Source organism: Heterodontus francisci, chromosome 28 (assembly GCF_036365525.1).
Source record: "Heterodontus francisci isolate sHetFra1 chromosome 28, sHetFra1.hap1, whole genome shotgun sequence".
NCBI classification, from domain to species: Eukaryota; Metazoa; Chordata; class Chondrichthyes; order Heterodontiformes; family Heterodontidae; genus Heterodontus; species Heterodontus francisci.
The window spans coordinates 14,286,995-14,359,083 of record NC_090398.1 but is presented as its reverse complement, the minus strand read 5'-3'; the positions used below and the strand labels follow the sequence as shown (position 1 = coordinate 14,359,083).

General features: G+C 48.1%; 2 protein-coding genes across 2 annotated transcripts in view; both read right to left on the bottom strand.

The window, feature by feature from the left end:
• The window catches only part of LOC137345286 (serine protease FAM111A-like), a 1,749-nt gene extending 966 nt beyond the window's left edge, over positions 1–783 (bottom strand). The window contains exon 1 of the mRNA XM_068008765.1: positions 1–783. This exon is cut by the window's left edge and continues 966 nt beyond it. Coding sequence (XP_067864866.1) covers positions 1–754 — 754 coding nt within the window. The 5' untranslated portion in view covers positions 755–783.
• Positions 784–14,110: 13,327 nt separating this feature from the next.
• Positions 14,111–64,493, bottom strand: cenpq (centromere protein Q). Its single transcript, XM_068060211.1, is given in 10 exon segments — positions 14,111–14,372; positions 19,697–19,765; positions 20,973–21,092; positions 33,084–33,213; positions 34,657–34,725; positions 54,233–54,341; positions 57,386–57,440; positions 60,526–60,641; positions 60,644–60,694; positions 64,370–64,493. Coding segments are annotated over 10 exon segments (987 nt in total). The 3' UTR covers positions 14,111–14,228.
• Between the last annotated feature and the right edge of the window lie 7,596 nt (positions 64,494–72,089).

The following is a 72,089-nucleotide window of genomic DNA, read 5'->3' as shown; positions in this document are numbered from 1 at the left end:
CGACGTTGCTGGGCACCCTGTTGGGGACCGCGCCACCCGTCAGCTCCTCAAACTCCTTTCTCGCTGCCTCCCAAGGCGCTCTGCCCTGGAGGAGCCCCTGCAAGTATTCCCCGAGCTCCTGGGCCAACTCACGGAGCGTGGGGCTCCCCCCAGAGCAAGTGTCTGGACTGGGCCCCCCCGGCTCTTGAAACTCGAGCTCGAAGGCTCCGCCGTGGAGCTGCTTCACTGGCTGAGCCAGCGGGACGTCCTTCAGGGTTTGGCGTTGCACCAGCTTCCAGCCTTCGTTGGCCACCTGGGGCAGGAACCTGCCATCCTTGCTCAGGGCCTCCCCCGCTGTCTCACCTTCCATGGCGTAGACACACAGGTCCATCCCAGCTTCCGGCGGCCCGGGCCCTTTCAGGATCCACCTCTTCCCAGCAGCCGGGCCGACGGTGAACGCCACGCACTCCCTGCCTCGGGGCGAGTCTTCTCTGCTCGCCAAGCTGCCGTCCGCCGAGAACGACACCTCCAGGTGGGCATTCTCCGTCAGGCATCTACAGGGCATCCCCGGGTTGAGGGCCCCTCGGAGGTGCTCCCTCTCCACCAGCTGGACCTCCTTCCCCTCATTCTTCCTCTCCTCCTCCACAAAGGCATCGGAGGAGCCCCTCAGGGCGGACAGCAAAGACTGGTCGGGCTCGCCCCTCGCCGTGTGCCGTTCTCCCTCAGAGTCTGGGAAGGCAAAGGTGAATTCCCTCGCCATCTCCGCTGCAGTCATCGCGGCCACTCTCGAGGGCTGACCAGGAGCTTGCTTTTTATCAGAAAGGCCCTTTCGCTAAGATACCAGGACTTCCACTCCAGACACCGGGGCGACCTTTCACCTGCGGAGAAAACAAATAATGTCCAATCAAGACCATGAACACTCCAACAGTACTCAAGAAGCTCGACACCCTCTAGGGCAAAACACAATTCCTAAATTCAAAACACATTTCTAAATTTGCGGAGCTCACAGCATTGCCAGGGGTGTGCGTATTAGGCCACGAGGGGCGGCTGGGGATTAGGGGAGGCGGTGGCACCGTGGTAATGTCACTGGAGTAATAATCCAGAGCCGAGGCTAATGTTTTGGGCACATGGGTTCGAATCGCACCAGGGCAGATAGCAAAATTTGAATTCAATTACTAAATCTGGAATGAAAAGCTAGTCTAGTGGTGATCATGAAACCATTGTCAATGTTGTAAAAACCCATCTCGTTCACTAATGCCCTTTAAGGGAGGAAAATCTGCTGTCCTTCCCTGGTCTGGTTTACATGTCTTTCTATACACCACCATGTACACTTTCTATTAACATTATAGCATACCCACTATAAACACTACATTATATCCGCTATAAACACTATCGTGTACCCACCATAAATTCTATAGTATACATATTATAGTATACCCGCTATAAATACTGGAGTAAAACAACTATAAATTCCATAATAAAAGCAAAATACTGCGGATGCTGGAAATCTGAAATAAAAAAGTTCCGAAGAAGGGTCACTGACCCGAAACGTTAACTCTGCTTCTCTTTCCACAGAGTATTTCCTGCTGAGTATTTCCAGCATTTCTTGTTTTTATTATAAATTCCATAGTATTCTGGCTCTAAATACTATAGTATAACTAGTAGAAATACTATAGAATACCTGCTCTAAATAATATAGTGAACCCACTATAAATACTATATGTAGTATAATAGTAGACATTCTTTAGTACACCCACAATAAATACAATAGTACACATAGTAGAAATGGTATAGTATACCAGCTGTAAATATTTTACTATATCTGCTATAAATATGATAGCAGACCTACATCAGGTGAGCTTTTCCACTTCAGTGGAGGCTTCAAATGGGGGGCCACTGGCCGAAGTACACTCTGCCCAATATTGGCAGAGAGCGAGACTGGGGGTGGGCGGGGACGGGGGCGGTGATGAGGGGATGAGAGAGAGGGGTGGGATGGGGAAAGAGCATGAAAGGGGCATTAGCTAGAGAAAGAGGGAAAGGGAGGGAGAGGCGGAAAGAGAAAGGGGGAAAAGACAGAGATGGGGATGAGAGAGAGGAGGGCAAAGATAGAGAGAGACGAGGAATAATGAGGGGGGGAACGAGAGAGAGGGATCGAGAGAGGTTGGGTAAAGATAGAGAGAGGGGAGGGATAGTGTGAGGGGGAAGAGAGAGAGGAGTGTAAAGATAAAGATGGGGAGGGATAGCGAGAGGGGTGAAAAGAGAGGGGGAAAGACAGGGGGAAGACAGAAAGAGAGCAGGGGGAGAAGAGAGTGAGGGAATGGGAAATAGGAAGAGAGGGAGAAAGAGAGAAGGGCAAGACTGGGGGGGAAAGAGGGGGGAAGAGAGAGGGATGAAAAATAGAGAGAGAAAAGAAAGAGAGGGAAAGAGGGAGACGGGGAAATTAGAGGGGGTGAAGAGAGGCAGGGGAAGATAGAGAGGGGAGAAGATTGAGAGGGGAGAAGATAGAGACAGGAGAAAGAGGGGAAAGACAGACGCAGAGAGAGCACGGGCAAGATAGAAAGAGGGTCAAGAGAGGGAGTGTGGAAAGAGAAAGGTGGCAAACAGGGAGAGAGAGGATGAGTGGAGAGAGAGAGAGAGAGAAAGAGAAAGAGGGAAAGACAAATACAGAGGCAATGAGATCGGGAAAGAGGGAAGGAGAGAGAAAATTAGAGGGAGGAAGGGAAGAATAGAGAAAGTTAGATAGAGACACAGTGGGTAAGAGAAAGCTATGAAGAGAAAAAGATTTTAAAAAGACAGTGAGAGAGACAGGGAAAAGGAGGAGAGAAGACGGAGAGAAAGGAAAAGAAAGACTGAGTACAGCAGAGGGCACCATTGCACGTTGAATGAAAAGAAGCCTTGCATTCCCACAGTGACTTTCCCGAACTGGAGACATGCCAAAGAATTTCACAGCCAATGAAGGCACTTTAAAGTGCGCTTACTGGTGTAATATAGGGGAGTGTTGAATGATTACAATGGAGAAGACATACATATTTGTACAATGTGCTGCTGATTCAACACAAAGTCTATCTCACCCTCTACACAGTTGAACATTTCACCCTTCTGTGACTCCATGTCCAATTTTGCTTTGAAGCGCACTGTAAAGCATCTTGGGAGGTTTTATCATGTTAATGGCGCTATATAAAGCATATTGTTGATCTTATTACTCTCTCCTTGACTCTGTTACTCTCCCTTTATTCTTGTTACCCTCTCCTTGTTACTCTCGCCTTGACTTACCCTCTCCTTGTGACTGTTACTTTCTCCTTAAATGTGTTACTAACACCCCCCCCCCACCCCCCTTCTGCCTGTTGCTGTCTCCTTGAGTCTGTTACACTCTCCGTGAGTCTGTCACTCTCCCTCTTTAACTCCCGATTGAAATCTGTTACTCTTGTCTTGAGTCTGTTACCCTCTCCTTGAATCAGTTACACTCCTCCATTCCCTGTAACACTCTCTTTGAATCTATTACTCTTGCTTTCTTTAAATTCTTTTATGGGATGTGGGCGGCACTAACTAGGCCAGCATTTGCCGCCCATCCCCAACTGCCCTTAAACTGTGCCCTGAAATGGCTTACTAGGCCATTTCAGAGGGCATGTAAGAGTCAACCACATTGCTGTGGGTCTGGAGTCACATGTAGGCCAGACCAGGTCAGGACAGCAGATTTCCTTCCCTGAAGGACATTAGTGAACCAGATGGGTTTTTTACAACAATCGATGACAGTTTCACGACACCATTACTGACACAAGCTGCCAATTCTAGTTTTTATTTATTAACTGAATTTAAATTCCACCATGGGATTTGAAATAAAAACAAGAAATGCTGGAAATACTCAGCAGGTCTGGCAGCACCTGTGGAGAGAGAAGCAGAGTTAACGTTTCAGGTCAGTGACCTCCATCAGAACCATGGGATTTCAACCCATGTCCTCAGAGCATTAGCCTCAGCTCTGAATTACTAGTTCATTGATATTATCAGGATACCACCACCTCCCCCACTTGTGACTGTTACTCTCTCCTTGAGTCTGTTACTCTCTCCATAAGAATGTTACTCTCTCCTTGAGTTTGTTACTCTCGCCATAGGAATGTTACTCTCTCTTTGAGTCTGTTACTGTCTACTTGTGTCTGTTACTCACTCCATAGGAATGTTACCCTCTCCTTGAGTCTGTTACTATCTCCTTGTGTCTGTTACTCACTCCATAGGAATGTTACCCTCCCTTTGAGTCTGTTACTGTCTCCCTGAGTCTGTTACTTTCTCCATAGGAATGTTACCCTCTCCTTGAGTCTGTTACTGTCTCCCTGAGTCTGTTACTCTCTCCATAGGAATGTTACTCTCTCCTTGAGTCTGTTACTGTCTCCCTGAGTCTGTTACGCTCTCCATAGGAATGTTACTCTCTCCTTGAGTCTGTTACTGTCTCCCTGAGTCTGTTACTCTCTCCATAGGAATGTTACTCTCTCCCTGAGTCTGTTACTCTCTCCATAGGAATGTTACTCCTTGAGTCTGTTAGTTCTCCTTGAGTATGTTACTCTCTATTTGAGTCTGTTACTCTCTCCTTGAGTCTGTTCCTCTCTCCGTGGAATGTTACTGTCTCCTTGAGTCTGTTACCCTCGCATTGAGTCTGTTTAGTCTCTCCTTGAGTCTGTTCCTCTCTCCATAGGAATGTTACTCTCTATTTGAGTCTGTTACTCTCTCCTTGAGTCTGTTAGTCTGTCCTTGGGGGGAATTTTTACCACAGAAAATGGGCATGTTTGGGTCAGGTGGGAGGCTTACAGTCTTAAAATCAACACTAACCTGCCCACTGCCAGCTGTAAAGGGTCAGGCAGCCTGTCTGCTCGGGGAGCCTCATTGTTCTTCAACTTCTTGAACTTAATTGTGGGTGGTCGTGTTTCCCGAGCCTCATGTCATCCTGACAACCCCTGCGATCGGACATTCCCCCACTCACCGTCTTCCCCATCAGATCTCTGACCTTCCCCCTACTCAGCCTCCAATTTCCCCTCCTCCCCCCACTCTTACAGGCCTCATATCCACATCCCCCCATCAGACCTATGACATCCTATCCCCAGGGTCACCGATTACCCCCATCCAGCACTCTGACCCACCCACCCACCCCCTCCCAAGAATGCATCTGACATCCAACCCCCACCCAGCCCTCCGACTGCCTCCCCCAGGCCTCAGAAATCCCTGCCGGGTCTCCAATCCATCCCCCTCCCCCTCACGTCAGGCCTCTGATCATCCCCACCCACACTCAGGCTTCCGATCATTCCTCCCCAGGCAGACCTCGCTCCCCCACCCAGACATCCGCTTCCTCTCCCCACCCGGACCTCCGAATACTCCCCCACCCAGACCTCCGATTCCCCCCCCACCTCGACCTCCAATTCCCCCCCACCCAGACCTCCCTCCCCCACCTCGACCTCCAATTCCCCCCCACCCAGACCTCCCTCCCCCACCTCGACCTCCAATTCCCCCCCACCCAGACCTCGAATTCCTCCCCACCTCGACCTCCAATTCCCCCCCACCCAGACCTCCCTCCCCCACCTCGACCTCCAATTCCCCCCCACCCAGACCTCCGATTCCCCCCCACCTCGACCTCCAATTCCCCCCCACCCAGACCTGCCTCCCCCACCTCGACCTCCAATTCCCCCCCACCCAGACCTCCGATTCCGCCCCCACCTCGACCTCCAATTCCCCCCCACCCAGACCTGCGATTCGCCCTTAACCAGACCTCTGATTCTCCCTCACCCAGACCTCCCTCCCCCACCTCGACCTCCCTCCCCCACCTCGACCTCCAATTCCCCCCCACCCAGACCGGCGATTCCCCCTTACCCAGACCTCTGATTCCCCCCCACCCAGACCTCTGATTCTTCCCCCACCCAGACCTCCGATTTCCCCCCCCCACCTCGACCTCTAATTCCCCCCCACCCAGACCGGCGATTCCCCCCCACCCAGACCAGCGATTCCCCCCCACCCAGACCTGCGATTCCCCCTTACCCAGACCTCTGATTACCCCACACCTAGACCTCCCTCCCCCACCTCGACCTCCAACTCCCCCCCACCCAGACCTGCGATTCCCCCTTACCCAGACCTCTGATTCCCGCCCACCCAGACCTGCGATTCCCCCTTACCCAGACCTCTGATTCCCGCCCACCCAGACCTGCGATTCCCCCTTACCCAGACCTCTGATTCCCCCCCACCCAGACCTGCGATTCGCCCCCACCCAGACCTGCGATTCGCCCCCACCCAGACCTCTGATTCCCCCCCACCCAGACCTGCGATTCGCCCCCACCCAGACCTGCGATTCACCCCTACCCAGACCTCTGATTCCCCCCCACCCAGACCTGCGATTTGCCCCTACCCAGACCTCTGATTCCCCCCCACCCAGACCTCTGATTCCCCCCCACCCAGACCTGCGATTCGCCCCCACCCAGACCTGCGATTCGCCCCTACCCAGACCTCTGATTCCCCCTTACCCAGACCTCTGATTACACCCCACCCAGACCTCCCTCCCCCACCTCGACCTGCGATTCGCCCCCACCCAGACCTGCGATGCGCCCCTACTAAGACCTCTGATTCCCCCCCACCCAGACCTGCGATTCGCCCCCACCCAGATCTGCGATTCGCCCCGACCCAGACCTCTGATTCCCCCCCACCCAGACCTGCGATTCGCCCCTACCCAGACCGCTGATTCCCCCCTACACAGACCTGCGATTCGCCCCTACCCAGACCTCTGATTCCCCCCCACCCAGATCTGCGATTCGCCCCTACCCAGACCTCTGATTCCCCCCCTTACCCAGACCTCCATACCCCCCCCACCTAGACCTTTGATTCCCCTCCCCACCCAGACCTCTGATTCCCCCCACCCTGACCTCCGATTTGCCCCTACCCAGACCTCTGATTCCCCCCCCACCCAGACCTGCGATTCCCTCTTACCCAGACCTCTGATTCCCCCCCACCCAGACCTGCGATTCGCCCCGACCCAGACCTCCAATTCCCCCCCACCCAGACCTGCGATTCTCCCCCCCACAGACCTGCGATCGCCCCCACCCAGATCTGCGATTCGCCCCTACCCAGACCTCTGATTCCCCCCCACTCAGACCTGCGATTCGCCCCCACCCAGACCTCTGATTCCCCCCCTTACCCAGACCACCGTACCCCCCCCCACCTAGACCTTTGATTCCCCTCCCCACCCAGACCTCTGATTCCCCCCACCCTGACCTCCGATTCCCCCCCCACCCAGACCTCCAATTCCCCCCCCACCCAGACCTCCGATCCACCCCAAGGCCACCCCCACTGACACCTACGACCTCACATCCCGGAAAACCCCACGCCCCCTGCTCCAGAGCTACCTGGTCCTGAGGCCTCCACCCGACTGGAAGTCGAATTCGTCACTCAGGCTGCCTCCTGGAAATACATCGATCGGATCCCGGGGTTTGGGGAGAACTGGTCACTGACGTCCCACACACACACACACACAATGGCACTCAAACACACACACCAAGGGATCTCAGGCAGCAGCTTCTAAGCCTGCGACCTCTACCATCTAGAAGGACAAGGGCTGCAGATGCATGGGAACACCACCACCTGCAAGTTCCCATCCAAGCCACACACCATCCTGACTTGGAACTATATCGCCGTTCCTTCACTGTCGCTGGATCAAAATCCTAGAACTCCCTTCCTAACAGCACTGTGGGGTGTACCTACCCCACATGGACTGTCGCTCACTGCCACCTTCGCGAGGGTAATTCGGGTTGGGCAATAAATGCTGACTTGGCCAGCGACGCCCACATCCCACGAAACGAATAAAAAAAAAATGACACTTACACACACACACACACATACACAATGGAGTTAAAACTCCTCATCATGCGGAGGAATCCCGATTACGGGTTCCTCTCGCCTTACCGATTCTCTCCCTCCCAGAAGATCAGCTGCATTAAACTCCAGAGCCTTGTGTCTATTACTCTCCCTCTGCCTCTGTTGCTCTCTTTTTGCCTCTGTCTGTGTTTCTCACTGCATCTGATGAACAGGCCATTCAGCCCCTCCGGCCTGTTCCTCATTCAGTGAGATCATGGCTGATATGTTATCTAACGCCATATCCCCTCCGTTGCCCCATATACCTCTGGCTTACAAAAATCTATCAATCTCAGATTTAAAATTAACAGTTCAGCCAGCATTAATTGCCCTTCGTGGAAGAGAGTTCCGAACTTCTATCACCCTTTGTGTGGGAGTGTTTCCTAATTTCACTCCTGAAAGGTCTGGCTCTAATGTTTAGACTCTGCGTGGGGCTGTTGAGCAAGAGTTGCAGTTAAAGGCCTATTGATATGAAGTTGAAAGTATCAATTGTTTCTTTGGTAAACGCCCAACTTCTTGCTCTCAATGTCAGTGCATTGTCAGCCGTGGTTTGGTTTGTAACACTCTCACCTCTGAACCCGAAAGTTGGGGGTTCAAAGCCCACTCCAGTGCAGTACTGTGGGAGTGCTACACTGTCGGAGGTTCTGTCTTTCAGATGAGACCTTAAACTGAAGCCCAGTCTGCCTTGTCAGGTGGGTGTAAAAGATCTCATGGTGCTGTTTTGAAGAGCAGTGGAGTTCCCCCCTGTTATCAGGGGGGGGGGGGGGGGGGGGCAATATTTAGCTCACAATCAACATCACTAAAAACCAGTGATTATCACATTGCTGTTTGTGGGAGCTTGCTGTGTGCAATTTGGCTGTCGTGTTTCCTATATTACAACACTGACTACACTTCCAAGGTACTTCATTGGCTTTTGGGATGCTCTGAGGAGATAAAAGACCCGATAAAAATGTAAGTTCTTTTTTGCAATGGCATGTCTGGGAAATGTTCCTGATCCAGACTGAGCAGAAAGTCCCTGGGCTGCAGCAAGTTAGTGGATGTCACTTCAGGCAAAGGTTTGGGGGTCGATACTACTCTCCATCAACATTCCTCAAGTTACATGGAGGGAGGGTTAAAGTCAGCCTGGATTCCCATTTATGATTCAATGTGTGTTTGAGGCCAGATCTAGGGTGGACTGCGAAATACCCAACAGTTGACTTTCTGCCAATATGCACTGTTCAGACTCGAACATGGAGACGTCATGTTTGGCGAGGTGCCAGAGCTTCCGGCACACGTAGGAACATAGGAACAGGAGGAGGCCATTCAGCCCCTCGAGCCTGCTCTGCCATTCAGTGAGATCATGGCTGATCCGCGGCCTAACCCCATATCCCTTAACAAAAATCTATCAATCCCAGATTTAAAATGAACAATTACCATTTGTGGAAGAGAGTGCCAAACTTTTACAAGGAAAACCAAATAGTGCGGAGGCTGGAAATCTGAAATAGAAACAGAAAATGGTGAAAACACTCAGCGGGTCAGGCCGCATCTGTGGAGAGAGAAACAGTTAACGTTTCAGGTCTGCGACCTTTCATCAGAGTCTTTCACCAGTTCTGATGAAACGGTAACTCTGTTTCCCTTCACAGATGCTGCCAGACCAGAGTATTTCCAGCACTTTCTGCTTTTATTCCAAACTTCTCCCACCCTTTGTCGAAGCGATTCCTTATTTCACTCCTGAAAGGTCTGGCTTTAATGTTTAGACTCTGTCCCCTAGTCCTAGACTCCCCAACCAGTGGAAATACTTTCTCGCTATCCACCCTGTCTGTTCCCCTTCATATCTTGAAAACTTTGATCAAATCACCCCTTAACCTTGTAAATTCCAGGGAATACATCTCTAGTTTGTGCAATCTCTCCTCGTAAATTAACCCTTGGAGTCCAGCTATCATTCTGGTAAATCTACACTGCACTCCTTCCAGGGTTAGTGTTCACAGTAACTCCAGGTGTGCTCTAACCAGGGCTTTGTATAGTTGAAGCATGACTTTTACCCACTTGTATTCCAGTCCTCGAGATATAAAAGCCAGCATTCCATTCGCCTTTTTAATTATTTTCTGTACCTGTTCTTGACATTTTAATCTTTGTTGCTCTTCATCGGTGACCCTCCTTAGGTTCTCTCTTTCTCCATATTTCCTTCTCTCCATTTTCCTGTTACTCTCCCTCCCGCTCCAAAGATCCTATCAGTAAAACCAGCCATGGAGAGGGAGCATCCGAGTGACTAGCAACAGAGTGACAAGACAACTGAGCAACACTTTGAAGTGAATTTCTGTGTGGATGACATTTCCCATCATCAAGAGTTTGCAAGTGCCGTCTTTTAAAAGAGGGTGCAAGTGATGACAACAGATTAAAATGAAACTTAACGAGTTAAAGCTTGACCCTGGCGTCAATGAAACACTCCAGTTCGTCTGTCGCCCACCAGTCGTGGAAGGCCGAAAGCGCACCTGCAGTCTCTCCAGGGATACCCCATGGGGGCAGACGTGGTAGATGCAGACGGTCGGGTTGAGTGGCCCCACCCGCCCCGGCTATTGTCTACGCTCTGCCTGGCGGCCAAACATCAGGAACGTGGGTCCTGAAGTGCAGCCAGAAGCTGAGGAACAGCCCCCCCCGCCCCCCACAAATAGCGGAAGAGGAGCCACAACCTCCCACCCTCGCCGTACCCGTCAAAACAGGTCCTCACGCAGGCCGCAGAAATTTCAGGCAGCTGGAGATCTGATCAAAAGTCTGGCGCGTGGGACTTCCCCATGCAACAACCTCCACGCCATTCCACCCCACCCCCGCCGCCCCCCCCCCACCCCCGATCGAAAAGGGGAGGACACCTGTGTAGCAGGCCCGCTGCAGGGCACCACGGATGGCAGGAGGGTGCGTCAAGGCGTGTCTAGAGGGTAGACGATGGTGATGGAGGGGAGCGTGTGCAGGGAGCAGTAAGGAAACCCCCTCCCTCCACGCAAGGCAGGCTGGCTCAGAGCGCATTGCCCAAAGACAGCTCAAGCTCGGGTCCTGAGGGCCAATGAGAAATTTAGCCGGGACTGGGAGGGTCAGGCTGGGCAGGATTACTCCACGCGCTTGAACCAGGGACAAGCATTTGCATCGAACGCAATTTCTTTCAATTCTTTGACGACTTACAGTTCATTGTCGGTGCCCCCTTCAGCCCGAAAGAGATGGCAACTGTCATCCAAACTGGCAACTTAGAGAAGGCGTTATTTAAGTGACCGGGTAACCCAGTGTGGATTGGTAACCAAGTAAGGAAAAAGCAGACTAAGAGGGAAGTAAATAAAAAGTCCCAAACCATCCACAGAAAGCATTAAAAATTGCGTAATTGATACAGCAAAAACATTTACTTCGATTAAAAATGACAATTGTCAACTCACCGAGAGCCCTCACTGCTGCTGATGTGAAGATCAGAGAACGCTCACTCACGTAGCTCCCTCAGTCTTCTGTGGCTGCCTCTCTTCCTCGCCTTCTCCTCTGGCTGGTTCTGAGCGAAAGCATCCTTCCCTTATATCAGTGGCAGCAGGAAACCGGGAAGGGTGGTGGAGGGGGCGGCAGGCAAAGTGGGGAGGTGCATGGGGGGAACCTCTCCCTCCAGCCAATCAGAGGGAGCTAAGATGCAGCCACGCCATGTGTGTGGTTTGGTTGGACCTAACCACATTGAGTCACAGTAGCAGCAGGATGTCACGGGGCAGGAATCTGGGCCCTGGAATGATTGGATTGGCGGAGTCTCACCAATTGTTGCAAAACTTAGTACCTGAGGCGAATAGCATAGATGCCTTCCAGGGGAAACGAGACGATCACATAGTTGGGGGGAGGGGGAGAAAGGAGTAGAAGGATATGTTGATAGTGTGAGAGGAAGTCGGGGTGGGAGGAAGCTCATGTGGAGCATCAACACCAGCAGGGACCAGTTGGGCCAAATGGCCTGTGGCTGTGCTGTTAAATTATACGCAAATTGTTCTTGCGCAGTGCACACTTACTTTGCCAATGCACTTCAGGGCAAGGTAGCTGAGTCCACCTGCAACAGATATGATATGTCTGATTCCACTCCATTGCCTCACCCACTTACTTTGACAGATGCAGCAGCCTTGTAAACAGGCGGAGGCCATTCAGCCCCTCGCCCATTCAATTATTTTAGGACTAATCTGCATCTTAACGCCACCTTGGATCTGGCCTAATGCCCTTGCCGAACATTTATTAATCTCAGTTTTGAAATTTCCAGTGACCCCCCACCACAATCTTGCCAGCTTTTGTGGGGGAGAGTGTTCCAGATTTTCACTCCCCTTTGTGTGAAGATGTTCTTCCTGACATCACCCCCGAACAGCCTGGCTCGAATGTTAAAGTTCTTCCCCCTTGTTCTGGACTCCACCGTCCCCGACCCCCACTACCCCACCCCTCCCCCGACCAGAGGATATAGTTTCTATCGACCTTATCAACTCCTTTATTATCTTAAACACCTCGATTAGATCATCACTTCGTCTCCCCTACAACCCTCCCCATCTCTGTAACCTCCTCCGGCCCCTACACCCCTCCCTATCTATGTCACCTCCTCCAGCCCCTACAACCCTCCCTATCTCTGTAACCTCCTCCGGCCCCTACACCCCTCCCTATCTCTGTAACCTCCTCCAGCCCCTACAACCCTCCCTATCTCTGTAACCTCCTCCGGCCCCTACAACCCTCCCTATCTCTGTAACCTCCTCCGGCCCCTACACCCCTCCCTATCTCTGTAACATCCACCAGCCCCTAGAACCCTCACTATCTCTTTAACCTCCTCCGGCCCCTACACCCTTCCCTATCTCTGTAACCTCCTCCGGCCCCTACACCCCTCCCTATCTCTGTAACCTCCTCCGGCCCCTACACCCCTCCCTATCTCTGTAACCTCCTCCGGCCCCTACACCCCTCCCTATCTCTGTAACCTCCTCCAGCCCTTACAACCCTCCCTATATCTATAACCTCCTCCAGCCCTCCCTATCTCTCTAACCTCCACCAGCCCCTACAACCCTCCTTATATCTGTAACCTCCTCCAGCCCCTACAACACACCCTATCTCTGTATCCTCCTCCAGCCCTCACAACCCTCCCTACCTCTGTAACCTCCTCCAGCCCTTACAACCCTCCCTATCTCTCTAACCTCCACCAGCCCCTACAACCCTCCTTATATCTGTAACCTCCTCCAGCCCTTACAACCCTCCCTATCTCTGTAACCTCCTCCAGCCCCTACAACACTCCCTATCTCTGTAACCTCCTCCAGCCCTTACAACCCTCCCTATCTCTGTAACTTCCTCCAGCCCTTACAACCCTCCCTATCTCTGTAACCTCCTCCAGCCCTTACAACCCTCCCCATCTCTGTAACCTCCTCCAGCCCCTACAACCCTCCCTATCTCTGTAACCTCCTCCAGCCCTCTAAGCTCCTCCATCCCGATTTTAATTGCTCCACCATTGGTGACAGTGCCTTCTGCTGCCTGGATCCTAAGCTATGGAATTCCCTCCCTAAACCTCTCTGCCTTTCTCTCTCTCTCCTCCTTTGAGACACTCCTTAAAACCCAGCTCTTTGACCAAGCTTTTGGTCACCCTGGTGGAACCCTCGTTTTGTTTAGTTAGAGATACAGCACTGAAACAGGCCCTTCGGCCCACCGAGTCTGTGCCGACTATCAACCACCCATCCATACTAATCCTACACTAATTCCATATTCCTACCACATCCCCACCTGTCCCTATATTTCCCTACCACATACCTATACTAGGGGCAATTTTTAACGGCCAATTTACCTATCAACCTGCAAGTCTTTGGCATGTGGGAGGAAACCGGAGCACCCGGAGGAAACCCACGCAGACACAGGGAGAACTTGCAAACTCCACACAGGCAGTACCCAGAATTGAACCCGGGTGGCTGGAGCTGTGAGGCTGCGATGCTAACCACTGCGCCACTGTGCCGCCCTGTGGCTTGGTATTTTTGATTACATTCCTGTGAGGCGCCTTGGGACATTTTGTTGCATCAAAGCTGCTTTATAAATGCAAGTTGTTACGTGAGCCGAGGTTGTGAGGCGCCCGACTGGGACATAAGGGGTGAAATTCATCAGTGGTGGGGGGGAAATCAGCCAGCTGTTCTACACACCCTGCGACTTTCCTTTTGAAAATATCTTGCATACAATAGGCTGTCTCATTGGTTGACCCCACCCCGATCAAGTTAAATCTCACCCCCACACAGTCAGTTAAAGAAAAATGCACAAGGGGCCAGGATGAGGTTAAAACTAACAACATTTATTATAGATCTGCTTCTGGAAATGTATAACACCAATGTAAGGAATCATAAGTTAACTGTAGAGACACACAACACAAAATTAACGGCAAGTTAAATTCAGTGGCCAATAGGAGAGACACCGTCAGCTTCTGCGTGGGCTTGCTCGAGGAAGGTCAACAGGTTTTGCACGTCAGGGGAATGTTGAATTGTCTGCAGGTCCTGAAGCAGGGCCTCGTGATTTCCGATGCCCATCAGCTTCTCCTGTGAGCACAGAAAAGACAGGCGGTCACAGACGTGGCACAGAGCACAAGGTATCCGGGCTTCCCCTGATAGGGTAAGTACTGTCCCGATGGTGGGTGCAGGGTGGAGTCGGGGAGGTACTGCAATCAGCTTCAGCAGCCTTAAGTTAGGAAAAAGCAACTGGTAGGGGTGGGGAGTCTTTCCCGATTGTTACTGAATTACTATAAACATCATTTCCTTCACCGCCGACACACAGTGCCAGCAGTGTGTACCATCTACAAGATGCACTGCAGCAACTCACCAAGGCTCCTTCGACCGCACCTTCCAAACCCACGGCTTCTACCACCTAGGGAGACAAGGGCAGCAGATGCATGGGAACACCACCACCTGCAAGTTCCCCTCCAATTTGTTTGATGAAGTCACAGGGAAGGCTGATGAAGGGACTGCAGGAGATGCTCTTTATCTGGATTTTAAGAAAGCTTTTGATAAGGTATCATATAAAAGGCTGGTTAACAAAATTGAGGCTCAGTGTCCAATTGGATAAAGGACAGAAAGCAGTGAGTTGTGGTAAATGGTTGTTTTTCAGACTGGATGATGGTAGACAATGGTGTTCCCCAAGGGTCAGTGCTGGGACCACTGCTTGTTTTGCTATATATAAATGACTTGGATCTTGGAATGCAGAGTAAAATCTCAAAATTTGCTGATGGCACAAAACTTGAAGGTGTGGCAAACAGTGAAGATGATATCAACAGCCTACTAGAGGACATAGATAGGCAAGCAGAATGGACAGAGAGGTGGCAGATGGAATTGAATAATGACAAGTGTGAGGTGATGCATTTTCGCAGAAGGAATAGGGACAAGCAATATATACTAATTGGCACAGTTCTAAAGAGTGTGCAGGAACAGAGGGACCTGGGGGTGCATATGCATCGATTTTTGAATGTGGCAGGACATATTGAGAGAGTGTTTAGGAAAGCATATGGGATCTTGGGCTTTATCAGTGTAGGCATTGAGTTCAAAAGCAGGGAGGTTATGCTGAACCTTTATAAAGCTCTGGTTAGGCCTCAACTGGAGTATTGCGTCCAGTTCTGGTCACCACACTTTAGGAAGGAAGCGAGGATCCTTGACAGGATGCAGAGGAGATTTACCAGAATGGTTCCAGGGATGGGGGATTTTATTTATAAGGTTAGATTGGAAAAGTTGGGGTTGTTCTCCTTAGAACAATGGAGATTGAGGGGAGATTTAATCAAAGTGTACAAGATTATGGCAGGCTTAGATCAGTTAGACAAGGAAAAACTGTTCCCATTAACTCATGGTACAAGGTCTAGGGGACACAGATTGAAGGTTTTGGGCAAGAGACGCAGGGGGAATATGAGGAAGAACTTTTTTATTACGCAGTGAGTGATAATGACCTGGAACACGCTGCCCACGAAGGTGGTGGAAGCAGAGACATCAATGACTTCAAAAGGAAATTTGGATGGCCACTTGAAGGAGATAAACTTGCAGGGCTACGTGGATTGAGTGGGGAAGTGGGACTGACTGAATAGCTCCGTGGAGAGCCGGCATGGCCTCAATGGGCCGAGTAGCCTCCTTCTGTGCTGTAAATGACTCCATGACTGAACTACACACCATTCTGACTTGGAAATATATCGGAGATCCTTCACTGTCGCTGGGTCAAAATCCTGGAATGCCCTTCCCAACCGCACTGTTGGTGTACATACCCCACAGTGACTGCAGCGGTTCAAGAAGGCAGCTCACCACCACCTTCTCAAGGGCAATTGGGGACGGGCAATAAATTCTGGCCTTGCCAATGATGCCCACGTCCCGTGAATGAGTAAGAAAGTAAGTGGACATTTGGATGGGAATGATCTGGACTGTGATTAATCTGTGGACTCTTGCTGTTCAACTCACGCAAATGATGCCGAACTTCAGGGAAATGTGGAGAGATTGGAGTAGCTGGGATTGTTCTCCTTAGAGCAGAGAAGGTTAAGAGGAGATTGACCAGAATGGTTCCAGGGTTGAGGGACTTCATTTAACGTAGAGAGACTGGAGAAGCTGGGATTGTTCTCCTGAAGGTAAAGAACCAGAGGTGCGATGAGGAGAATTTGTTTTACACAGTGAGTTGTTGTGATCTGGAATGTGCTGCCTGAAAGGACGGTGGAAGCAGATTCAATAGGAACTTTCAAAAGGGGAATTGGAGAAATACTTGAAAGGGGAAAAATTTACAGGGATATGGGGGAAAGAGTGATGAGGGGGCAATGGGACAAATTGGATAGAATCTTTCAGAACCGGCACAGGCATGACGGGCTGAATGGCCTCTTTCTGTGCTGTCGGATTCTACCATTCTACATTTCTACCTACGAGAGGCCTGCTATAGCCCATGAATCTTATTCCAGCAAGAGTTTAAATGGGTGAGAAAAATATATTGGCACCGTGTTGTACAGCATTTGCTTTTTAAGTGACTCTCCCTGGTTGTTCTGCTGCCCGTGCACCTGCCGGTGCTGTTTAATCGGCAGGGCTGCTGGGGATTGTACTACACTTCATTGCTGAAGGTAATTTGTAGCCAGCGATTCCTGCTGTGCATATGCATGTATTACTCAGGATTCCTGCTGTTTGCTGTCCGCTGGTTAATATTTGTCATTTTTACACTGCAGAATCCCTGCTGCCTTCTGACAAGTCCCTTTAATACACCAGATATTTCAATGCTGCAGTAATATTGCTTACCTGAATTCTTTTGGCCTGCGTTATATTTAGCATTGTTGTTCATTAATCACTGAGATTTAGTAGATTGCAAGTTATTTACGCTATCAGGCGCAACGCGCTACTTTTGTTGTCTTGTACAGACATGATTTTGCGAATGGGGTAGCACAGGAGGTCAGAATCTGACCTTTCACCCAATGGAACCCGGGGGTCATAGAATCATCGAATGGTACAGCACAGAAGGAGGCCGTTTGGCCCATCAAGTCTGTGCCAGCTCTGTCGAAGAGCAATCCAGTTTAGTCCCACTCCCCAACTCTCTCCATATCCCTGTAAATTCTATTTCTCCTTCAAGTATTTATCCAATTGCCTTTTGAACGTTACTATTGAATCTGTATCCACCAGCCCATCAGGCAGTGCATTCCAAATCCTAACAACTTGTCGCATGAAAAAAAAAATGTCCTTATGCCACCCCTGGTTCTTTTGGCAATTACCTTAAATCTATGTCCTCTTGTCATGAACACTTCAACGATTGGGAAGTTTCTCCTTACTTAATCTAGCAAAACCTTTCATGAAATCGAACACCTTTAATAAATTGTCCCTTAACCTTCACTGCTCTAAGGAGAACAATCCCAGCTTCTCCAGTCGCTCCATAGTAAGTGGACTCCAGCTGGGGCCAAGCTTGTGCTCGGTAACAGGCTGTCTGGGTGAACTGCCTGTAGCCAGGACAGGACTGTAAAAAGGGGGCAAGTAAACTGGAAACCAGTGAGTCCTACTGCACGCTGATAATTTATCACTCTCTCCACAGCCCTCCCTGCAATGGAACCATACGGGTAGAGATTCCAGTGTTTGGATGCAATCGGCAATACAGAAACGTTTACTAGTTTCATTGGTGCACATAAGTCAGTTGCTTAATAAATGCAATAGTTTTTGATATTGGTGCCCTTACGCCCAAAAGAAGGCTCAATTTTAAGAGCTTCCTCGAAGGCCCACAAATGGGTACAATGAGCGGAACGTCGCCATGGTGATGAATTCGATCTAGGGGCATGATCAGTTTCTAGCCAGCGCAAACACACTACTTGTACTTAAAGATTCCTTGCTCTTTTAAGCTGGTTTGGCCGAGTTTGGGCGAATTGGCTGAAAAAACCCACGCAAATCCAGCGGAATCTCTGCTCCCTCCAACTCCCTGAGATTTTTCCTCAGCAGTTTAAGGCTTTGTTGGAAAATCACTGACGGGCTGATACACAAACTCCTGAAAAGTGCTCCAGGGCAAAATCGCCCCTTTCATTTTCTCATGGCTCTTTTTTTGTTGTTCTCTATTTTTTCATTGCATCAGAAGATAGGGGGTGGCGCAGTGGTTAGCACCGCAGCCTCACAGCTCCAGGGACCCGGGTTCGATTCTGGGTACTGCCTGTGCGGAGTTTGCAAGTTCTCCCTGTGGGTTTTCGCCGGGTGCTCCGGTTTCCTCCCACAGCCAAAGATTTGCAGGTTGATAGGTAAATTGGCCATTGTAAAATTGCCCCTAGTGTAGGTAGGTGATAGGGACCATGGAATTACTGCAGGGTTAGTATAAATGGGTGGTTGTTGGTCGTCACAGACTCGGTGGGCCGAAGGGCCTGTTTCAGTGCTGTATCTCTAAATTAAATTATAAATAGGAAGAGGAGGCCATTCAGCCCCTTGGCCCTGTTCCCCCACTCAATGAGATCATAGCTGATCTGTGACCTAACTCCATATGCCCTCCTTTGCCCCGTATCCCTTAATACCTTTGGCTAACAAAACTCTACCAATCTCAGATTTAAAATTAACAATTGACCTGGTACCAATTACCGTTTGTCGAAGAGAGTTCCAAACTTCTCCCACCATTTGTGTGTTTCCTAATTTCACTCCTGAAAGGTCTGACTTTAATGTTTAGACTCTCCCTCCTCGTCCTAGACTCCCCAACCAGTGTAAATAGTTTCTCTTTACCTACTCTGTCTGTTCCCCTTAATATCTTGAAAACTCCAATCAAATCACCCTTTCACCTTCTAAAATCCAGGGAATACAACCCTAATTTGTGTAATCTTTCCTCATAATTTAACGCTTGGAGTTCAGGTTTCATTCTGGTAAATCTACACTGCATTCCCTCAAAGGCTAATATATCCTCCCTGTGGTGTGGGGCCTAGAACTGCTCACACTAACTCCAGGTGTGCTCTAACTAGGGCTTTGTATAGTTGAAGCATGACTTCGACCCCATTGTATTCTAGTCCTCGAGATATAAAGGCCTGCATTCCATTAGCCTTTTTCATTATTGTCTGTACATGTTCATGACATTTTAATGATCTGTGTACGGACCCCCAAATCACTTTGGACCGCCGCTGTTCGTAGTTTTTCACCATTTAGAAAGTATCCTAAATCTATCCTTTTTATGTCCAAAGTGGATGATCTCACACTTAGCTATACTGAAATCCAGTTGTCACCGTTTTGCCCATTCATTTAATCTATTAATAAATTTGAAATATTATGCCACCATCTACACTGCTTACAATGCCGCCTAACCTCCCACATGATATTTTCAATTTTTCACCACCAGTTCTACGTTATGATGAGCGGGACGTGGATGTTTCCCTCACTTTCCCGTCTCCTTTCCCCGCGCTGTGGTGGCCACTGACCTGAAGGGTGGGCTGCTGGAAACTGGCTTCGGGAAGCTCGGGGAGGTTTAGAACCCCAGTACGCACATTCTGTGGAAACAGAAGAGAAAGCAAAAGGTGTCAGTGTTTCTGTGTCGAGGAGAGAAAGAGTTAATTCCAGCTTGCCCAATGCCTCCGGGATGAAAAAAGACTTGCATTTATACAGCGTCTTTCACAACCTCTGGACATCTCAAAGTGTTTTACAGTCAGTGAATTGTTCGATTGGAGGAAACACAGCAGCTAATTTGCACACAGCAAGCTCCCACAAGCAGCCATGTAATAACCAGATAATCTTTTTTTCCCCAGTGATGTTGATTGAGGGATAAATATTGACCAGGATACTGGGGCAACTCCCCAGCTCTTCTTCAAAATAGTGGCAGGGAACCTTTTACATTTACCCAACAGGGCGTCGGCTAAACGTCTTATCTGAAAGACGGGACCTTCGACATTGCGGCACTCCCTCAATACTGCATGGAGAGGGTCAGCCTAGAATTTAGTTCTCAAACTTCTGGAGTGGGACTTGAACCTTCAAACTTCTGACTCAGAGGCCAGAGTGTTATCAACACGGCTGACATAGTCTTCAGTCACGATTCAGAGATTTCAGTTTCAGAAAGTGTTCAGTTAATGTGGAGAGACTGGAGAAGCTGGGATTGTTCTCCTTACAGCAGAGAAGGTTAAGGGGAAATTTAATAGAGGTGTTCAAAATCACAGAGTAAATAAGGAGAAACTGTTTTCAGTGGCAGGAGGGTTGGTAACCAGAAGACACAGATTTAAGGTAATTGGCCATGAGGAAAAACTCTTTTCACCGAGCGAGTTGTTGCGATCTGGAACACACTGCCTAAAGGGTCGGTGGAAGCAGATTCAATAGATTCAAAAGGGGAATTGGAGAAATACTTGAAGCGGAAAAATATGCCAAGTGCTACAGGGAAAGAGTAGGGGGTGTGGGACTAATTGGATCGCTCTTTCAAAGAGCTGGCACAGATGGATGGGCTGAATGGTCTTCTGTGTTGTATCATTCTATGATTCTAATGGATTGAAGATCAGGCTGGACATAGCATCTCGTCTTTCACTGCTTTGCCTGCCAACACTCACTGTCCAAGTGAGTGAGTGAACATCTTCTTAAATGAGGCACTGGCCCCTGCTGAAGAGAAGCAATGAGATAAGGACGAGTGAAAATGAAAGAATGAGATAGTTAAGATCTACACAATGATACAAGTCACACTGAGTTATCAGTGGCCAGAGCTGGTGAGACACCTACCTGGAATTCATCACTTTCTGTCTCGTCCAGAAAGGCTCTCAGATTATTGATATCATTCTGCAGCTTCTCCATTTCTTCGCTGTTCCGTTCCAACATATCCAGAGTCTTGTCCAACTCATCCTGTGGCACAAAGATGCACAAAATCATTACTACCCAAAATCGAGCAATATAGGCAAGGCACTGCAGATTCGAAGAAAGCAGTATCGACACCTTGCAGCACTAATGGGAGGGAGACAGACATTCTGACGGATCAAGACTAGAGGGAGGCACGCAGCAAAGCATCGGGAATAGAGGGATGGACACACCAAAGGATTGCGATTGGAGGGACAGAGACACCGATGGATCAGGAATAGAGGGATGGACACACCCATGGATCAGGAATAGAGGGATGGACACACCCATGGATCGGAAATAGAGGGACAGACACACCGATGGATCCGGAATAGAGGAATGACACACTGAAGGATCGGGAATAGTAGGACAAATGCACGGAAGGATTGGGAATAGAGAGACAGACATACTGAAGAATTGGAGATGGAGGGAGAGACACCTTGATGCACTAGAGGGAGAGGGACACATACTGAAGATCGGATATTGAGGGCTAGATATGTGAAGAATGGGCCACAGATAGATAAAGAGGCTGAAGGATCTTGGATGGAGTGATGGAGACATGGAAAAGTTGAACATATTGGGATAGAGACAAGAATGATTGGAGATGGAGGGACAGATACACTGAAGGATCAGATATGGAAGAACAAATACACTAAAAGAGTGGAGCCCTAGTCCAAACATGGACGAAAGAGCTGAACTCAAGATGTGAGGTGAGTGACTGCCCTTGAAATCAAGGAGCCCTAGAAAAACAGGAGTCAATGGGAATCAGCGGGAAAACTCTCCGCTGGATGGAATCATACCTAGTGCAAAGGAAGATGGTTGTAGTTGTTGAAGGTCAATCATCTCAGTCCCAGAGGAAAGGTTGAACAGGCTAGGCTTGTATCCACTGGAGTTTAGAAGAGTAAGAGGCGAATTGATTGAAACATATAAGATCCTGAGGGGTCTTGACAGGGTGGATGTGGAAAGGATGTTTCCTCTTGTGGGAGAATCTAGAACTGCGGTCACTGTTTAAAAATAAGGGATCGCCCATTTAAGACCGAGATGAGGAGAAATTTCTTCTCTCAGAGGACTGAGTCTTTGGAACTCTCTTCCTCAAAAGGTGGTGGAGTCAGAGGTTTGAATATTTTTAAGTCAGAGGTAGATAGATTCTTGATAAGCAAACGGGTGAAATTTATCAGGGGTAGGCGGGAATGAGAGTCGAGGTTACAATCAGATCAGCCATGGTCTTATTGAATGGCAGAGCAGGCTCGAGGGGCCGAGTGGCCTACTCCTGCTCCTAATTCGTATGTTTGTATGTACAAGTGTCAGGCAATGACCATCCCAACCAAGACAGAATCTAACCATCTCCCCTTGACATTCAATGACATTACCATCAATGAATTCCCCCACTATTAACATGTTGGGGTTTACCATTGACCAGAAACTGAACTGGACCAGCCATATAAGTACTATGGCTACAAAAGCAGGTCAGAGGCTGGGAATTCTGCCTCATCCTGACTCCCAAAAGTCTGTCCACCATCCACAAGGCACAAGTCAGGAGTGTGATGGAATACTCTCCACTAGCCTGGTTGGGTGCAGCTCCAACAACACTCAAGAAGCTCAACACCAGCCAGGACAAAGCAGCCTGCTTGATCGGCACCCATCCACCATCTTCAACATTCACTCCCTCCACCACTGACGCACAGTGGCAGCAGTGTGTACCATCTACAAGATGCACTGCAGCAACTCACCAAGGCTCCTTAGACAGCACCTTCCAAACCCACAACCTCTACCACCTAGAAGGACAAGGGCAGCAGACGCACGGGAACAGCACCACCTGCAAGTTCCCCTCAAAGCCACACACCATCCTGACTTGGAACTATATCGCTGTTCCTTCACTGTCGCTGGTTCAAAATCCTGGAACTCCCTTCCTAACAGCACTGTGAGTATACCTACCCCACATGGACTGCAGCGGTTCAGGCGGCGGCTCACCACCACCTTCTCAATGGCAATTAAAAGATGGGCAATAATTGCTGGCTTTGCCAACGATGCTCACATCCAATGAAAGAATTAAAAAAATGGAAGAATAGGGATTCTGAAAGACTGGCACAAATCGAGCGATGGTTTAGTAATGGAGGAACAGATATACGGAAATACTGGAGATTGAGCATTACATACAGGAATGCGCTTTCACCTTGCAAGTTAACACAATGAAGAACTGGAAATGAAGGGTTAACATACTGGAATACTGGAGGTGGATGTAAGCTGGCCAAGCTTTCCATCTGGTGGACTCACCAGCCGGCAATGTTATTGGCTCCTAGCGTAAATAGGATAGGCTACCAAGCACCCAAGTGGAAAATGCCAGCCATTGTATTAGAAGCCCAGCTCCAGTTTGTGACAAATTATAAAAGGATAGCATTTCTTTTCTCTATGATTTAGTTAGCGGAAACAGAAGCCAGGCTGCTCATCGGCCCTGGTATCAACCTCAGGATTTATCGGGAAATGGCAAAGCTGATGAACATGGTATACCAACCTGCGTAAATCTCCCTCTTTGACTTGAAATCCAAATTTGATGTAAAGGAAAATTTCATCAAAAGCATTCTTTCCAATTCATCAAAACTGTCCAAACACAAGACATAAGAGCAGGAGTAGATCATATGGCTCATCGAGCCTGCTCCGCCATTCAATACGATCATGGCTGATCTTGGGCTTCAACTCCACTTTCCCGCCTGCTCCCCATTGATTCCCTGAGAGACCAAAAATCTGTCTATCCCAGCCTTAAATGGATTCAATGATGGGGCAACCAAAACCCTCTGGGGTACAGAATTCCAAAGATTCACAACCCTTTGAGTGAAGCAATTTCTCCTAATCTCAGTCCTAAATGATGGGCCCCTTATCCTGTGACCGTTCTCCTGTGTTTTAGACTCCCCAAACTATTTCCAATTACTTCTTGCTTTATAAATAGGGCGAAGAGCACAAAAACACCAGTTATGATCAACCTATATAAAATAGTGGTTTGAACTTAACTGGAGCATCGTGTCAAATTCTGGGCACCACACTATAGGAAGGATGTGAAGGCCTTCGAGTGGGTGCAGAAAAGATTCACGAGAATGTTTCCAGAGATGAGGAACTTCAGTTATGAGGATAGCTTGGAGAAGCTTGGAGAAGAGAAGATTAAGAGGAGGAAATCAACAAGAACAACTTGCATTTATACAGCGCCTTTGATGCAGTAAACCATCCCTAGGGATGCACAGGAGTGATTATAAAACAAAATAGGACTGTGCCACAAAAGGGGATATTAGGAGAGGAGACCAAAATCTTGGTCAAAGAAGTAGCTTTTCAGGAGTGCCTGAAAGGAGGAGCAAAAGAGAGAGAGAGAAAGAGAGAGAGAGAGGCAGAGGGGTTTCGGGAAGAAATTCCAGAGCTTTAGGTCCCAGCAGAAGGCACGGCCTCCAATGGTGAAGCGATTAAAATTAGAGAGAGAGGCGTACACCAATTTAATCAATTTAAATAAACAATGTGCAGTCATACAAGATTTGATTTCATGGCACACTGAGTCACAACAAAGGTACGTGCATTCATCAAATTCCAACCCACACAAAGCAAGGTTAAAGCCAAAAGAGGAACAAGACATATCAACAGAGAATGCTGGAAATGCACGGCAGGTCAGGCAGCAGAGACAGAAACAAGAGTTAATTATTTCAGCTGGATGGCCTTTCCTCAGGTGTAAAGGGATGAAGCTGTGGACTTTGTTGAAGACTGGTCATTCGGCATCAGAGAAGGGGAATGGTAAGAGGGGATCCTAACCACTCGCTGCATAAATACAGTTTCCCTCAAGCCGCCATTGCTTCTTTTGTCAATCACCTTAACTCAGTGTCCTCTGATTCTCGATCCTTCTGCCAATGGGAACAGTTTCTCCCGATCTACTCTGACCAGACCCCTCATGATTTTGAACACCTCGATCAAATCTCCTCTCAACCTTCTCTTCTCCAAGGAGAACAGACCCAGCTTCTCCAACTTATCCATGTAACTCAAGTTTCTCATCTCTGGAATCTTTTCTGCACCCTCTCTAACGCCGTCACATCCTTCTGAAAGTGTGGTGCCCAGAACTGGACACAATACTCCAGTTGAGGCCAAACCAGTGTTTTATACAGGTTATCATAACTTCTTTGTTTTTCTACTCCATGTTCCTATTTATAAAGCCCAGGATCCTGTTTGCCTTATGAACCACTTTCTCAACCTGCCCTGACTCCTTCAATGGTTTGTGTACATATAATCCAAAGTTCCTCTGCTCCTGCACCCACTTTAGAATTGTGTCCTTTATTTTATATTGCCTCTCTTCCTACCAAAATGAATCACTTCACACTTGTTGACATTAAATTTCATCTGCCACTTGTCCGCCCATTTCACCAACCTGTCTATGTGCTCTTGAAGTTTATCACTACCATCATGATGGAGACCAGAACTGTTCATAGTAACTTCAAGTATGGTCTAACCAAGGTTCGGTACAAGTTTAGCACAATCTTTCTGCTCTTCAATTCCATCCATCGAGAAATGAACCCTCGTCCTAGGCTTGTTTTTGTTGTGGCCTTATTAACCTGTGTTGCTACTTGTAGTGATTATTGTATCTGTACTCACAGATCCCTCTCCTCCTCTATCACACTTAGGCTCTCATTTTCCTGAATGAGTGGAGATAGAACAACTGATTAGTGGATAGGAGATGCACGGAGGAGACTAAATGAGAAAATAGAACTGGATGCACAAATACATTCAAGAATCTGGGTAGAATGGTGAGACCCTGACAGATTGGAGACATAGGGAGACTGGAAGATACAGGAACACATGGTAAAGGCTTGGAGATGGAGGGACAGACACATGCTCTGTGCCGTCACAAGTCCATAAAGAAATGAGATGATTCCCTCAAATTCTTCCACAAGGCCCAATGGACAGAATATTCCTGGACCAGAAAGAAATTGTAATGTTTAATCCATAAGCTTTCAGCTTCTAATAATGCTACTGCACTTGCAGTGCATCGTCTGGGTTTAAATTGTGTTCAAAATATGAATTGAGCAAGACAGTAAACAAGCATTTGCCCTAAATCTACAGACAGAATGGGAAAAGTACAGAAGCAAGTGGAGACAAAGGGAATGAGAGTTACATATGTGAAAACAGTGAGAAGTTCCTCTTACAGCAGAGAAGGCTAAAAGGAGATTTAATAGAGGAGTTTTAATAATAAGGGCTTTAAGTAAATAAAGAGAAACTGTTTCCATTGGCTGAAGGGTCAATAACCAGAGGACACCTTCAAAAGTAAACTGGATAAATACTGGAAGCAAAAAAATTACAAGGATCTGGGAAAGAGCTGGACTATTCTTCCAAAGGGCTGGTGCAAATTTGATGGGGCTGAATGGCCTTCTTCAATGCTGCATTATTCCATGATTGTTTATAAAGCTCTGGTTAGGCCACAACTGGAGTATTGTGTCCAGTTCTGGTCACCACACTTCAGGAAGAATGTGAGGGTCCTTGAGAGGGTGCAGAGGAGATTTACCAGAATGGTTCCAGGGATGGAGAATTTTAGTTACAAGGTTAGGTTGGAGAAGTTGGTGTTGTTCTCCTTGGAGTAAAGGAGATTGAGGGGAGATTGAACAGAAGTGTACAAGATTATGACAGGTTTATAAAATTTAGAGAAGGAAAAACTGTTCCCAATAAGTAACAGTACAAGGACTAGGGGACAAAAGAATCAGCGGGAATATGAGGAAGAACTTTCTTATGCAATGAGTGGAACTGACCTTACACGCTGTGCATGTGGATGGTGGAAGCAGAGACAATCAATAATTTCAAAAAACTTGCAGGGCTACAGGGGGCGAGAGAGGGTAAATGAAACTGATTGGATTGCTCGACAGAGAGCCAGCATTAATTCAGTGGGTTGAATGGCCTCCTTCTGTGCTGGAATGACTCAAGGACTAAAAGAGATAACAATGAGAAAGAACATATGAGAACTGTACATGCAGCGAGAAAGACAAATACAAGGTCAAGAGGAATGATAGACAGAATGAGGGAGCAAGACGGCAGCAAACAGAATTTTATTTTGTCTGATTGTGTTTTCAATAAGCTTGGTACCAATAACTTATGATGAAAGAAAAGACTGCAGAATACAATCAACAGAAATATACTGTAGCTCAGCCACCACATGACATTGCTCAAGTAACTGCAACAAACTTAGAAGTAACAGGAAAATCTGCAACTGAGTGGATGACAGGCTGGGTAGAATTTGATTTCAAGTATCAGTCGTGCCTCAGTGGGGAGCACTCTCACCTCTGAGTTTGGAGGTTGTGGTTTCAAGTCTCCAACCCAGAGATTTCAGCACAAAAAGCTAAACTGACACTCGACTACAGTACCAAAGGAGTGCTGCACTGCCACAGATCAGTACCAAGGGAGCGCTGCACTGCGGGAGGGTCAGTACCGAAAGTACGATGCACTGTCGGAGGGTCAGTACTAAGGGAGCGCTGCATTGTTGGATGGACAATACTGAGGGAGTTTTGTTTTATTCATTCATGGGATGTGGGCATCGCACACCAGGCCAGCATTTATTGCCATCCCTAATTGCCCTTGAGAAGGTGGTGGTGAGCCACCTTCTTGAACCGCTGCAGTCCTTGTGGTGTAGGTACATCCACAGTGCTGGCAGGAAGGGGGTTCCAGGATTTTGGTTCCAGCGACAGTGAAGGAACAGTGATATAGTTCCAAGTCAGGATGGTGTGTGACTTGAGGGGAACTTGCAGGTGGTGGTTTTTCCATGCATCTGCTGCCCTTGTCCTTCTAGGCGGGAGAGGTCGTGGGTTTGGAAGGTACTGTCTAAGGAGCCTTGGTGCGTTGCTGCAGTGCATCTTGTAGATGGTACACACTGCTGCTACTGTGTGTCGGTGGTGGAGGGAGTGAATGTTTGTGAATGGGGTGCCAATCAAGTGGACTGCTTTGTCCTGGATGGTGTCGAGTTTCTTGAGTGTTGTTGGAGCTGCACCCATCCAGGCTAGTGGAGAGTATTCCATCACACTCATGACTTGTGCCTTGTAGATGGTGGACAGGCTTTAGGGAGTCAGGAGGTGAGTTACTTGCTGCAGGATTCCTGGACTCTGACCAGCTCTTGTAGCCACGGTATTTATATAGCTACTTCAGTTCAGTTTCTGGTCAATGGCAACCACCAGAATGTTGAAAGTGGGGGATTCAGCGATGGTAATGCCATTGAATGTCAAGGGGAGATGGTTGGATTCTCTCTTGTTGAAGATGATCATTGCCTGGCACTTGTGTGGCGCAAATGTTACTTGCCACTTATCAACCCAAGCCTGGATATTGTCCAGGTCTTGCTGCATTTCTACACAGACTGCTTCAGTATCTGAGGAGTCACGAATGGTGCTCAACATTGCGTAATCATCAGTGCACTTCCCCACTTCTGACCTTAAGATTGAAGGAAGGTCATTGATGAAGCAGCTGAAGAGGGTTGGGCCTAGGACACTACCCTGAGGAACTCCTGCAGTGATGTCCTGGAGCTCAGATGATTGACCTCCAACAACCACAACCATCTTCCTTTGCGCTCGGTATGACTCCAGCCAGCAGAGGGTTTTTCCCCTGATTCCTATTAACTTCAGTTTTGCTAGGGCTGCTTGATGACATACTCAGTCAAATGCTGCCTTGATGTCAAGGGCAGTCACTCTCACCTCACCTCTTGAGTTCAGCTCTTTTGTCCATGTTTGAACCAAGGCTGTAATGAGGTCAGGAGCTGAGTGGCCCTGGCGGTACCCAAACTGAGCATCACTGAGCAGGTTATTGCTAAGCAAGTGTCGCTTGACAGCACTGTCAACGACACCTTCCATCACTTGACTGATGATTGAGAGTAGGTAGATGGGGCGGTAATTGGCCGGTTTGGACTTGTCCTGCTTTTTGTATACAGGACATACCTGGGCAGTTTTTCACATTGCCGGTAGGTGCCATTGTTGTAGCTGTACTGGAACAGCTTGGCGAGGGACACGGCAAGGTCTGGAGCACAGGTCTTCAATACTATTGCCGGAATGCTGTCAGGGCCCGTAGCCTTTGCAGTATCCAGTGTCGTCAGTCATTTCTTGATATCACGCGGAGTGAATTGAATTGACTGACGACTGGCATCTGTGATGCTGGGGACTCCAGGAGGAGGCTGAGATGGATCATCAACTCGGTACTTCTAGCGGAAGATTGTTGCAAGCGCATCAGCCCTATCTTTTGCACTGATGTGCTGGGTTCCCCCATCATTGAGGATGGGGATATTTGTGGAGCCACCTCCTCCAGTTAGTTGGAATGTAGAACAGTACAGCACAGTACAGGCCCTTCGGCCCACGATGTTGTGCCGAACCTTTAACCTACTCTAAGATCAAACCACCTACATACCCTTCATTCTACTATCATCCATGTACCTATCCAAGAGTCGCTTAAATGTCCCTAATGTATCTGCTTCTACTACTGCTGGCAGTGCATTCCACGCACCCACCACTCTCTGTGTAAAGAACCTACCTCTGACATCTCCCCAAAACCTTCCTCCAATCACCTTAAAATTATGCCCCCTGGTGATAGCCCTTTCCGCCCTGGGAAAAAGTCTCTGACTATCCACTCTATCTATGCCTCTCATCATCTTGTTCAAACATGGACAAAAGAGCTGAACTCAAGAGATGAGGTGAGAGTGACAGCCCTTGACATCAAGGCAGCATTTGACTGAGTATGTCATCAAGCAGCCCTAGCAAAACTGAAGTTAATAGGAATCAGGGGAAAAACTCTATCAAGTCACCTCTCATCCTTCTTCACTCCAATGAGAAAAGCCCTAGCTCCCTCAATCTTTCCTCATAAGACATGCCCTCCAGTCCAGGCAGCATCCTGGTAAGTCTCCTCTGCACCCTCTCTAAAGCTTCCACATCCTTCCTATAATGAGGCGACTAGAACTGAACACAATATTCCAAGTGTGGTCGAACCAGGGCCTTATAGAGCTGCAGCATAACCTCGCGGCTCTTAAACTCAATCCCCCTGTTAATGAAAGCCAACACACCATACACCTTCTTAACAACCTATCAACTTGGGTGGCAACTTTGAGCGATCTATGGACATGGACCCCAAGATCCCTCTGTTCCTCCACACTACCAAGAATCCCGTCTTTAAGCCTGTATTCTGTATTCAAATTCGGCCTTCCAAAATGAATCACTTCACACTTTTCCAGGTTGAACTCCATCTGCCACTTCTCAGCCCAGCTCTGCATCCTGTCAATGTCCCGTTGCAACCTACAACAGCCTTCCACACTATCCACAACTCCAGCAACCTTTGTGTCATCGGCAAACTTGCTAACCCAGCCTTCCACTTCCTCATCCAAGCCATTTATAAAAATCACAAAGAGCAGAGGTCCCAGAACAGATCCCTGCGGAACACCACTGGTCACCGAGCTCCAGGCTGAATACTTTCCATCTACTACCACCCTCTGTCTTCTATGGGCCAGCCAATTCTGCATCCAGACAGCCAACTTCCCCTGTATCCCATGCCTCCTTACTTTCTGAATGAGCCTACCATGGGGAACCTTATCAAACACCTTGCTAAAATCCATATACACCACATCCACTGTTTAATTGTCTACCACCATTCACGACTGGATGTGGAAGGACTGCAGAACTTAGATCTGATCTGTTAGCGCTGCACTGTCAGAGAGTTAGTACTGATGGAGCGCTGCACTGTCGGAGGGTCAGTACTGAGGGAGCGCTGCTGTGTCGGAGGGTCAGTACTGAGGGAGTGCTGCATTGCCGGAGGATCAGTACTGAGAGAGTGCTGCACTATCGGAGGAGTACTGAGGAAGTGCTGCTCTGTTGGAGGATCAGTACTGAGGGAGTGCTGCTCTGTCGGAAGATCAGTACTGAGGGAGTGCTGCTCTGTCAGAGGATCAGTACTGAGAGAGTGCTGCTCTGTCGGAGGATCAGTACTGAGAGAGTGCTGCTCTGTCGGAGGATCAGTACTGAGAGAGTGCTGCTCTGTCGGAGGATCAGTACTGAGAGAGTGCTGCTCTGTCGGAGGATCAGTACTGAGAGAGTGCTGCTCTGTTGGAGGATCAGTACTGAGGGAGTGCTGCTCTGTTGGAGGATCAGTACTGAGGGAGTGCTGCTCTGTTGGAGGATCAGTACTGAGGGAGTGCTGCTCTGTTGGAGGATCAGTACTGAGAGAGTGCTGCTCTGTCGGAGGATCAGTACTGAGAGAGTGCTGCTGTGTTGGAGGATCAGTACTGAGAGAGTGCTGCTCTGTTGGAGGATCAGTACTGAGGGAGTGCTGCTCTGTTGGAGGATCAGTACTGAGGGAGTGCTGCTCTGTTGGAGGATCAGTACTGAGAGAGTGCTGCTCTGTTGGAGGATCAGTACTGAGGTAGCGCTGCTCTGTCGGAGGGTCAGTACTGAGGGAGCGCTGCACTGTCAGAGGGTCAGTACTCAGGGAGCACTGCACTACCGGAGGATAAGTACTGATGGAGTGCGGCAATGTCAGAGGGTCTGTATTGGGAGAGTGCCAGGAGGACTGATGCCCTCATGGACTCTTTACTTGCTTGTACCCTTTCACATTTCTAATATTTGCCAGTTCTGAAGAAGGGGCACTGACCTGAAACGTTAACTCTGCTTCTCACGCCACAGATGCTGCCAGACCTGCTGAGTATTTCCAACATTTCTTATTTTTATTACCCTTATGGACTCTACCTGATTTCCTGAGTGACCTCCAGTAATGAGGCGCAATCCTCACCCCCGCCTCCAATTTTTCTGTGACTTCTGCTCAAGCGGGTCCACAAAGCCAAGGTACAGTAATCAGCCCCAAGGTTTCAGTCTTTTGGATCTGGCTAAAGACAGAGGAATCCAAGAGAACACTGCATTCACAGCAGAACCCTATATCCTCACGGTGTTTTCAGTGATTTGGCACGCTATCCTAATATGCGGCATGTCGGAAGCTTTCAAATCTCACCGAGCGTAACCTTGGAACCCATTGTGTTTTCCTGGAATGGCCAAGTGTCGACCGTTTCATATCCACTGCATTTCTACATCGCCTTCCTGACCTCGGGATGTCCCAAAGTGATTTCCAGTCAATGAAGTACTTTTGAAGGCTTGTCGTGTAGGAGACGTGGCAGCTAATTAAAGCAGGGTCCCGCAAGCAGCAATCAGAGAAATGACCAGATAATCTGTTTAAGTGGCATTGGCTGAGGGAGATATACTGGCCCCGGGACATCAGGGAGAACTTCTGCTGCTTCACAATAGTGGCCAGCATTCGGGTCTTTTACATCTACCCAAGTGGGCATCCTGAAAGACGACACCTCCGACAGCAAGGGGGCAGGGGGAAGAGAGAGAGAGAGAGAGAGCTAAGGCTGACACAGCTGAAGTCTGAGAATAACAGTACAGTACAGAACAGTCCTGTCTGAAAGCCTGTTCCATATCTCTCCCTGAGGACCTGGGCTTGTGGCCCAGACAAGAGCTAGTGCTGAGCTTCACGGCTGTGGCTTCTTTGTTCACCCTCCAGGTGGTTTGCTGCTGAATTCAAACCAGGAAGACTATCTCATTTAGCACCGAGTTGCTAGGGCTTTGTGGAATGTGTTGACAGGGCGTCAAAAGGCACTGTTCCAAACACCCAGAGTTAATCGAGGCATTCAAGATGATGAAGGGTTTTGTTAACAGTAAATAGTTTCTACTGGCAGTAAGGTCGGTAACCAGAGGACACAGATTTAAGACATTCAGTAAAAGCACCAGAGGGGAAGATGAGGAGAATTTGGTTTAAGTAGCGAGTTGTTGTGATGTGGAATGCGCTGCCTGGAAGCTGATTCAATAGGAACTTTCAAAAGTGGGATTCAATAAATACCTGAAGGGGAGAAAATTTGCAGAGCAAAGATGGAATGGGACTATATTGGAAAGCTCTTTCAAAGAGCCAGTACAGGCAAGGTATGCAGAATGGCCTCCTTCTATTGCAATTAATGACAGGCTGAGTCGAGTTGGAGTGAAATACCTGCAATATTTGGAGGGAAGCCTCATCCTCACTCAGGTGTTCTTTCTGTGATGTACAAGACTTCTTGATGTTTTTTAAATCTTTCAGTTTGCACACAGGAACTTTGATGGAAGAACATCGATCCAAAAACCTGCAAACAAAAGGCAAGAATGTTACTGGGCTGGCATAAAAAATGCCTATAAACCCTAATCCTTAGAGGTTTTCACTCTGGATTCACAACCCTGGTGCTGAATGAGATCAACATTGGCTTTCGTCTCACAGAGAGCTTTTAACAGTTGTTCTTAGGAGGCACTAATGCCCCACAAGAGATAAATTATAAGGACAGATTACACAAACTGGGGCTGTATTCCCCAGAATTTAGAATGTCAAGGGGTGACTGATCAAAGTTTTCAAGATATTAAGGGGAACAGGCAGGGTAGATAGAGCGAAAGTATTTCCGCTGCTTGGGGAGACTAGGGGGCAAAGTCTAACCATTAGAGCTTTCAGGAGTGAAATTAGGAAACACATAGACACACAAAGGTGGTAGAAGTTTGGATCTCATTGAATGGTGGAACATGCTCGAGGGGCTGAAAGGCCTCCTCCTGTTCCTATGTTCCTACGTGTGCCGGAAGCTCTGGCACCTCGCCAAACATGACGTCTCCATGTTCGAGTCTGAACAGTGCATATTGGCAGAGAGTCAACTGTTGGGTATTTCGCACTCCACCCTAGAATCCAGGCTGACTTTAACCCTCCCTCCATCTAACTTGAGGAATGTTGATGGAGAGTAGTATCGACCCCCAAACCTTTGCCTGAAGTGACATCCACTAACTTGCTACAGCCCAGGGACTTTCTGCTCAGTCTGGATCAGGAACATTTCCCAGACATGCCATTGCAAAAAAGAACTTACATTTCTATCGGGTCTTTTATCTCCTCAGGGCATCCCAAAGCCAATGAAGTACCTTGGAAGTGTAGTCAGTGTTGTAATATAGGAAACACGACAGCCAAATTGCACACAGCAAGCTCCCACAAACAGCAATGTGATAATCACTGGTTTTTAGTGATGTTGATTGAGGGATAAATATTGCACCCCCCTCCGATAACAGGGGGGAACTCCACTGCTCTTCAAAACAGCACCATGAGATCTTTTACACCCACCTGACAAGGCAGACTAGGCTTCAGTTTAAGCTGAAAGATGGCACCTCCGACATTGCAGCACTCCCTCAATACTGCACTGGAGTGCCAAGCTCGATTTTGTACTCAATTCTCTGGAGTGGGCTTTGAACCCACAACCTTTGGGTTCAGAGGTGAGGTTGTTCTGAACTAAAACATGGCTGACAATGCACTGACATTGAGAGTAAGAAGTTGGGCGTTTACCAAAGCAGCAATCTTAATTGATACTTTCAACTTCATATCAATAGGCCTTTAACAGCAACTCTTGCTCAACACCTCAATGTGGATTTTGCAATATGCTTTAAAATGTTGGAACTCCTACTCAGTACCTTCTGTGGATTTTGCAACTTAAAAAAGGGTGTTGCTCCAAGACTTGCAATCACCTGCATGCTGCATGGATAAGGTCAACAAGCGCCACAATTACCTTTGTCTCAGCTGGCTCAGATGCTCCTGACTGGCTTCCTTCTTGGAGCCTTTCTGTGGCAAAGACTTGCTGCAGGGAATCAAAGAGTGTGTTTAAAAACAGCTGTTATTTTGCAGAGAGAGAGAGAAACAAGAGAAATGCAATATCTGGAATGCTGACTGCTTAGTTGGAATGAGGCGCAGAGCAGGAAGCACAGCCACAATGCAATGAAATCCCAAAGCACTGAGCACAGGGTCAGAGATGACCCACCCACAATTCCACATGTGGAAACTGCCAGGGCAAGTGAGGGAGGCAGCGAGTGGAAGTCAGGAATATGTGGCGGAGGACACTGGTAAAGAAGTCAGTCCTTAACCTTTGCTTCACTATTGGCACAAAGGTAGTGGCAGAGGTCTCATTGCCTGCTCCGCCAGAAGACAGTGAAGAAAAGGGCATTGGACAAGTTTTCTGAATACAAAGCAAACATAGGAACTGGCTAGATATCTTGTCTCAATGGGTCTCACCGGTACATTGGACCACATTGGCTTCGTAACATCGCCCAATCTCACTCTGTCTCAGCTCATCTGCTGCTGAAACCCTCATCCATGCCGTTGTTACCTCGAGGGTTGACTATGCTATTGCACTCCTGGTTGGTATCCCACGTTCCACCCTCCATAAACTTGAGGTCATCCAAAACTCTGCTGTCCAAGTTCCGAACTTGCACCAAATCCCGTTCACCCAACACCCCGGTGATCACTGACCTACACTGGCTGCCGGTTGAAGAACATCTTTATTTTAAATTTGTCATCCGTGTTTTCAAATTCCTCCATGGTCTCCACCCCCGCCCGAGCTCCGTAACTTCCTCCAGCCCCAACAACCCTCCTTATCTCTGTAATCCATTCCAGCCCCCTACAACCCTCCTGATCTCTATAATCCATTCCAGCCCCCTAAAACCCTCCTTATCTCTGTAATCCATTCCAGCCCCCACAACCCTCCTTATCTCTGTAATCCATTCCAGCCCCCACAACCCTCCTTATCTCTGTAATCCATTCCAGCCCCCACAACTCTCCTTCTCTCTGTAATCCATTCCAGCCCCCTACAACCCTCCTTATCTCTGTAATCCATTCCAGCCCCCACAACCCTCCTTATCTCTGTAATCCATTCCAGCCCCCACAACTCTCCTTCTCTCTGTAATCCATTCCAGCCCCCTACAACCCTCCTTATCTCTGTAATCCATTCCAGCCCCCTACAACCCTCCTTATCTCTGTAATCCATTCCAGCCCCCACAACCCTCCTTATCTCTGTAATCCATTCCAGCCCCCACAACCCTCCTTATCTCTGTAATCCATTCCAGCCCCTACAACCCTCCTTATCTCTGTAATCCATTCCAGCCCCCTACAACCCTCCTTATCTCTGTAATCCATTCCAGCCCCCTACAACCCTCCTTATCTCTGTAATCCATTCCAGCCCCCACAACTCTCCTTCTCTCTGTAATCCATTCCAGCCCCCTACAACCCTCCTTATCTCTGTAATCCATTCCAGCCCCCTACAACTCTCCTTATCTCTGTAATCCATTCCAGCCCCCTACAACCCTCCTTATCTCTGTAATCCATTCCAGCCCCCTACAACCCTCCTTATCTCTGTAATCCATTCCAGCCCCCACAACCCTCCTTATCTCTGTAATCCATTCCAGCCCCCACAACCCTCCTTATCTCTGTAATCCATTCCAGCCCCCTACAACCCTCCTTATCTCTGTAATCCATTCCAGCCCCCTACAACCCTCCTTATCTCTGTAATCCATTCCAGCCCCCTACAACTCTCCTTATCTCTGTAATCCATTCCAGCCCCCTACAACCCTCCTTCTCTCTGTAATCCATTCCAGCCATCTACAACCCTCCTTATCTCTGTAATCCATTCCAGCCATCTACAACTCTCCTTATCTCTGTAATCCATTCCAGCCCCCTACAACCCTCCTTCTCTCTGTAATCCATTCCAGCCATCTACAACTCTCCTTCTCTCTGTAATCCATTCCAGCCATCTACAACTCTCCTTATCTCTGTAATCCATTCCAGCCCCCTACAACCCTCCTTCTCTCTGTAATCCATTCCAGCCATCTACAACTCTCCTTCTCTCTGTAATCCATTCCAGCCATCTACAACTCTCCTTATCTCTGTAATCCATTCCAGCCCCCTACAACCCTCCTTATCTCTGTAATCCATTCCAGCCCCCACAACCCTCCTTATCTCTGTAATCCATTCCAGCCCCCTACAACCCTCCTTCTCTCTGTAATCCATTCCAGCCCCCTACAACTCTCCTTATCTCTGTAATCCATTCCAGCCATCTACAACTCTCCTTATCTCTGTAATCCATTCCAGCCCCCTACAACCCTCCTTCTCTCTGTAATCCATTCCAGCCATCTACAACTCTCCTTATCTCTGTAATCCATTCCAGCCCCCTACAACCCTCCTTATCTCTGTAATCCATTCCAGCCCCCACAACCCTCCTTATCTCTGTAATCCATTCCAGCCCCCTACAACCCTCCTTATCTCTGTAATCCATTCCAGCCCCCTACAACCCTCCTGATCTCTATAATCCATTCCAGCCCCCTAAAACCCTCCTTATCTCTGTAATCCATTCCAGCCCCCACAACCCTCCTTATCTCTGTAATCCATTCCAGCCCCCACAACCCTCCTTATCTCTGTAATCCATTCCAGCCCCCACAACTCTCCTTCTCTCTGTAATCCATTCCAGCCCCCTACAACCCTCCTTATCTCTGTAATCCATTCCAGCCCCCACAACCCTCCTTATCTCTGTAATCCATTCCAGCCCCCACAACTCTCCTTCTCTCTGTAATCCATTCCAGCCCCCTAAAACCCTCCTTATCTCTGTAATCCATTCCAGCCCCCTACAACCCTCCTTATCTCTGTAATCCATTCCAGCCCCCACAACCCTCCTTATCTCTGTAATCCATTCCAGCCCCCACAACCCTCCTTATCTCTGTAATCCATTCCAGCCCCTACAACCCTCCTTATCTCTGTAATCCATTCCAGCCCCCACAACTCTCCTTCTCTCTGTAATCCATTCCAGCCCCCACAACCCTCCTTATCTCTGTAATCCATTCCAGCCCCCTACAACCCTCCTTATCTCTGTAATCCATTCCAGCCCCCTACAACCCTCCTTATCTCTGTAATCCATTCCAGCCCCCACAACTCTCCTTATCTCTGTAATCCATTCCAGCCCCCACAACCCTCCTTATCTCTGTAATCCATTCCAGCCCCCACAACCCTCCTTATCTCTGTAATCCATTCCAGCCCCCTACAACCCTCCTTATCTCTGTAATCCATTCCAGCCCCCTACAACCCTCCTTATCTCTGTAATCCATTCCAGCCCCCACAACTCTCCTTCTCTCTGTAATCCATTCCAGCCCCCTACAACCCTCCTTATCTCTGTAATCCATTCCAGCCCCCTACAACTCTCCTTATCTCTGTAATCCATTCCAGCCCCCTACAACCCTCCTTATCTCTGTAATCCATTCCAGCCCCCTACAACCCTCCTTATCTCTGTAATCCATTCCAGCCCCCACAACCCTCCTTATCTCTGTAATCCATTCCAGCCCCCACAACCCTCCTTATCTCTGTAATCCATTCCAGCCCCCTACAACCCTCCTTATCTCTGTAATCCATTCCAGCCCCCTACAACCCTCCTTATCTCTGTAATCCATTCCAGCCCCCTACAACTCTCCTTATCTCTGTAATCCATTCCAGCCCCCTACAACCCTCCTTCTCTCTGTAATCCATTCCAGCCATCTACAACCCTCCTTATCTCTGTAATCCATTCCAGCCATCTACAACTCTCCTTATCTCTGTAATCCATTCCAGCCCCCTACAACCCTCCTTCTCTCTGTAATCCATTCCAGCCATCTACAACTCTCCTTCTCTCTGTAATCCATTCCAGCCATCTACAACTCTCCTTATCTCTGTAATCCATTCCAGCCCCCTACAACCCTCCTTCTCTCTGTAATCCATTCCAGCCATCTACAACTCTCCTTCTCTCTGTAATCCATTCCAGCCATCTACAACTCTCCTTATCTCTGTAATCCATTCCAGCCCCCTACAACCCTCCTTATCTCTGTAATCCATTCCAGCCCCCACAACCCTCCTTATCTCTGTAATCCATTCCAGCCCCCTACAACCCTCCTTCTCTCTGTAATCCATTCCAGCCCCCTACAACTCTCCTTATCTCTGTAATCCATTCCAGCCATCTACAACTCTCCTTATCTCTGTAATCCATTCCAGCCCCCTACAATCCTCCTTCTCTCTGTAATCCATTCCAGCCATCTACAACTCTCCTTATCTCTGTAATCCATTCCAGCCCCCTACAACCCTCCTTCTCTCTGTAATCCATTCCAGCCATCTACAACTCTCCTTATCTCTGTAATCCATTCCAGCCCCCACAACCCTCCTTATCTCTGTAATCCATTCCAGCCCCCTACAACCCTCCTTATCTCTGTAATCCATTCCAGCCCCCTACAACCCTCCTTCTCTCTGTAATCCATTCCAGCCCCCTACAACTCTCCTTATCTCTGTAATCCATTCCAGCCATCTACAACTCTCCTTATCTCTGTAATCCATTCCAGCCCCCTACAACCCTCCTTCTCTCTGTAATCCATTCCAGCCATCTACAACTCTCCTTATCTCTGTAATCCATTCCAGCCCCCTACAACCCTCCTTCTCTCTGTAATCCATTCCAGCCATCTACAACTCTCCTTATCTCTGTAATCCATTCCAGCCCCCACAACCCTCCTTATCTTTGTAATCCATTCCAGCCCCCTACAACCCTCCTTATCTCTGTAATCCATTCCAGCCATCTACAACTCTCCTGATCTCTGTAATCCATTCCAGCCCCCACAACCCTCCTTGTCTCTGTAATCCATTCCAGCCCCCTACAACCCTCCTTATCTCTGTAATCCATTCCAGCCATCTACAACTCTCCTTCTCTCTGTAATCCATTCCAGCCATCTACAACCCTCCTCATCTCTGTAATCCATTCCAGCCTTAAAACCCTCCTTATCTCTATAACCTCCTCCAGCCCCCTACAACCCTCCTTATCTCTGTAATCCATTCCAGCCCCCTACAACCCTCCTTATCTCTGTAATCCATTCCAGCCCCCTACAACCCTCCTTATCTCTGTAATCCATTCCAGCCCCCTAAAACCCTCCTTGTCTCTGTAATCCATTCCAGCCCTCTACAACCCTCCTTATCTCTGTAATCCATTCCAGCACCCTACAACCCTCCTTATCTCTGTAATCCATTCCAGCCATCTACAACCCTCCTCATCTCTGTAATCCATTCCAGCCTTAAAACCCTCCTTATCTCTATAACCTCCTCCAGCCCCCTACAACCCTCCTTATCTCTGTAATCCATTCCAGCCCCCTACAACCCTCCTTATCTCTGTAATCCATTCCAGCCCCCTACAACCCTCCTTATCTCTGTAATCCATTCCAGCCCCCTAAAACCCTCCTTGTCTCTGTAATCCATTCCAGCCCTCTACAACCCTCCTTATCTCTGTAATCCATTCCAGCCCCCTACAACCCTCCTTATCTCTGTAATCCATTCCAGCCCACTAAAACCCTCCTTATCTCTGTAATCCATTCCAGCCCCCTACAACCCTCCTTATCTCTGTAATCCATTCCAGCCCCCTACAACCCTCCTTATCTCTGTAATCCATTCCAGCCCCCTACAACCCTCCTTATCTCTGTAATCCATTCCAGCCCCCTACAACCCTCCTTATCTCTGTAATCCATTCCAGCCCCCTACAACCCTCCTTATCTCTGTAATCCATTCCAGCCATCTACAACTCTCCTTATCTCTGTAATCCATTCCAGCCTTAAAACCCTCCCTATCTCTATAACCTCCTCCAGCCCCCTACAACCCTCCTTATCTCTGTAATCCATTCCAGCCATCTACAACCCTCCTTATCTCTGTAATCCATTCCAGCCCCCTACAACCCTCCTTATCTCTGTAATCCATTCCAGCCCCCTACAACCCTCCTTATCTCTGTAATCCATTCCAGCCCCCTACAACCCTCCTTATCTCTGTAATCCATTCCAGCCATCTACAACCCTCCTTATCTCTGTAATCCATTCCAGCCCCCTACAACCCTCCTTATCTCTGTAATCCATTCCAGCCCCCTACAACCCTCCTTATCTCAGTAATCCATTCCAGCCCCCACAACCCTCCTTATCTCTGTAATTCATTCCAGCCCCCTACAACTCTCCTTATCTCTGTAATCCATTCCAGCCCCCTACAACCCTCCTTATCTCTGTAATCCATTCCAGCCCCCTACAACCCTCCTTATCTCTGTAATCCATTCCAGCCATCTACAACCCTCCTTATCTCTGTAATCCATTCCAGCCCCCTACAACCCTCCTTATCTCTGTAATCCATTCCAGCCCCCTACAACCCTCCTTATCTCTGTAATCCATTCCAGCCCCCACAACCCTCCTTATCTCTGTAATCCATTCCAGCCCCCTACAACCCTCCTTATCTCTGTAATCCATTCCAGCCCCCTACAACTCTCCTTATCTCTGTAATCCATTCCAGCCCCCTACAACCCTCCTTCTCTCTGTAATCCATTCCAGCCATCTACAACTCTCCTTATCTCTGTAATCCATTCCAGCCCCCTACAACCCTCCTTATCTCTGTAATCCATTCCAGCCCCCTAAAACCCTCCTTGTCTCTGTAATCCATTCCAGCCCTCTACAACCCTCCTTATCTCTGTAATCCATTCCAGCCCCCTACAACCCTCCTTATCTCTGTAATCCATTCCAGCCCCCTAAAACCCTCCTTATCTCTGTAATCCATTCCAGCCCCCTACAACCCTCCTTATCTCTGTAATCCATTCCAGCCCCCTACAACCCTCCTTATCTCTGTAATCCATTCCAGCCCCCTACAACCCTCCTTATCTCTGTAATCCATTCCAGCCCCCTACAACTCTCCTTATCTCTGTAATCCATTCCAGCCCCCTACAACCCTCCTTCTCTCTGTAATCCATTCCAGCCATCTACAACTCTCCTTATCTCTGTAATCCATTCCAGCCCCCTACAACCCTCCTTATCTCTGTAATCCATTCCAGCCCCCTAAAACCCTCCTTGTCTCTGTAATCCATTCCAGCCCTCTACAACCCTCCTTATCTCTGTAATCCATTCCAGCCCCCTACAACCCTCCTTATCTCTGTAATCCATTCCAGCCCCCTAAAACCCTCCTTATCTCTGTAATCCATTCCAGCCCCCTACAACCCTCCTTATCTCTGTAATCCATTCCAGCCCCTACAACCCTCCTTATCTCTGTAATCCATTCCAGCCCCCTACAACCCTCCTTATCTCTGTAATCCATTCCAGCCATCTACAACTCTCCTTATCTCTGTAATCCATTCCAGCCCTCTACAACCCTCCTTATCTCTGTAATCCATTCCAGCCCCCTACAACCCTCCTTATCTCTGTAATCCATTCCAGCCCCCTAAAACCCTCCTTATCTCTGTAATCCATTCCAGCCCCCTACAACCCTCCTTATCTCTGTAATCCATTCCAGCCCCCTACAACCCTCCTTATCTCTGTAATCCATTCCAGCCCCTACAACCCTCCTTATCTCTGTAATCCATTCCAGCCCCCTAAAACCCTCCTTGTCTCTGTAATCCATTCCAGCCCTCTACAACCCTCCTTATCTCTGTAATCCATTCCAGCCCCCTAAAACCCTCCTTGTCTCTGTAATCCATTCCAGCCCTCTACAACCCTCCTTATCTCTGTAATCCATTCCAGCCCCCTAAAACCCTCCTTGTCTCTGTAATCCATTCCAGCCCTCTACAACCCTCCTTATCTCTGTAATCCATTCCAGCCCCCTACAACCCTCCTTATCTCTGTAATCCATTCCAGCCCCCTAAAACCCTCCTTATCTCTGTAATCCATTCCAGCCCTCTACAACCCTCCTTATCTCTGTAATCCATTCCAGCCCCCTAAAACCCTCCTTGTCTCTGTAATCCATTCCAGCCCTCTACAACCCTCCTTATCTCTGTAATCCATTCCAGCCCCCTACAACCCTCCTTATCTCTGTAATCCATTCCAGCCCCCTAAAACCCTCCTTATCTCTGTAATCCATTCCAGCCCCCTACAACCCTCCTTATCTCTGTAATCCATTCCAGCCCCCTACAACCCTCCTTATCTCTGTAATCCATTCCAGCCCCCTACAACCCTCCTTATCTCTGTAATCCATTCCAGCCCCCTACAACCCTCCTTATCTCTGTAATCCATTCCAGCCATCTACAACTCTCCTTATCTCTGTAATCCATTCCAGCCCCCTACAACCCTCCTTCTCTCTGTAATCCATTCCAGCCATCTACAACTCTCCTTATCTCTGTAATCCATTCCAGCCCCCTACAACCCTCCTCATCTCTGTAATCCATTCCAGCCTTAAAACCCTCCCTATCTCTATAACCTCCTCCAGCCCCCTACAACCCTCCTTATCTCTGTAATCCATTCCAGCCCCCTACAACCCTCCTTATCTCTGTAATCCATTCCAGCCATCTACAACTCTCCTTATCTCTGTAATCCATTCCAGCCCCCTACAACCCTCCTTCTCTCTGTAATCCATTCCAGCCATCTACAACTCTCCTTATCTCTGTAATCCATTCCAGCCCCCTACAACCCTCCTCATCTCTGTAATCCATTCCAGCCTTAAAACCCTCCCTATCTCTATAACCTCCTCCAGCCCCCTACAACCCTCCTTGTCTCTGTAATCCATTCCAGCCCCCTACAACCCTCCTTATCTCTGTAATCCATTCCAGCCCCCACAAACCTCCTTATCTCTGTAATCCATTCCAGCCTTAAAACCCTCCCTATCTCTATAACCTCCTCCAGCTCCTACAACCCTCCTTATCTCTGTAATCCATTCCAGCCTTAAAACCCTCCCTATCTCTATAACCTCCTCCAGCCCCAACAACCCTCCTTATCTCTGTAATCCATTCCAGCCCCCTACAACCCTCCTTATCTCTGTAATCCATTCCAGCCCCCTACAACCCTCCTTATCGCTGTAATCCATTCCAGCCCCCACAACCCTCCTTATCTCTGTAATCCATTCCAGCCCCCTACAACCCTCCTTATCTCTGTAATCCATTCCAGCCCCCTACAACCCTCCTTATCTCTGTAATCCATTCCAGCCCCCTAAAACCCTCCTTATCTCTGTAATCCATTCCAGCCCCCTACAACCCTCCTTATCTCTGTAATCCATTCCAGCCCCCTACAACCCTCCTTCTCTCTGTAATCCATTCCAGCCTCCACAACTCTCCTTATCTCTGTAATCCATTCCAGCCCCCACAACCCTCCTTATCTCTGTAATCCATTCCAGCCCCCACAACCCTCCTTATCTCTGTAATCCATTCCAGCCCCCTAAAACCCTCCTTATCTCTGTAATCCATTCCAGCCCCCTACAACCCTCCTTATCTCTGTAATCCATTCCAGCCCCCTACAACCCTCCTTCTCTCTGTAATCCATTCCAGCCCCCACAACTCTCCTTATCTCTGTAATCCATTCCAGCCCCCACAACCCTCCTTATCTCTGTAATCCATTCCAGCCCCCACAACCCTCCTTATCTCTGTAATCCATTCCAGCCCCCTACAACCCTCCTTCTCTCTGTAATCCATTCCAGCCCCCACAACTCTCCTTATCTCTGTAATCCATTCCAGCCCCCACAACCCTCCTTATCTCTGTAATCCATTCCAGCCCCCACAACCCTCCTTATCTCTGTAATCCATTCCAGCCCCCTAAAACCCTCCTTATCTCTGTAATCCATTCCAGCCCCCTACAACCCTCCTTATCTCTGTAATCCATTCCAGCCCCCTACAACCCTCCTTCTCTCTGTAATCCATTCCAGCCCCCACAACTCTCCTTATCTCTGTAATCCATTCCAGCCCCCACAACCCTCCTTCTCTCTGTAATCCATTCCAGCCCCCACAACCCTCCTTATCTCTGTAATCCATTCCAGCCCCCACAACCCTCCTTCTCTCTGTAATCCATTCCAGCCCCCTACAACCCTCCTTATCTCTGTAATCCATTCCAGCCCCCTACAACTCTCCTTATCTTTGTAATCCATTCCAGCCCCCTACAACCCTCCTTATCTCTGTAATCCATTCCAGCCCCCACAACTCTCCTTATCTCTGTAATCCATTCCAGCCCCCACAACCCTCCTTATCTCTGTAATCCATTCCAGCCCCCACAACCCTCCTTATCTCTGTAATCCATTCCAGCCCCCTACAACCCTCCTTATCTCTGTAATCCATTCCAGCCCCCTACAACCCTCCTTATCTCTGTAATCCATTCCAGCCCCCTACAACTCTCCTTATCTTTGTAATCCATTCCAGCCATCTACAACCCTCCTTATCTCTGTAATCCATTCCAGCCCCCTACAACTCTCCTTATCTTTGTAATCCATTCCAGCCCTCTACAACCCTCCTTATCTCTGTAATCCATTCCAGCCCCCTACAACTCTCCTTATCTCTGTAATCCATTCCAGCCCCCTACAACTCTCCTTATCTTTGTAATCCATTCCAGCCCTCTACAACCCTCCTTATCTCTGTAATCCATTCCAGCCCCCTACAACTCTCCTTATCTCTGTAATCCATTCCAGCCCCCCACAACCCTCCTTATCTCTGTAATCCATTCCAGCCCCCTACAACCCTCCTTATCTCTGTAATCCATTCCAGCCCCCTACAACCCTCCTTATCTCTGTAATCCATTCCAGCCCCCTACAACCCTCCTTATCTCTGTAATCCATTCCAGCCCCCTACAACTCTCCTTATCTCTGTAATCCATTCCAGCCCCCTACAACCCTCCTTATCTCTGTAATCCATTCCAGCCCTCTACAACCCTCCTTATCTCTGTAATCCATTCCAGCCCCCTACAACTCTCCTTATCTTTGTAATCCATTCCAGCCCTCTACAACCCTCCTTATCTCTGTAATCCATTCCAGCCCCCTACAACTCTCCTTATCTCTGTAATCCATTCCAGCCCCCTACAACCCTCCTTATCTTTGTAATCCATTCCAGCCCTCTACAACCCTCCTTATCTCTGTAATCCATTCCAGCCCCCTACAACTCTCCTTATCTTTGTAATCCATTCCAGCCCCCTACAACCCTCCTTATCTCTGTAATCCATTCCAGCCATCTACAACTCTCCTTATCTCTGTAATCCATTCCAGCCCCCTACAACTCTCCTTATCTTTGTAATCCATTCCAGCCCCCTACAACTCTCCTTATCTCTGTAATCCATTCCAGCCCCCTACAACTCTCCTTATCTCTGTACTCCATTCCAGCCCCCACAACCCTCCTTATCTCTGTAATCCATTCCAGCCCCCTACAACTCTCCTTATCTTTGTAATCCATTCCAGCCATCTACAACTCTCCTTATCTCTGTAATCCATTCCAGCCCCCTACAACTCTCCTTATCTCTGTAATCCATTCCAGCCCCCACAACCCTCCTTATCTCTGTAATCCATTCCAGCCCCCACAACCCTCCTTATCTCTGTAATCCATTCCAGCCCCCTACAACTCTCCTTATCTTTGTAATCCATTCCAGCCATCTACAACTCTCCTTATCTCTGTAATCCATTCCAGCCATCTACAACTCTCCTTATCTCTGTAATCCATTCCAGCCCCCACAACCCTCCTTATCTCTGTAATCCATTCCAGCCCCCTACAACCCTCCTCATCTCTGTAATCCATTCCAGCCTTAAAACCCTCCCTATCTCTATAACCTCCTCCAGCCCCCTACAACCCTCCTTATCTCTGTAATCCATTCCAGCCATCTACAACCCTCCTTATCTCTGTAATCCATTCCAGCCCCCACAACCCTCCTTATCTCTGTAATCCATTCCAGCCCCCTACAACCCTCCTTATCTCTGTAATCCATTCCAGCCCCCTACAACCCTCCTTATCTCTGTAATCCATTCCAGCCCCCTACAACCCTCCTTATCTCTGTAATCCATTCCAGCCCCCACAACCCTCCTTATCTCTGTAATCCATTCCAGCCCCCTACAACTCACCTTATCTCTGTAATCCATTCCAGCCCCCTACAACTCTCCTTATCTCTGTAATCCATTCCAGCCCCCTACAACTCTCCTTATCTCTGTAATCCATTCCAGCCCCCTAAAACCCTCCTTGTCTCTGTAATCCATTCCAGCCCTCTACAACCCTCCTTATCTCTGTAATCCATTCCAGCCCCCTACAACCCTCCTTATCTCTGTAATCCATTCCAGCCCCCTAAAACCCTCCTTATCTCTGTAATCCATTCCAGCCCCCTACAACCCTCCTTATCTCTGTAATCCATTCCAGCCCCTACAACCCTCCTTATCTCTGTAATCCATTCCAGCCCCCTACAACCCTCCTTATCTCTGTAATCCATTCCAGCCCCCTACAACCCTCCTTATCTCTGTAATCCATTCCAGCCCCTACAACCCTCCTTATCTCTGTAATCCATTCCAGCCCCCTACAACTCTCCTTATCTCTGTAATCCATTCCAGCCCCCTACAACTCTCCTTATCTCTGTAATCCATTCCAGCCCCCTACAACCCTCCTTATCTCTGTAATCCATTCCAGCCCCCTACAACCCTCCTTATCTCTGTAATCCATTCCAGCCCCCTACAACCCTCCTTATCTCTGTAATCCATTCCAGCCCCCTAAAACCCTCCTTATCTCTGTAATCCATTCCAGCCCCCTACAACCCTCCTTATCTCTGTAATCCATTCCAGCCCCCTACAACCCTCCTTATCTCTGTAATCCATTCCAGCCCCTACAACCCTCCTTATCTCTGTAATCCATTCCAGCCCCCTAAAACCCTCCTTGTCTCTGTAATCCATTCCAGCCCTCTACAACCCTCCTTATCTCTGTAATCCATTCCAGCCCCCTAAAACCCTCCTTGTCTCTGTAATCCATTCCAGCCCTCTACAACCCTCCTTATCTCTGTAATCCATTCCAGCCCCCTAAAACCCTCCTTGTCTCTGTAATCCATTCCAGCCCTCTACAACCCTCCTTATCTCTGTAATCCATTCCAGCCCCCTACAACCCTCCTTATCTCTGTAATCCATTCCAGCCCCCTAAAACCCTCCTTATCTCTGTAATCCATTCCAGCCCTCTACAACCCTCCTTATCTCTGTAATCCATTCCAGCCCCCTAAAACCCTCCTTGTCTCTGTAATCCATTCCAGCCCTCTACAACCCTCCTTATCTCTGTAATCCATTCCAGCCCCCTACAACCCTCCTTATCTCTGTAATCCATTCCAGCCCCCTAAAACCCTCCTTATCTCTGTAATCCATTCCAGCCCCCTACAACCCTCCTTATCTCTGTAATCCATTCCAGCCCCCTACAACCCTCCTTATCTCTGTAATCCATTCCAGCCCCCTACAACCCTCCTTATCTCTGTAATCCATTCCAGCCCCCTACAACCCTCCTTATCTCTGTAATCCATTCCAGCCATCTACAACTCTCCTTATCTCTGTAATCCATTCCAGCCCCCTACAACCCTCCTTCTCTCTGTAATCCATTCCAGCCATCTACAACTCTCCTTATCTCTGTAATCCATTCCAGCCCCCTACAACCCTCCTAATCTCTGTAATCCATTCCAGCCTTAAAACCCTCCCTATCTCTATAACCTCCTCCAGCCCCCTACAACCCTCCTTATCTCTGTAATCCATTCCAGCCCCCTACAACCCTCCTTATCTCTGTAATCCATTCCAGCCCCCTACAACCCTCCTTATCTCTGTAATCCATTCCAGCCATCTACAACTCTCCTTATCTCTGTAATCCATTCCAGCCCCCTACAACCCTCCTTCTCTCTGTAATCCATTCCAGCCATCTACAACTCTCCTTATCTCTGTAATCCATTCCAGCCCCCTACAACCCTCCTCATCTCTGTAATCCATTCCAGCCTTAAAACCCTCCCTATCTCTATAACCTCCTCCAGCCCCCTACAACCCTCCTTGTCTCTGTAATCCATTCCAGCCCCCTACAACCCTCCTTATCTCTGTAATCCATTCCAGCCCCCACAAACCTCCTTATCTCTGTAATCCATTCCAGCCTTAAAACCCTCCCTATCTCTATAACCTCCTCCAGCTCCTACAACCCTCCTTATCTCTGTAATCCATTCCAGCCTTAAAACCCTCCCTATCTCTATAACCTCCTCCAGCCCCCACAACCCTCCTTATCTCTGTAATCCATTCCAGCCCCCTACAACCCTCCTTATCTCTGTAATCCATTCCAGCCCCCTAAAACCCTCCTTATCTCTGTAATCCATTCCAGCCCCTACAACCCTCCTTATCTCTGTAATCCATTCCAGCCCCCTACAACCCTCCTTATCTCTGTAATCCATTCCAGCCCCCACAACCCTCCTTATCTCTGTAATCCATTCCAGCCCCCTACAACCCTCCTTATCTCTGTAATCCATTCCAGCCCCCTACAACCCTCCTTATCTCTGTAATCCATTCCAGCCCCCTAAAACCCTCCTTATCTCTGTAATCCATTCCAGCCCCCTACAACCCTCCTTATCTCTGTAATCCATTCCAGCCCCCTACAACCCTCCTTCTCTCTGTAATCCATTCCAGCCCCCACAACTCTCCTTATCTCTGTAATCCATTCCAGCCCCCACAACCCTCCTTATCTCTGTAATCCATTCCAGCCCCCACAACCCTCCTTATCTCTGTAATCCATTCCAGCCCCCTACAACCCTCCTTCTCTCTGTAATCCATTCCAGCCCCCACAACTCTCCTTATCTCTGTAATCCATTCCAGCCCCCACAACCCTCCTTATCTCTGTAATCCATTCCAGCCCCCACAACCCTCCTTATCTCTGTAATCCATTCCAGCCCCCTAAAACCCTCCTTATCTCTGTAATCCATTCCAGCCCCCTACAACCCTCCTTCTCTCTGTAATCCATTCCAGCCCCCACAACTCTCCTTATCTCTGTAATCCATTCCAGCCCCCACAACCCTCCTTCTCTCTGTAATCCATTCCAGCCCCCACAACCCTCCTTATCTCTGTAATCCATTCCAGCCCCCACAACCCTCCTTATCTCTGTAATCCATTCCAGCCCCCTACAACCCTCCTTATCTCTGTAATCCATTCCAGCCCCCTACAACCCTCCTTATCTCTGTAATCCATTCCAGCCCCCACAACTCTCCTTATCTCTGTAATCCATTCCAGCCCCCTACAACCCTCCTTATCTCTGTAATCCATTCCAGCCCCCTACAACCCTCCTTATCTCTGTAATCCATTCCAGCCCTCTACAACCCTCCTTATCTCTGTAATCCATTCCAGCCCCCACAACCCTCCTTATCTCTGTAATCCATTCCAGCCCCCACAACCCTCCTTATCTCTGTAATCCATTCCAGCCCCCTACAACCCTCCTTATCTCTGTAATCCATTCCAGCCCCCTACAACCCTCCTTATCTCTGTAATCCATTCCAGCCCCCTACAACTCTCCTTATCTTTGTAATCCATTCCAGCCATCTACAACCCTCCTTATCTCTGTAATCCATTCCAGCCCCCTACAACTCTCCTTATCTTTGTAATCCATTCCAGCCCTCTACAACCCTCCTTATCTCTGTAATCCATTCCAGCCCCCTACAACTCTCCTTATCTCTGTAATCCATTCCAGCCCCCTACAACTCTCCTTATCTTTGTAATCCATTCCAGCCCTCTACAACCCTCCTTATCTCTGTAATCCATTCCAGCCCCCTACAACTCTCCTTATCTCTGTAATCCATTCCAGCCCCCCACAACCCTCCTTATCTCTGTAATCCATTCCAGCCCCCTACAACCCTCCTTATCTCTGTAATCCATTCCAGCCCCCTACAACTCTCCTTATCTTTGTAATCCATTCCAGCCATCTACAACCCTCCTTATCTCTGTAATCCATTCCAGCCCCCTACAACTCTCCTTATCTTTGTAATCCATTCCAGCCCTCTACAACCCTCCTTATCTCTGTAATCCATTCCAGCCCCCTACAACTCTCCTTATCTTTGTAATCCATTCCAGCCCCCTACAACCCTCCTTATCTCTGTAATCCATTCCAGCCATCTACAACTCTCCTTATCTCTGTAATCCATTCCAGCCCCCTACAACTCTCCTTATCTTTGTAATCCATTCCAGCCCCCTACAACTCTCCTTATCTCTGTAATCCATTCCAGCCCCCACAACCCTCCTTATCTCTGTAATCCATTCCAGCCCCCTACAACTCTCCTTATCTCTGTAATCCATTCCAGCCCCCTACAACCCTCCTTATCTTTGTAATCCATTCCAGCCCTCTACAACCCTCCTTATCTCTGTAATCCATTCCAGCCCCCTACAACTCTCCTTATCTCTGTAATCCATTCCAGCCCCCACAACCCTCCTTATCTCTGTAATCCATTCCAGCCCCCTACAACTCTCCTTATCTTTGTAATCCATTCCAGCCATCTACAACTCTCCTTATCTCTGTAATCCATTCCAGCCCCCACAACCCTCCTTATCTCTGTAATCCATTCCAGCCCCCTACAACTCTCCTTATCTTTGTAATCCATTCCAGCCATCTACAACTCTCCTTATCTCTGTAATCCATTCCAGCCCCCACAACCCTCCTTATCTCTGTAATCCATTCCAGCCCCCTACAACTCTCCTTATCTTTGTAATCCATTCCAGCCCTCTACAACCCTCCTTATCTCTGTAATCCATTCCAGCCCCCTACAACTCTCCTTATCTCTGTAATCCATTCCAGCCCCCTACAACCCTCCTTATCTTTGTAATCCATTCCAGCCCTCTACAACCCTCCTTATCTCTGTAATCCATTCCAGCCCCCTACAACTCTCCTTATCTCTGTAATCCATTCCAGCCCCCTACAACTCTCCTTATCTTTGTAATCCATTCCAGCCCCCTACAACTCTCCTTATCTCTGTAATCCATTCCAGCCCCCACAACCCTCCTTATCTCTGTAATCCATTCCAGCCCCCTACAACTCTCCTTATCTTTGTAATCCATTCCAGCCCTCTACAACCCTCCTTATCTCTGTAATCCATTCCAGCCAACTACAACTCTCCTTATCTTTGTAATCCATTCCAGCCCCCTACAACCCTCCTTATCTCTGTAATCCATTCCAGCCCCCTACAACCCTCCTTATCTCTGTAATCCATTCCAGCCCCCTACAACTCTCCTTATCTCTGTAATCCATTCCAGCCCCCACAACCCTCCTTATCTCTGTAATCCATTCCAGCCCCCTACAACTCTCCTTATCTCTGTAATCCATTCCAGCCCCCTACAACCCTCCTTATCTTTGTAATCCATTCCAGCCCTCTACAACCCTCCTTATCTCTGTAATCCATTCCAGCCCCCTACAACTCTCCTTATCTCTGTAATCCATTCCAGCCCCCACAACCCTCCTTATCTCTGTAATCCATTCCAGCCCCCTACAACTCTCCTTATCTCTGTAATCCATTCCAGCCCCCTACAACTCTCCTTATCTCTGTAATCCATTCCAGCCCCCACAACCCTCCTTATCTCTGTAATCCATTCCAGCCCCCTACAACTCTCCTTATCTCTGTAATCCATTCCAGCCCCCTACAACTCTCCTTATCTTTGTAATCCATTCCAGCCCCCTACAACTCTCCTTATCTCTGTAATCCATTCCAGCCCCCACAACCCTCCTTATCTCTGTAATCCATTCCAGCCCCCTACAACTCTCCTTATCTCTGTAATCCATTCCAGCCCCCTACAACCCTCCTTATCTTTGTAATCCATTCCAGCCCTCTACAACCCTCCTTATCTCTGTAATCCATTCCAGCCCCCTACAACTCTCCTTATCTCTGTAATCCATTCCAGCCCCCACAACCCTCCTTATCTCTGTAATCCATTCCAGCCCCCTACAACTCTCCTTATCTTTGTAATCCATTCCAGCCTTAAAACCCTCCCTATCTCTGTAATCCATTCCAGCCCCCTGACAACTCTCCTTATCTTTGTAATCCATTCCAGCCCCCTACAACTCTCCTTATCTCTGTAATCCATTCCAGCCATCTACAACTCTCCTTATCTCTGTAATCCATTCCAGCCCCCTACAACTCTCCTTATCTCTGTAATCCATTCCAGCCTTAAAACCCTCCCTATCTCTATAACCTCCTCCAGCTCCTACAACCTTCCATATCTCTGTAACCTTCCCAGTCCCTACAACCCTCCTTATCTCTCCCTCCTCCAGACCCTACAACCCTCCCTATATCTGTAAACTCCTCCAGCAACTACAACCCTCCCTGTACCTGTAACCTCCACCAGGCCCTACACCCTTCCCTATCTCTGTAACCTCCTCCATCCCAAAACCCTCCCTATCTCTGTAACCTCCTCCATCCCATAACCCTCCCTATCTCTGTAACCTCCTCCATCCCAAAACCCTCCCTATCTCTGTAACCTCCTCCATCCCATAACGCTCCCTATCTCCGTAACCTCCTCCAGCACCAACAACCCTCTGTAGTTCTGCAACCTCCTCCAGCCTCTACAACACTCCCTTGCTCTGTAACCTCCCCAAGCTCGTACAACCCTCCCTAGCTCTGTAACCTCCTCCAGCCCCTACAACCCTCCGTGATATATGTGCTCCTCTAATTCTGGCCTCGAGTGTCCCTGATTTTAATCGCTCCACCATTGATCGCTGCATCTTCAGTTGCATGGACCCCAAGCTCCGGAATACCATCCCTAATCCTCTCTGTGTCTCGACCTCGTTTTGCTCATTTAAGGCAATTCTTGAAACCCCCCCTCTTTGACCAAACTTTTGGTCATCTAACTTCATGTCTGTTTATGTGGCTCCGTGGCATACTTTATTCTATAATGCTCCTTTGAGGCACCTTGAGACGTTTATTGTTGCTGCTGGACACTGGTACGTGGAAAATAATCACTGCACTAGAATGTCGAGACATTTCTCAGTCCTATTGTTTTGCACTCATAACTGCGTGTTGCAAAGGATTACAAAGTATTTATAGCACAGAAACAGGCCATTCAGCCCATCAGCTCCACGCTGGTGTTTATGCTCCACATTAGCCTTCTCCCACCCCCTCGCCATCTCACCCCATCAACATCTCCTTCGATTCCTTTCTCATGTGTTTATCCAGCTTCCCCCTTAAATAAATCGACTCGATTCACCTCAGCTATTCCCTTTCACATTCTCACCATTCTCTGGGGAAAGAGGTTTCTCCTGAATTCCTGACTGGATTTATTCGTGACCATCTTATATTGATGGCCCCCATAGTTCTGGTCTCCCCCACAAGTGGAAACATCTTCTCTACTTCTACCCTTTCATCCCTCTTGGAATCTTTAAGAGCTCTGTCAGGTCACCCCTCAGCCTTCTCTTTTCTAGAGCCTGTTCAGTAACCTCAGTTCTGGTATAGTCCTTGTAAATCTTTTTTGCACCTTCTCCAGTCCTTTTGCGATGCTGTGGAGACCAAAACTGCACATTTCTCTTGCCCCACCAGTTCTCCACTTGATATAAATCAAAGCCATTAATGAAACAACATCCAGCAGTCGCAGCACATAATGAAACGACGGGTACTTACTACATAGCAATGTTGACTGCTGCACTGATATAGTCTCTGGTACTCTGGGGTAGTGGCTGCCAAAGAGCAACCTTCGCAGTAGACACCTTCACCTTCTTGCACTTGGGATCTGTGCAGAAACCATTTTGAAAAGAGCATGTGTTATTGCAATGTTCAGGACTGGCATGTAACAAACTCACGGGGTTTGGTATTGATACTTCTGATTCATGATGAATAACGTGAGATTCTGCAGCCATCTAAACAACCTGTCTCGTTAGCAGATAGTGCAGAAGCTGACAGCCAAGTAAATGCAATGGCTACCACTGGGAAGTATCGAATGAACTTTAACAGGGTCATTGTACATCCAATATTTCAGAAATAGGGCTTATGACTGTGGGTATTGCAAAGAGTTAAATGACCCAAAGATTTTTCCAGGAACTGGATTTTGCAAAATCCATAGTTTTTGGACTCTTAGGATAGTGCGACGCTCCCTCACACTGACCCTCCGACAATGCAGCACTCCCTCAGTTCTAACCCTCCAATAGTGCGAAGCTCCCTCATACTGACCCTTCAACAGTGCAGAACTCCCTCAGTACTGACCCACTGACAGTGCAGCACTCCCTCAGTACTGACCCACTGACAGTGCAGCACTCCCTCAGTACTGACCCTCCGACAATGCGGCGTTCGCTCAGTTCTAACCCTCCAATAGCGCGACGCTCCCTCAGTACTGACCCTCCGACAGTGCAGCACTCCCTCAGTACTGACCCTCCGACAGTGCAGTGCTCCCTCAGTACTGACCCTCTGACAGGGCAGCATTCCCTCAGTATCGATCCTCCGACAGTGCAGTGCTCCCTCAGTACTGACCCTCCGACAGTGCAGCACTCCCTCAGTACTGATCCTCCGACAGTGCAGCACTCCCTCAGTACTGACCCTCCGACAATGCGGCGTTCGCTCAGTTCTAACCCTCCAATAGTGCGAAGCTCCCGCAGTACTGGCACTGGGGAGCGTCAGCATGGATTAAAGGGGCACAAGTTTGTGGAACAGGGGCTCAGACCCCTGACCTACTGGTAGAACCAGAGTCCATTAGTATAAATACCAGTGAAAGATAATATAAAACAGCTACATAAGTCTGTTTTGTGCAAAGGGTGGGGATTGTCTGGATTAATCTGCCAGGCAGGAAGCTCTGGAGAATGAAGGAAAAGGCAGCTTCGCCTTGTGCTGAAGAAGCTTCAGTGGCCAAGTGACCTTTCTGCATCCTTAACTTCCCTTAGGCTCAAAATTAGACGGTATTCACACAGAAATGTAAACCACGTGCCTGCACAATTCTAGGGCGGAAGATACAGAAAACCTCCCAGAAATACTCGGAAACCAAGGGACTTGTGAAAACGAGGAACTGAAAGAAATTAGTATTAATAAAGAGGTAGTACTTGAAAAATCTACTGGATTGAAGGTTAGTAAATCCCCTGGACCTGATAAGCTACATCCCAGAGTGTTGAAGGAGGTGACTTTAGAGATCGTGGGTGCATTAGTGGTTATCTTTCAAAATTCTATAGATTCTGGAAAATAGAAAATAGCAAATGTAACCTCACGATTTAAGAAAGGAGAGAGAGAGAAAACTACAGACCTGTTAGTCTATCAGTAGTAGGGAAAATGCTGGAATCCATTATAAAGGATGTGATAACTGGACATTTGGAAAATAATGGTAGCATTGGGCAGTCAACATGGATTTATGAAAGGGAAATGATGTTTGACAAACCTGTTGGAATTTTTGAGGATGTTACTTATAGCATCAATAAAGGAGAACCAGTGCATGTGGTATATTTGGCTTTTCAGATGGCTTTTGATAAGGTCCCACACAGGAGGTTAGTAAACAAAATTAAAGCACATGGGATTGAGGTAATATACTGGTATGGATTGAGAACTGGTTCACAGACAGACAGCAGAGAGCAGGAATATACAGATCATTCTCCGGATAGCAGGCTGTGACTAGTGGAGTACTGCAAGGATCAGTGCTTGGGCCCTAGCTATTCACAATATATATCAATGATTTGGATGCAGGGACCAAATGTAATATTTCCAAATTTGCTGATGGCACAAAATGAGGTAGGAATCTTAGTTGTGAACAATATGCAAGGAGACTTGGACAGGCTAAGTGAATGGGCAAGAACATGGCAGATGGAATATAATGTGATTAAGTGTGAAGTTATCCTCTTCAGTAGAAAAAACAGAAAGTCAGAATATATCTGAAATGGTGAGAAGTTGGGAAGTGTAGCCATCCAAAGGGTCCTGGGTGTCCTTGTTCATGAGTCACTTGCTGCAGGTTCAGCAAGCAATTAGGAAGGCAAATGGTATGTTGGCCTTCATCATAAGGGGTTTTGAGTACAGGAGTAAAGAAGTCTTGTTGCAATTGTATAAAGCCTTGGTGAACCCGTACCTAGAGTATTGCGTACAGTGTTGGTCTCCTTATCTAAGGAAGGATATACTTGCCATAGAGGGAGGGCAATGGAGAATCACCAGACTAATCCCTGGGATGGCGGGACTGGCTTATAAGGAGAGATTGAGGAAACTGGGTCGGTATTCTCTAAAGTTTTGAAGAATGAGAGGCGATCTCATCGAAACTTACAACATTCTTACAGGGTGTGACAGGGTGGATGTAGATAGGATGTTTCCCCTGGCTGGTGAGTCTAGAACCAGGGGACACAGTCTCAGAATAATGAGTAGGCCAGTTGAGACTGAGATGAGGAGGAATTTCTTTACTCAGAGGGTGGTGAATCGTTGGAATTCTCTACCCCAGAGGGCTGTGGAAGCTCAATCATTGAGTATGTTCAAGACAGAAATCGATAGACATCTGGATACTAATGACATTAAGGGATATGGACAGCACGGGAAAGTTGCGCTGAGTTAGATGAACAGCCATGATCTAACTGAATGGCGAGGCAGGGCTCGATGGGCTGAATGGCCTACTCCTGCTCCTTTGTCTCCTATGTTCCTGCCCATACAGAGGAGCCCTCATTGCCTCTGCCTGTTGCTGGATCTTGACCCCAGGTCCCCGAGGGTAAAGTCTGACACCACCACCCCCCACGCAACCCTAGTTCCCAACATCACGGATATTAAATACAAATTCAGATTTTCACAATCAGTAATTGGCTCGAAACAAGACACAAAAGTGCTCACTTATCTGACTGGAAGCACCTGCTGTTTTCCTTTGCTTTTTGGCAGGCGGTTCGCTCTGTAAACAGGAGAAGCAAATTAACCAGTGGATTTGAGGACGGCCGAAGTAAAGGCATGTTACCCGACCCGAACCCGAGGGGACCCGACGACATATGTCACGTTCAGGTCAGGTTGCACTTCCGGGTCCGGCATTCGGGCTCGGGCCGGACACACTCTATCACAGGTAAGTGGCTCCAATGTTAATTTAATTTTTGGACTAGAAAGTTGCTTTTGTTACAATTATTTTAAGCTTGTGCAGATCAGCAACAAAGTGAAAAACGGAAGGTAAGTTAACCAATGGTCGGGTCGGGTCAGGCACGGGAAAAAAATGGAAGGACTCGGGCTGGGTCGGATGTGGTTGTGTCGGGCTCGGGTCGAGTTTTTTTTTGCAGACCCGAACAGGCCTTTAGGCCGAAGTGAATTCAATTCAGTTAATTTACTGAAGGCTTCATGAGACCACCAGATAGTTTTTTTTTCCTAGTTATTTATTCTATTGCACCAAAACAGCATTAAACACTTGTTCAGGCCCAGCTGGAGTATTCTGCCCAATTCTGGGCAGCACACTTTGGGAAGAACATGAGGCTTTGGAGAGGGTGTGGAAGAGATTTACCAGAATGGTTTCAGGGATGAGGGAGGTCAGTTAATGTGGAGAGACTGGAGAAGTTGGGATTGTTCTCCTTAGAGCAGAGAAGGTTAAGGGGAGATTCAATCGAGGTTTTCAAAATCATGAAGGTTTTGACAGAGTAAATAAGGAGAAACAATTTACAGTAGCAAGAGGGTTGGTAACCAAAGGACACAGATTTAAGGTGACTGGCGAAAGAACCAGAGGCAACGTGAGGCAATGGTTTTACACAAGTGCTTAAGATTTGGAATGGACTTGCTGGTAGGGAGGAGGATACAGATTCAATGGCAACATTCAAAAGGGAATCGGATAAATACTTGAAGGAGAAAAAAATTGCAGGGATCTGGGGAAGGAGCGGGAGAGTGGGTCGAATAGGATTGCTTTTCCAAAGAGCCAGTGCAGTCTCGATGGGCAGAATGGACTCCTCCTGTGCTCCAGTATTCCAATGACACTATTTTTTGACTAATTTCCAGCCCTCTCTGCTGGCTGACCCATTCTGTAGTATGGTTCCATAGGCACTGGTCACAAACTGGAAAGATTTATCTTGTGTAAGGCTGGAGTGTTATCCAAGACCAACTCATTAAAATGCCTTCAACATATCTCAACAAAAGCATTTAATGAGATTGTAGCTGATCTGAATTCTAACCCCATCCATCTACCTTATCGCTTTATACCTTTGGCTAAAATCTATCAATCTCAGATTTAAAATTATGAATACAGCTGGCTTATTGTGGAAGTGAGTTCCACAATTCTACCATCCTTTGCGTGCAGAATTGTATTGTAATTTTGTTTGGAACCAAAGCAAATCGAAGGATAGGTGAATAGTGCAGGAAAGTGGAGTTAAGATAGAAGACCTGCAATGATCTTCTTGTCTCCAACATCTACAACCCTCCTTATCTCTGTAACCTCCTCCAGCCCCTACAACCCTCCTTATCCCTGTAACTTCCTCCAGCCCCTACAACCCTCCCTATCTCTGTAACCTCCTCCAGCCCCGACAACCCCCCTTATCTCTGTAACCTCCTCCAGCGCTGACAACCCTCCTTATCTCTGAAACCTCCTCCAGCCCCTACAACCCTCCCTCTCTCTGCAACCTCCTCCAGCCCCTACAACCCTTCCTACCTCTATAACCTCCACCAGCCCTGAAACTACCCCTTTTCTGTGTAATCTCCTCTAGCCTTGCTGGAGAGAACAGGAGGCTGAGATGGTATTTGGATCTTATGTGGTCTTTGGGAAGAAGGCTGCTAACGTCCATCTTGGAGGAATGGTGCCAAGAAGGGAGCCTTTAATGATGTGTGCCACCATTGGTCTAAGGAGTGTGAATCGAGTCAGTAGGGGAGCTGAGACAGATCTTGGGAGTGAGAAGAGGCAAGTGCAGCACCGTTTTAAATGATTGAGCCAGAGTCTGATTGGGTCTAGAGCACTCAGCTGTGGAGTGAAAGGGGTGGGAATGATACTAGGACAATGATGGGATTGTAGATGGGGGAACCACAGGGATTTGGAAAGGACAACGGCATCAAAGGAAGAAGCAATGGCAACCTGAGTAGATCCCGAGCTGGAGTTCTGGGGGATGGTGGTCCACGGAAGAGAAAGTTCGAAATTTGAGAAGATATTGGTGAGGAATCTAGGAAATAGTTTCTTCCAGGGAAGGAGAATGGCCTGACGTGAAGTTTGAAGCGGGTATGTTGGGCTGGATGTTGAGGAAAACACAGGCATGATCAGAGATGGCTTGGTCAATGATTTAAGTGTTGAAGATGGCGAGGCCTCGCGAGGTGATGATGGGGGCTGCGGGTGCCGTGGGTGAAAGGCTAAGGCTGAGGAAGACTTTACAGGAGTAAAATGAAATCTGAGCAGAGGGGACTAGGGGAAGATAGGTGAAAATCGAGGGATGGCGGTGGAGGGGAGGGGGTGGGGGGAGGTGGTAGTGGGGGCTGGGCGTGTATTGATGTTTTTCAAGAGGGGCCACTGGATAGCAATCAGGAACTAGAATCTGGCTGGTGCAATCCCAACGTTAACCCATGGCTTGTTTCAGCATTACTACTGAGATCATTAACTCAGGGCAGCCAAGTGATAGGACCTGAGACTTGGTCTGTGCAACTCACAGGCCCACTGCCTTAAAAAAGTTAAAGGATGAAGGGAGCAGAGTGGCAACTATCTACAAAATTGCAGCTGGTTTGAAAGTGTGGTGCAGTAGCACATAATGACCAGCTACCTACATACTGCAGAGTGTAGGCTACTTATCTTGCTGGTTTCCTCATTTCATCTGTGCTGCTGTGGCTAGCAGCTGAGCAAAGGCCAAACCATAAAACACAAGGAAACACTGTCGGCATATTCTCTCCACATTTCCCAATGGTAATCCCCTCCCACTTCCCATATTCTCTGCTCATTTCCCAATCTCTGTCCCTCTTGCTACATCCTTTCTCTGGTTTCGAATCGACGTCCCTCTTTGTTTTCACGTGCTGTGTGTCTCGGCTGCATTCTGTACCTCTCTGCATCCCGTTTCAACATTCTCTTTTCCTGCAGCCCTTGTTGATGTGGTCTCTGATGGTTTCTTCCTCGGCTTCATAATCTTAGCTCTCGGTGTCTTTTTGTTGGCTTTCCAGGTTCTTGGGTTTCTATTTTGCTCGTTCCTTGGTTTTCAATTCTGTTAGTTCCTGAATAAACAGAATTTTGAACATAATTTAAAGCAGAATTTGCCTCAATGTGTTTCAACTTTTAGTTGCAGCTGAGCCCCACCCTGACTTCAATAGACATTTGTACGAGTGCATTTTTCCAGCACGTGTGACCGAAGACCCAGCAGGAACCAGCAACCCCTGGGTTATATTCTCTTTGCTTACCCAAGACCCCTGTGACTTAAGGGGAGAATTTCTGGGTCTGCGCACCCAGTATACAACCAAAGCTCAACTTGGAAAATTGTGCGCCTCAAGCCTGTCTGTTGAAATTAAAGTGCAATTTCCTAATGAGAGCTAGTTGCACACACAAAGAGCACTGAGACAAAACAATCTCTCCTAACAAGCTCATTTGTTACTGGAGCGTTGTATGATAATTCACCACACTTCCAGACCTGTGAGTAACAACAACTCGCCAAACAAAATAGCGCTTTTAACAGGGTGAAAACGTCCCAAGGCACTTCACAGAAACATCAAACAAAATTTGACACCAAACCACCTCGGGAGATATGACAGCATGTGACCAAAAGCTTGATCCAAGAGCGAGGTTTCAAGGAGTGTCTTAAAAGGAGGAACGAGAGGTTGACAGAGATTAAGGGAGGGAATTCCAGAGCTCAGGATCCAGGCAGCCGAAGGCACGGCTGCCAATGGTGGCATGATTAAAATTGGAGGAGCACAAAGAAGTCTCAAGATGCTTCACAGAGGCCTAATAAGGGAAAGAAAATGGATGCCTAGCCAAAAGAGATGTTAGGAGGGGTGACCAAAAGCTTGGTTAAAGGGGTAGGTTTCAAGGAGCATCTTAAAGGAAGATGTGGAGGTGGAGAGATAGAAAGGGAGTGTTGGACAATGAGGACAGGGATGACGGGAGAGCAGGACTTAGTGCAGGATGGCAAAAGAAATTTGGACGAGCTTAAGGCTACAAAGCTGGATAGGAGAGCTTTCAAATAGTCGAGCGGGGACTATATAGTCTGGAGGTGACAAAGAGAGGGGTAAGAGTTTTAGCAGCAAGTGGGCTGAGACGGGGGTGGAGGTAGGCAATGTTACAGAGGTCTTTGTAATGGAGAGGATATGGAGTCAGGAGCTCGGCCCAGGGTCAAATAAGATGCCAAGTCTATGAACGGGTTGGTTCAACTTGAGACCATGGCTGAGTGAGGAATGGAATCAGTGGTAATAGACATAGATAGAACATTACAGCGCAGTACAGGCCCTTCGGCCCTCGATGTTGCGCTGACCTGTGAAACCATCTGACCTACACTATTCCATTTTCATCCATATGTCTATCCAATGACCACTTAAATGCCCTTAAAGTTGGCGAGTCTACTACTGTTGCAGGCAGGGCGTTCCACGCCCCTACTACTCTCTGAGTAAAGAAACTACCTCCGACATCTGTCCTATATCTATCACCCCTCAACTTAAAGCTATGTCCCCTCGTGTTTGCCATCACCATCCGAGGAAAAAGACTCTCACTATCCACCCTATCTAACCCTCTGATTATCTTATATGTCTCTATTAAGTCACCTCTCCTCCTCCTCTCTAACGAAAACAACCTCAAGTCCCTCAGCCTTTCCTCGTAAGACCTTCCCTCCATACCAGGCAACATCCTAGGAAATCTCCTCTGCACCCTTTCCAAAGCTTCCACATCCTTCCTATAATGCGGTGACCAGAACTGCACGCAATACTCCAGGTGCAGCCGCACCAGAGTTTTGTACAGCTGCAGCATGACCTCGCGGCTCCGAAACTCGATCCCCCTACTAATAAAAGCTAACACACCATATGCCTTCTTAACAGCCCGATTAACCTGGGTGGCAACTTTCAGGGATTTATGTACCTGGACACCAAGATCTCTCTGTTCATCTACACTACCAAGAATCTTCCCATTAGCCCAGTACTCTGCACAGAGTTGTATTAAATTGCTACTCGAGAGCAATTGGGGTTGAGCAGTAATTGACCGTGATGCCCACTGAGTTTTTTTTAAAAATAGTTTTAGACTACAGGGGATTTGCTACAGATATTAAATATTTTGAACACATTCCTCACAATTCAACACATGAAACTTGTGTTTAAGCTGTGGGTCAGTTTAAATTCGACTCCAGAGATGAGCATAGTGCTGTACTGTCGAGAGGTGTTGTCTTGTGGATGAGACATTAAACTGAGGCCCCCCCCCTCAGGTCGGTGATGCTATTGGAGGAACAACAGGTGTGTTCTCGATGTCCTAGTGAACATTTATTCCTCAACCAACAACATTACGCATATGATCTCATTTATCTCAATGCTGTGTGTGTGTGGCACCTTACTTTGTGCATGTTGGGCTACTGCATTTGCCAACATGATGATAATGACTGGAAATACTCAGCAGGTCAGGCAGCATGTGTGGAGAGAGAAACAGAATCAACGTTTGAGTTCGGTGGCCTTTTGTCAGTTCTGGGACCTGAAACATTAAATATGTTTCTCTCCCCACAGGTGCCGCCAGACCTGCTGAATATTTCCAGCATTTTATATTTCAGATTTTCAGCATCTGGAGTATCTTGTTTTTGTTATAATAGTGGCTACACTTTATTGGCAGTAAAGACCTTTGGGATATTGTGAGCACGTGAAAGGTGATCTATACTTGCAAACCCTTTCAACAACGACCCATAACATTTATATAGCACCTTTGACGAAGAGAAAACATCCCATAATGGTGCAGAGTCACAAAAATAAAAATGGATGCTGAGAGCCAAGGGAGGAAATATTGGAGGGGGGGGCGGGGGGGGGAAAGCTTGGCCAATCAGGTGACTTTTAAGGAGGGGCTTGAGTGAGATGCAAAGGTACAGGGCTTTAGGGAATGGGAGTTCATGGTGCCAGAGCTGAATCAATGAACATACAAATTAAAAGCCATGATTGAATCTGAATCTGCCTCCACCATTCTCAGCACTCGTTGCATAAAAAAAATGGCTCTGTTGAGTTGCAACCTGCCAGCTAATATTAATAATCAGAGGAATAATGAAGTATAAACTTGCATTCACCTTTTAAATAATTGGATTCTACAGATTTCAAAGCAGTTATCAGCAATGCATCGATGTTCTAAGGCATAGGTTCCCTTGGCCACACAACACTCTCACATCGAGGCTGTCTTTGCAAAGCTATGTTATCGGGTACAGGGTCAGGGGCCCCAGAACCGCTCCCAAGGTCCCACGAATTTAAAGCTTTCCCTCCTGCACCATCTCTCCAGCCATGCATTCATCTGCTCTATCATCATATTTCTATTTTCACTAGCTTCTCTCAGCATTTGCTGTCAAACTCTCTGTGAATTTTAAATGCTTAAATGAGATCTTCATGCATTTTTATGAAATGAGACTGCAGATCCATGCTACTCAATCTCTCCTTGTAGGAGAGCCCTCTAATCCCAGGAATCAATCCAGTGAACCTTTATTGCACATATGCTTCCCTAGGTAGGGAGAGGAAAACTGCATATTGTACTCCAGGCGTGGTCTCATCAAAGCCCTATATAATTGTAACAAGACTTCCTTACTCATATACTCCAGGCTTTTACGATAAAAGCTAATATACCATTTCCTTGGTGTACCTGTATGTTAACTTTCTGTGATTTCTGTAAAATCCCCCTGAATACCAACATTAGTCTTTCACCTTTTAAAAAATATTGTTTTCCATTCTTCTTACCAAAGTGGATAACATCACATTTCCCACCTTCCCCTTGCAGCCTCTTTATGTCTTCCTCACAGCTTACCTGCCCATCTCGCTTTGTATCATCAGCAAATTTATATAAAAACAAGCTTGCTGCCATTTAATCACTGCTTTGGGAATTTTTTTCTCTTTAAACCTTAGTGGTGCCTCTATCATGTGAGATTTAGCACCAGCATAAAAAGCCAAAAGTATAAGATAATTGGAATTCACTCCCACAAAAAGCTTCATGGGAACAGGAGTAAGCCTGTTCTGCCATTCAATCAAATTATGGCTGATCCTAACTCCATCTACCAGCTTTGTAATCTTAATATCCTTACCTAACAAATATCTATCAATCTTATCCTTTTTTGCCAGCTAATATTAATAACTAGAGGAATAATGAAGTATTAACTTGCAATCACCTTTTCAACAATTGGATTCCAAAGATTTCAAAGCAGTTATCAGCAATGTATCAATGTTCTAAGGCATAGGTTCCCTTGGCCACACAACACTGTCACGTCGAGGCTCTCTTTGTAAAGCTACGTTGTCAGGTGCAGGTTCTTGCCTCTCTACCGCGTTAGGAACTGGATCCCTCTGCAGCTCTATGTTCTGGGGCAAAGAGCCTCGAGGCCACACAACACTCTCACGCCGAGGCTCTCTTTGCAAAGCTAGGTCATCAGGTGCAGGTTCTTGCCCCTCAACCACATTAGGAACTGGATCCCTCTGTACTTGAATGTTCTGGGGCAAAGAGCTACGCGGCCACAAAACACTCTCACGTCGAGGCTCTCTTTGCAAAGCTAGGTCATCAGGTGCAGGGTCTTGCCCCTCAACCGCATTAGGAACTGGATCCCACTGTACTTGAATGTTCTGGGGCAAAGAGCCGCGTGGCCACACAACACTCTCACGTCGAGGCTCTCTTTGCAAAGCTAGGTCATCAGGTGCAGGGTCTTGCCTCTTTACCACATTAGGAACTGGATCCCTCTGTACTTGAATGTTCTGGGGCAAAGAGCCACGCGGCCACAAAACACTCTCACGTCGAGGCTCTCTTTGCAAAGCTAGGTCATCAGGTGCAGGGTCTTGCCTCTTTACCACATTAGGAACTGGATCCCTCTGTACTTGAATGTTCTGGGGCAAAGAGCCACGCGGCCACAAAACACTCTCACGTCGAGGCTCTCTTTGCAAAGCTAGGTCATCAGGTGCAGGGTCTTGCCCCTCAACCATATTAGGAACTGGATCCCACTGTACTTGAATGTTCTGGGGCAAAGAGCCACGCGGCCACACAACACTCTCACGTCGAGGCTCTCTTTGCAAAGCTAGGTCATCAGGTGCAGGGTCTTGCCCCTCAACCGCATTAGGAACTGAATCCCTCTGTACTTGGATGTTCTGGGGCAAAGAGCCGCGTGGCCACAAAACACTCTCACGCCAAGGCTCTCTTAGCAAAGCTACATTATCAGGTGCAGTGCCTTGCCCCTCCACCGGGTTAGGACCTGGATCCCTCCGCAGCTCTACGCTCTGGGGCAAAGTATCTCTTGGCCACACAACACTTTCCCGCCGAGGCTCCCTGGGTAATGCTACATTATCACGGGTATGGTCCCTCCGCAACACTGCATTTGGAGGAAAAGCGTCTCTCGACCAAACAGTACTTGCACGCTGAGGATCCCAGGGCAATGCGACGTTATTGGGGGTGCGATCCCTCTGTAACGCTGCGTTTGGGGGTAACTGGTCTCTTGGCCAAATGATACTTCTACGGCGAGGATCCCAAGGCAATACTACGTTATCAGGGGCACGGCCTCTCTGTAACACAGTGTTTGGGAGGTAAGAGTCTCTTGGCCACACAACGCTCTCACGCCGAGGGTCTCTTGCCAATGCCACGTTAACAAGGTCAAGATCAGGGTCCCTCCGTAACTGTGTGTTTGGGGGCATAAGATCTCTCGGCCGCCCAACACTTGCACGTCGGGGGTCCCCAGCTAACGCTCTGTTTTGAAGACCATGGTCCCTCTGCAACAGTGCGTTTGGAGGCAGACAATCTCTTGGCCACACGACACTCTCACGCCGAGGGTCTCTTGTCAATGCTACGTTATCAAGACCAGGATCAGGGTCCCTCTGTACCAATGCGTTTGAGGGCGCAAGATCTCTGGGCCATGCAACACTTCCACGTTGGGGGCCACTGTCTAAAGCAACGTTTTGAAGAACACGGTCCCTCTGTACCAGCGTGTTTGGAGGTAGACGATTGCTTGGCAGCACAACATTCTCACATTGAGGATCTCGGGCTAAAGCTCTATTATCAAGAGCAGGGTCTCTCTGCCACACTGCGTCTCGTGACCAAACAAATCGTTCATGCTGACAATCACTGGAAGGTGCTCTTTTGAGATCTGGATCTGAATTAACATTTAAATTTAAGTTATCATCTACATCCGGACCCTTTTGTCGCACTGCATTAGAGTTACATAAATTTAGGTTGTTGTTGTTGTTGCTATTATCTTCATCGAGGCCTCTTTGAAGTAAGGCGTTCTGAAGTGGTCGAGCAATGTTCTCGGACCTACACTCGATAGGCAATGGATTAGCAGGATCAAGATCACTGCGCAGCAATGTAGAGAAAGGCACAGTGCCTTGTGGCCAAATAACACGCTCAGCCTGCTGTTTTCTGGGCAATGGATTTTCAGCAGGATTAAAGTCTCTCTGCAACACAATATTCTGTGGTACTATGTCTTCTGAACAAGCAGCAGCCTCACGCAGCACTCTTGGTCTGGTCAGATCTGTTCCCAATAATGGACTATTATCAAGTTCAAAATCTCTCTGCAACACTCTGTCCTGAGGAAGAGGGATTTGTGGCCAAACAATGCATTCACTCTGGTGCTCTCTCTGCAGCACTATGTTATTGGGAATAGGATGTTGACATGCATGCCGGATTGTAGGCTCACTTTGCAGTACAATATTACCACGCTGAGAACCCCTTGGTATGACAGCTACATTACTGGGCATATTAGCATGAAGCCATGGATAATTTTGCAAACCCCTGACCTGCCTCTGAGCTTCTCTTGGTAATGCAACACGTTTACTTGAAAGGCCTCTCCCCAAAACATTGATATCAGGTTGAGGGTATCTCTGCAACAGACGAACCTCTCGGCGAGGGTATCTTCGCGGGGCAAACCTCTCATTTCTTTGCGCTCTCAAGTTCAAACCAGTTTGGTTCCCAGACTTCGGCGGCCACCACGCGCGCTGCCTCCAATTCGAAATTCCAAAAGAAGTCCCTGCTCCAAAATCATTTTGGTTACGTGATGCTCTAGTGCGAATGTTCAAAGAGCCACAAAACGCTTTTGCAACAAGGCTCTTCCTAACACATGCCGTTTTTTTAATAACACCCTTACGTTTGCAATGGTTTGAAGCTCGACCAAGTGGGGATGCTCTCCGATGAAGCGCTCTCGAAGCAATAGTCTTTTTCTGACGAGACGCTTTTGTACCGACAGACTGACGATTATTCTTTGCTCTTGAGCAGGTAGTCTTCTGTCGACGTTTTGCTCTCAAACGAACATTTGATTTGGGTCCTGAGGTTCTCACTTGCGAACGAACCTGCTGACACAATGACTTCCTGGAAGCAGCATTTCGTTGACGAGATGCTTTCCTAGAAATTGTCCTTTTGCTTGGTGGTCTTCCATAAGCAGCCCTCCGCCTACTAGGTGCTCTCTTAAGAGCAGCCTTTCGCTTTTTGGACGTTCTTTTATGAGCAGCCCTTGGTCTGGTGGACCTTCTTGTTCTAGTTGTGTGTTGCCGAGTAGTTGTTCTTTTACGAACAGTCCTTTGCTGACGAAGTGATCTTGTACAAGTCGTCGGTTGTCGACGAAGGGATCTTGTAGTTTGCTTCTGACGAGTGGCTCTTGCACAGGCAGTTCTCCGTGGACGTGGTGGCCTGGCAGAGGCCCTCCTTAGCCAATATGAACACCTCGCTGGAACCTTTGGTCGCTGTCGTCCTTTAGCGCCACGTGGCGCTCTTGCGCCAGTGGTACGTCGCACGTGCGCCACTCTGATGTTGAGGTTCTCAGTCACACTTGTCACCAACTAAAGAATCGCGTACACTACCTCTTTAATCTGGAGGGCTATGGCGAGCAGAAGCGGGGGCGGGTCTCTCATTCACTGAGTTGTTGGAAGTTGGTTACATTGCTCACTGTGAACTGGGTGACTTGATGATGGGGCGATACGTCTCTCAATTGTTTGACCCTCTCAGTGGTGGTTTCTCGGTCACAATAACTCACTTGGTGGCAGTTTCCCAGTTATGCAACTTCTCTTGTTGACTTTCTCTGAAGTGGAGGGCGGAGGGTGGGTGTAGTGATGTGCTTACCTGTTAGAGTACACGCTAGTCTTTGTTAAATTGCGAAACCGGGAAGGGGGGGGGGCAAGTCCCAGGTTACATTACTGCTTCCAGAATCTTTGACGTCAACTTTGGACTCCTGTTGACCGTGGTCTCGGCCTCGGTCACACAATTCGTGCCGAGGGGATGATGTGGGTGGCTGGGACGGAGGGGTTGGGGGGAGGGGGAAAGAGGTGAATGGGTAGGAGGTCAGGGGGCGCGGGTGTATCTCCCTACCAGATAACAATCTGTGGCGGCAGTAGGGCGAAGGGAAGGGGAGGGGAGGGAAATTTTAAAAAATCTTCTAGTCCAGTCACATGCCACTATCTCCCCGTCACATGGCGGTCGCCAACGGCAGCCCCTCCGTCACATGGCGTCCTCTGCAGGCGGTGGTCTTCCAGTCATGCGCCTCTCCATCCGCCCTTCTTCCTCCAACCGAAGCGCAAAGCCCACACCTCCCCCAGAATTTTCTCCTTTCTTCAAAAGACAGTTACTGGCCTTCTGTTTCACACCCCCAAGAAGCGCCTAACTCCTTCTCCACCCTCACAAGCAAGAAAAGAAATGCACACGACTTTCCTCACAAACAGACACTCAGAACCAGCAAAAAAACTCGAATCAACACATTTTAATTCGATGGGCGAACGGTCGCTTCCAACCGTCACCAGGTCGGCAGTTGGAAGACGCCCCCGCGAGGGGGATAGGCGCACGCGCGGGCCGACCGGTGGGGGCGCACGCGCGGGAGTAAGCCACGTGGCCCAACGGTCGCCCAAACGAAACCCAAAACAGCCTTTGGGCGGGCGCCTTGAAACCGACGGAGGGTGGGCGGGGCGTCGGAGCCACGTGACCCAGCCGGTAACCTGAAAATAGAACATGCGGAAAAAATAAAGAGGGAGTGTTGAAACCGTCCGCTGAAGGGGCGTGGCTTCCGAGCCCCCACCCACCAGCTTGAGGTACTGGGAGGCTGCTGGGATCCCACTTCTTCTGCTGGGATGCTCACAGCCACCTGCCTTTTTGCAGTGGAGGGCACTTTTATTCCCCAGTTTAAAAAAAAACACCTATTGTCAAATTTTTAAAAAGAGAATCGTCGAATGGTTACGACACAGAACGAGGCTATTCGGCCCATGGTGTCTCTGTTGGAGCAACTCACCAAGTCCCCTTCTGCCACCATTTCCCCTTGCCCTGAACATCTTTCCCCTTCCGATAATTATCCAATTCTCTTTTGAAAGCCCCGACTGATCCTGTCTCCACCACACTCTCAGGCAGTGCATTCCAGATCCCCTAACCGCTCGCTGCATAAAGAAGTTTCTCCTCATGTCGTCCATCACTTTAAATCAACGTCCTCTAGTTCTAGATCATTCTGCCAATGGGAACAGTTTCTCTCTATGGGGAGATGGTGGCGTTGTAGTAAAGTCACTGTACTGATAATCCAGAGGCACAGTGGCGCAGTGGTTAGCACCGCAGCCTCACAGCTCCAGGGACCCGGGTTCGATTCCAGGTACTGCCTGTGTGGAGTTTGCAAGTTCTCCCTGTGTCTGCGTGGGTTTTCTCCGGGTGCTCCGGTTTCCTCCCACAAGCCAAAAGACTTGCAGGTTGATAGGTAAATTGGCCATTATAAATTGTCACTAGTGTAGGTAGGTGGTAGGGAAATATTGGGACAGGTGGGGATGTTTGGTAGGAATATGGGATTAGCGTAGGGTTAGTATAAATGGGTGGTTGATGTTCGGCACAGACTCGGTGGGCCGAAGGGCCTGTTTCAGTGCTGTATCTCTAATCTAATCTAATCTAATCAGGCTAATGCAGCTATTGGAATTTAAATTCAATTGAATTATAAAAAATCTGGAATTGAAAGATAGTCTCAGTAATGGTGCCATGAAACTATCATCAATTGTTGTAAAAACCCATCTGGTTCACTAATGTCTTTGAGTCGTAGAGTCGTAGAGTCATAGAGTCATACAGCACTGAAACAGGCCCTTCGGCCCACCGAGTCTGTGTCAACCATCAACCACCCATTTATACTAATCCGACATTAATCCCATATTCCCTACTACATCCCCACCTTCCCTCAATTCTCCTATCACCTACCTGCACTCGGGGCAATTTACAATGGCCAATTTACCTATCAACCTGCAAGTCTTTGGCTTTGAGGGAAGGAAATCTTCAGTCCTTACCTGCTCTGATCTACATGTGACTCCAGGCCCACAGCAATGTGGTTGACTCTTAATTGCCCTCTGAAATGGCCTAACAAGCCACTCAGTTGTCAAGGGCAATTAGGGACGGGCAACAAATGCTGGCCTTGCCAGTGATGTCCATATACCAGGAAAGAAGAAAAGAAACACTGTCCAGACCCCTCATGATTTTGAACCTCTGCTCAACCTTCTCTAAGGAGAACAACCCCTGCGTCTGCAACCTGACTGAAGTCTCTTATCCGCGGAACCATCCTCATGAATCTATTCTGCACTCTCTCTAATGCCTTCACATCCTTCCTAAAGTGTGGTGCCCAGAATTGGCAATGTACTCCAGTTAGGCAGAACCAGTGTTGTATAAAGGTTCATCATAACCTCCTTGCTTTTGCACTCTATGTCTCTAATTTTAAAGTCCAGGATCCCATATGCCTTTAAAATCACTTTATCAAGCTGCCCTGCCACCTTCAATGATGTGTACACATATACTCCCAGGTTTCTCTGTTCCTGCACTCCCGTTAGAATTGTATTTTGTATTGCCTCACCTCATTCTTCCTACCCAATTGTGTCACTTCACACTTATCAGAATTAAATTTCATCTGCCATTTGACCGCACATTCCACCAGCCTGTCTATATCCTCTTGAAGTTTATTACATCCTCAGCTCACAATAACACCAAGTTTCGTGTCATCCACAAATTTTGAAATTATGCCCAAGTCTAGGTCATTAACAGGCATCAAGAAAAATAGGGTTCCAGACACTGACCTCAGGGAACCCCACTTTATACCTTTCTCCAGTCCAAAAAACCAACCGTTCACAACTACTCCGTGTTTCCTGTCACTCAGCCAATTTCGTATCCATGCTGCTACTTTAATTCCATGGGCTCTAACTTTGCTGACAAGCTTGTTATGTGACACTTTGTTAAACGCCTTTCGGAAGTCCATGACTATCACATCAACTGCATGGCCCACCCTGTTACCTCATTTAAAAAACTCCAGCAAGTTAGCTAAACACCATTTACCCTTAACGAATCCATGCTGGCTTTCCTTAATTAATCCACATTTGTCCAAATAACTGTTAATTTTATCCCTAAAAGCTTTCCCACCACCAAGGTTAAAGTGACTGGCTTGTAGTTGCTGTGCTTATACTTGCACCCTTTTTGGATCAAGGGTGTAACATTTGCAATTCTCCA